The following is a 72089-nucleotide window of genomic DNA, read 5'->3' as shown; positions in this document are numbered from 1 at the left end:
AGCCAGCAACCCCTCGGGGGCTGCGTCTGCAAGGCGGTGGGTTTCCTGGAAACTTTCCTGACTTCCAACACAATGCTGAGCATGGCAGCGCTCAGCATTGACAAATGGATTGCCGTGGTGTTCCCCCTAAGCTACACCAGCAAGATGCGGTATAAGGACGCTGTGATACTGATGGGCTACTCGTGGCTCCACTCCCTCACGTTCCCCTTGGTATCCTTGTTTTACTCGTGGGTAGATTACAACAGCGTTTATGCCTCTTGCACCTTACACCTGAAGGAAGAGACGGAGAGGAGAAGGTTTACAGTGTTCACCATCGTCTTTCACTCTACCAGTTTCATGCTGTCTCTGGTGATCTTGTGTTTCACCTACTTAAAGGTGTTGAAAGTTGCCCGGTTCCACTGCAAACGGATAGACATTATTACCATGCAGACTCTGGTTTTGCTGGTGGATATCCACCCCAGGTAATGCGTGCACGTTCGGATTCATATTCCCCGATCACTCGCGGTAGTTACCCCGGGCGGAAACGATATCCCGCCTCTCCAGCACCTCTTTCTGCCTGCCCGGCCGCATGGAGAGCGCTCCTGCCGCTAGTTTCAGACGCTGCTTACAGCGCTGGGAACGCTGGCTTGTGCATTTGTAGCTTTCTCTGTTTAAATGTTAGTCGGGCTGTCCGGGTTGTCCCACTTGCTTGAGCTCCCTTCAAGCAGGAGTCACGGCTTTGCTGAGTACGATGGTCCCGAGGCTCGCCGGAGCTGGGGCTATCTATCCTCCTTCCCTCGGGGATTGCCCTCCTCTCCCCTCGGGGATTGCCCTCCTCTCCCCTCGGGGATTGCCCTCTTCTCCCCTCGGGGATTGCCCTCCTCTCCCCTTGGGGATTGCACTCCTCTCCCCTCGGGGATTGCACTCCTCTCCCCTCGGGGCTGCCCTTTCCCGGACCGGGCTGCCCTCCTCTCCCCTCGGGGCTGCCTTCCTCTCTCCCCTTCCCTTCCCGAGCTCGGGATTTCGGGTGTGGAGAGGCTTCTTGGGCTCACGTCTCACCTCCTCCCTTCTTGTCTTAACACCCTTACCACTCTTTTCCCTCCGTAGTGTGAAGCAGCGCTGTCTGAACGAGCAGAAAAGGAGGAGGCAGCGGGCTACCAAGAAAATCAGTATTTTTATAGGGTCGTTCGTGATCTGTTTTGGTCCTTACATTATCACCAGGTTAGTATGCCCTGTCGGGGTGGGATAGGATTTGAGGGATCAGGATGCCCTGTGATGCGCAGGTGCCCGGGGGTCCTACAGTTAATTTTGGGGGGGCAAAGCCAAACGGACCCCCGGGACAGGTCTTGAGGGGCAGAGCACACAAACATACACAAACACACTCTAACGCTGCTCCTGTCCTCACACCCAGTCCTAGGGGGCAGCCCCGGCAGGACCTGGCTCTCCTTCCCTCATCACAGCCAGGTCTGGGCACCTCTGCCAAAAGAAAGTGGCTTTTAGGACAAGTACCGGGAATTAATTACATGCCAGTGGGAGATAAAAGCAGTTTAAAAGACTTGTAACCCTCCCTTATTAGGAAAACCCTAGCAATAGAGAGGAAAACAGACAGACTTTCCTGATTAGCTTAGATTTTTTGTTGTGGTTTTTTTGTGTGGTTTGGGTTTTTTTAGGCATAAGGCCAAACTTGCTGCTATTGGAAGCTAGGTTGATATAATTTAAACTTGTCCAGGCTGATAATTTGTAAGATAGGATTTCAGTCTGGAAACATTAATGCCTGTAAATATATTGCTAATGGTGCAGCACAGACTTGTGATGAGGTGTAAAAGTTATCTCCCAGGAAATACAATAATTAGACTCTTTAAATGTATAGGAAACACTATGTTCCTCAGCTGGACAGAGTTATAGGTATCCATCCTGGTGGTTTGCACCTTTTGAAGTGTCCATGCATCATTGTTGTTATCTACTTATGTAGTCTTCATACAATAGATGATTATTATTATTTTTAAATCCTGTATAAACCAGACAGCTGGAAGTCAGTGTAACTACACTGAATTACAGCATCCCAGCATTTAGCCTTTCATCACTAAACTGAAATGGGCTACATCTTTCACAAGCGATTTTTATAAATATTTCCCACTTTCACAGTGTGTTCAAGACAGCCTTGAAAATTGCTGACTTGTGTCAAGGGGGGCGAACTAGTATGCAAACCCCCTGGTGAAGGCTTCTTCAAGGTTGTTACCAAGCTTCCAGTGTCTGCAGCCCCAGCAGTTCACAGAACTGCTGTGGGCAGAGCACAGAGCTTTAGTGCTCTGATCTCACACATACAGGCCATTTATGGTCAGTGTCACTGTCCTTTTCTGAGAGGAGTAGGGGACAGGTTAAAGCCAGTGCACTAAACAGACAATATTTTAAAAATTTTTAAAGTGACATTTATTTCAGTTTTACATGTTGAAAGGGATTCCTTCCTGATTGTCTGGATAACTGCATCTTTTTTTTTTTTTTCCTGCAGCTGAAAGGATTATTACAAATATTAACATTGCATCACATAGTTAAAAGGTTAATTTATCATTGTTCAGTACATTTTGAGTCATGTTCTATTCACTTTTTCCATAATCAGTAATTATGTTGAGCAAAGTGGATTTTGTCATCTTCTTTCCATCTGAACATTACCAAGCTCAGCAAATTCCAAACATGGCCACATTTTTCAGGGCGGAGGTATTTCTCATAAACTTCTAAAATAAAAGTTACTTCCTTCTTCAGACCTTGCATTTGGCAATCATGAGATGGTGCATTTTCTATATGAGACAAACTGGTACCTACTGAATCACTACAGAGAAGGGTGAGGGCTGGTTTGTGGAAATGTGTGTCAAGGTACAGCTTCTGTCTGTCACAGGGACTTAGATGGTTCAGTGACAGCTGGATGGGAAATATTTGGGGACAACATCCTAAAAGGATCGTTGTCTCAAAGACAAGACAGTGCCAAGACAGCACTTCATGAAAGGTGGTGATGGAGGTGAGATTAGAGGACTTGCTACTGTGTCTGTTTCTCTATTCTCCCCTCATTCTGGTTTTTAGGGGGGTGGCACTGAAGCAGTCTCTGGGGAGACAATGTAAAAGCCATCCTCCCTGTTGTCTTGCTCTTGGCCTGGTGACTCAGGTTGCATTGTGAGGTCGGTATTTGCTCCTCACTTCAGAAATTTGAATGAGATTAGGCTTATTAGCAATATATTCATCTGTTCACTAAGAGAAAACAGATGAATTGCATCTCTTTTGCAACAGCTCTGAAAAAAAGAAAATCATACCAAGATGCATTCAGATGGGTATTTCTAAGTCTGACTTGTTTTTGCCAGACCCTTTATCTTATTAAAATCCGTGTAATTTTTCTTCTGTTGGCTTCAGTGCAATTAAGTTTGGATCCATAATGCATTAATGGGAACATAGCAATACATCTATTTTCAAGACTGAAAGATATCTTACTCTTCTTATTTAGTGTCTTTATAAAAGCATCAATTGTGTAAATATCAGTTATGTATTTCTTGTATTACAATGATAGGCAGGATGGGGTAAACCTAAGTAACCACATAGCAAGTATCATTTATCGTACATTTATTTCTCATATTTTGTATCTTCCTGTTCTACCTATTTTGAATTCACTGGAAATTTTCTGAGAAGCTTCAAACAGAAGTCACCTGGTTTTTTTTGAATGCACTTGTCATAAGAATTATTTAACTTTTAGCCATATAAATAAGGAATTTTCCTGTCACTTGTAGCAATGTTCAGTCCAAATGATGGTAAGTCAGCTTTTCTATGAGGAGGGACTGGAACAGCTTCAAAAGTCAACACCCTGCAAGTCGAGAGCTCTGCATTTTGGAAATAGGACAGAAGGTTCTTCAAGCCTCAAGAAAGCTTCTGATCTTACATCTTCAAACAATGATGTCTTAGAGTACAGAAAAGGGCTATTTTATCTCCCAGAACATTTTCTTTTCTTCTGGGATGAATAGAGCAAGGTAGCATACTCTTGCTCCTGCAAAAGATTTTACAAAAGATATACACAAAATAAAAAATTCCTCACCCTGTTCTTTCCATCTTCCTGGAGGATTTGCCCACTGCAGATGAGCTGAGTGAGACATTTGCTGGAATAGTCTGAAGGATTGCCCTCATTGCTGTGGAAAAATTGTTTAACTTAGTTGTGGTTTCTGCCCCCATGATTAATACATCCCTCTCGGCTGAGGTGCTGAGGCCACTAATCATCCGTGAAGCACAGACCAGGAGACACAGGTCTGGACATAGCTGACTGATCATATAATGATGATAAAAGTGTTGTCTCCTTGTTTTCTTTGGCCAATCTAGGAGTCAGCTAAACACACACAAAAACTTCCATGGCTAAGTAGCTGTAGGTGTGCTGCTAAGCATACTGTGGGATTGCAGGTGCCAGACCTCCCTGAGACACTGCCAGGTTGTTCTTCACACTACAGTGGTCTGGCATGAATCCACTTTGCATCCGTATTAATTCACCAGGGTGGTGTAATGAAGGTTTGCTGGTCTGTGTCTGAGGGGATGGATTCAGTGACCTAGACCACGTTTCTGGTGTCATTTGAGATGCTGCATGGTATCCAAGTCCTTTACCTGGGCTGGCAGATATGCCACAGGATCTAAAGCAGACCTTCCAGGAGCAGCAGCCTGATGCCAATGGAGTTATGTCTAAATGTCTCAAGTGTCACTAGACAGCTCTACTCAGGAAATTGAGGTCAGTGAGTCTGGGTGCCCCGAGTCACATGTGTCTATCTCAAGCTTGCTGTGGGAGAGAGGTAGTCAATTATGTCACCACAATTTTGACCACTTACCAGAACAGCTCAGTAAATTCAGAAAGTGAGCAGTAAACTGCAGCACTCTCTTATCTCCTCTGCACAGAAGCATTACCACTGAAAACAGTTTTTCCCTCTCTCCATAGTAGGAATTGATTTTGTCTCCCTGCTGCCTTGCTAGCAAAGTTCTCTTTGCCCTCATTGAATGTGAAGAGTAAGTACACAGCCTTCTCCTGCAGGGACTGTGTACTGCAAGAAAATAAATGTTACTTGAATGTTTCATGAAGCATTAGTTGAGCACTGGGCTCAGTGTGAATATAACACTCAAGTGTTTCCATTTCTCTTTAATGTTTAACAGGTTGATAGAGCTCATTCCTTTTGTTACCATAAATTACTACTGGGGAATTATAAGCAAGTGCCTCACCTACAGTAAGGCTGCATCAGATCCATTTGTTTACTCACTTTTACGTCAACAGTACAAAAAAGTTCTGATCAACATCGTCAACAGGATACTTAAGAGGGACCTGTATCCATCGTCGGGGTACAACAGTTCTCTCGACACTGAAAACGACTACTGCTTGCACAGAACAAACTGACAACATGAAAGCATTCCCATTCCAGGGAGACAGGTGTGTGCTGCTGCTGGAAAACTGCCTTTCTCCTCCCCTGCTGACAGAGCTGACAGTGTCTCCAGGCTGTGAAGGCTGCATTAATGTGACACATTTCATCGTGGACTTTCATAAAAAGGCTCTTCCCTGGTCTGCAGCCAAGCACACTTCATGGCAAAGCCTTGTCCCCGAGTGAGCAGAGCTGGCCTGAGGGGTTTTAATAGAGCCTTTTGAGGATTTAGAGGAGCTCAGACGGCTCTTTATGTTTCATGTGTGAACACTTGGTGTGTCTTGGAGCGTTCCATACCAGACATGATACTCCAGAGTCTTCTGGGAGCACAGGAATCCCCATTGTGGAAGGACAGGTTCAGAGTCCTCCGTGCTGCACGTGTAACTTGGCAGCCCAGGATCTGCTGTTCGTTTTGAACATTAAAAATGGATCTTTTAACTGATTGATTTATTGTATTGGTGCCTCAAGTGAGTCAGCACTTTGAATCTGAGATTGTTACTATTATAATTATAATTATTATTTATTATTATTTATTACTATTTATTACTAGGCATCATGATTGTAACATAGCCTTTAGGAAGTGGTACATATATTTGATATGCCAGTATTCTATCAAGCATAACCAAAGTCCACATATCTGAGTTACTAATATTTAGCACTTCAGTGGTATGTGATTACAATAATTGCAGCAACAGTAACGAAGACATGTATGGAATTTAGTTAAATAGCACTTAGTTCCATCACTGAGCTACTAGTCCTATTCAAGCAAGCTTTTTATTCAGAAAAAATAATAATAAAAAAAAAAACAGTAGAAGTGACAGATACCATTGTGTTTAAGATATATTACTTCAGAAGCTATCTGTTTTCAGAGGAAAGACTAAAATATATGAATTCTTTTTAAGGAATATATAATGTGTAGAATATTTCATGCATTGGCTATATATGGTGGATTGTCATAATACTGTACAATCTTTTCTTTAATAATGATTAATTAATCTGGTGATTTTAACTGACAACAAGAGATGTGAGAAATATTATAACAGACCTGTTGCCAAATACCCAGAAATATAAAGCTGCTTATTTATTATATGTATTTTTCTCTTTTATTTATTTTTAAATTTAAACAGGTTTTGGAAAAATGTGGGAATTATTTTTGAACAATATTCCTTTGATTATGTAAGACTTTTATTAAAATTTAAGAATTCTATGGCATTCAATAAACTACTATTTTCTAATTGAGTACATAAGGAGAAAAAAAAGAAATTCTAAAGTATATTTTAAGAAAAATTGAAAGAAAGATGACAGTAAAGTACTCTTATTTTTATGTAACAATGCACTTGACCCTACAAAGCATTGAGAAGGCTATTTCTGGTCAAACTAAGTATATAGGCATGTGATTAGGCACAAATATAATTTTCTTTGAAGCTAACAGTTCTATTTCCATGCTGAAAATTAAGTACACACTCAACAGTTTTGCAAAATCAGTGTTGAGCTGTCAGCACATTGAGAGGGTTTTTCCCACCATCCACAGTGAGGAAGGAGAGTGTCTTGTTCAATCCCACTGAAGTCAAGGAAAGATGCTGCTGCCTAACAAATACAGTGTTCTCTTACCTCCTGCTTTTAATCTCTGGGACCTTTATGATGCTCTTTTTCTTTTTTTTCTTCTTCTTTCCCCCATGCAAGTACCTTAGGCCTCTGTGCTTTGCATCTATAGTTCTGCCTGTGTTTAAATTGAATGTACTATAATGGTTTTGTCTTCTTAGTAAAGTATTTGTACTCTCTTCAATTTTGTGTAAATACAGCATTTCAGAAAAAAAAAAAAAGTTGTCTGTGGAATCTTTTTAGTTTAAATGTCTTCTTGTCTCCCCATGCCTCCTCCTCTTCCATGCTGCTAGAAAAACCTGATGTTTCAGTCTCTCATTTCAGCTGCAACATAAGGACCTGATAACTCTGTGGGGAGTGGGAGGGATGCTAAATTTTCAGTATTTTTTTAGTCAGTTTTGTGCCAAAAAGTTTTAATAGCCTACAGTAGCTAGCCATGAATAAAAATGAGCTTAATGATACCTACAGTTGTTAGTTTACCCTTGGTTTCCTAAGCAAAATGGTCGTCACTTTGGGAAAGGAATGTGTAACATACAGTTAAGCATATTAAATTGTCACCTTCAAGACATACAAACGAAATAAAGTGTTATTATTAGAGAAAATGGTAGAGAGAAAAAAATAATAAACTTTAAAGCTATTACAGTAACAAACTTCTAAAGCTAATAAGCTACAAGCCACATTTTAAAGGTATAAAACAGAACATAGTTAAATGCTACCTCTGCTATTAGGTTAATTAATGACATTTACATATGCCAGTTGAGGGTGTACACTTTACAATAGCATTCAACCTCACTAAGCATTGAACATTTCTGGAGGTGCTCAGGTCTAGATGGAAAAAAAATGAGCCTGCACTAAGTGTTGCAGAACATCTTTTAGATTTCATCTCCACATGGAATTAGGAAGCCAAGATCTACAGTGCTGCAGACCAGAAACTAAGGAAAGGCAAGGAGACCTGTCGTGCTCTCTCCTGATTTGCAGTGAAGCTTAACAGCCTTGTTTAACATTACCAAAAAGCACCTCTCCCTGCTCAGTATTCAGGTAAATTTTTCCTTTCTCTCTTCTCATCACCCACTCCCCACCAGAGAAGGTCTTGCTCTACTTTTCTAACAAATCAGGAAACATTCAGTGAGAGGTCCTGCTTTCATTCCCTTGGCTTCCTGTCACAGGCAGAGCTCATTAGGTTTGTGCTTCATGCACCATGCTGTGGGTTATTCAGGGACAGGAGGAGCAGGGGAAACCACACTCTGCCCCATTGTTCTGGAATGCCACAAGAGGTATCCAAGGATTTAGTACTACACATATGATGGGAACATTGATGGGAGGTTGTGGGCTCCCTCTTACTGACATATTGACATTTTAGATAAAACAGGGTACACAGTCCTGAGAGCAGGGGTTAGTTTGGATCAGAAGATTTCCAACAAAGCTGCAGTGTGGTATCCAAAGTGGCTTCTTGCCAACTCAAAGGTAATGCTCTGGGAAACTTCATCTGGATTTCCTGCCCAAGGGCCTGGGGTGCCTTTGCTAAGAGACAAGAGACTGGCAAATACTCAGCAGGTGTGTTGTGGAGGTGGGAATGCCACAGGGGTCAGCAGGAACTGCCTGAAACTGTGATTTCCTTAGCAGGAGGTGCTGTCACACCTGTGGCTGCTGAGGGGAAAGGATGGCAAGTTGATAGAAGAGTGTGCATGAGAAATTTTTTCAGAGCTGTAGGGCCCCCCAAAAGTTCCTGGGCTGTTTCTTTCCAGCTTCTCGTTACAATTCAAATTCATAAACTCCTCTCCTCCAAACTTGTATTTTGTGTGCAGACTGGAGCTGAGAACTGCATCTCCCCTGAATGACATCCTCCACCTAATGGCAGTCAGGGCAAAAACTCTGCAGCACAACAAACCTTTAGTCCGTGCAACTGAGGAGACATTAAATTTTAATTCTTAATGCACTTTCACCAAAATATTTCCAAGCCTGATGATTTGGATATTTTCAGGTGAGATCCAGGATGGCATTTTGAATCTGCCTTTTCAGAGGAAGAAATTGAGTCTGTGAGCCTCACTGCCTCACTTCATAGGTGAGTGCTCTGATGCTCGTTTATGAAAAAGAGGGTCACCTTTTCAAGAAGAAAATAAAGTCTTTTTTTTATTCCCCAGGTAAGCTCTAAGACTGACAGACTGAGTTTCTGAGGCAATGAAGTCAAAGTATTGCTTAGACTACAGATTCCCAAAAGGTTTAGGTATGAGCTGGCTTCCAGCCTGCTCAATCCTGACAGGATGGATGTGCTTCACTACAAAACTAGTTTTCTTGGAAGAGAACTTTAGTGCCTCTGAGCTTAAATGGCAGCTGAGCACTAAGGACCTCGAATTCTGTGAATTTTCTCTCCACAAATTCCTTAGCCTCACTGAAGAGCAGGCGTGTTATTCATCTGGGTAAATGAGCATCTAATAAACTTCTGCAAATAATCTGTGCAGCTCAGTGATTACTGAATACATATTTACCTTGTCTTACCATGAGTAATGCTGGTATTGAACTTAAATTTCAGAGCTAATTGCAATGTTAGGCTTGTTACATGGTTAAATATGTTTACAGCTGGAGTCTATGATCTCAAAAGTAATTTCCAACTTTAACGGCTCTGTGATTTTAAGTGACAATCCAAGTTTCTTAATGCAAGTGCTTGCATATGACCAGAGATTGATCATGCTCTTTACAACTGTGGGTTAAAATTTGAGCTCTTTGATAAATTTAGCAGCACTGAGCCTTATTGAAAAACAAAACAAAACAAAACAAAAACCCCAAAACCAACACTATAACAAGATACTCAAGACCTTCTATGTAGAATGTTAAAAAAAAAAAAAATCTATCTAGTGTGAGTGGGAAGGTTTGACTGTATCACCTAGAAGGCATATTTTCTGTTGTATTTGAGGTACTTTTTTCCCCCAAATAATGACGTGCACGTGGAATGAACAGGCAACTGCTTGTCTGTCTCAAAAGCACATAGCATATTTCAGTATTGTGAAGAGCAAATGGCTTGCTCAGTCTGGTTCAGGAGGACACCTGTTTTGTGGGAGGTGTTAATTACACAAGTAAATTAGAGGTTCTGCTTTTTATTTTTGGAAAGTAGTCCAATTAATATTTAATGGCTCAGCTGGAGACACAGCAGAGATGACCTTAAGAAAGGTTGTAAATATATGAATGTCTTTCAGTACCAGAAGCCTGGGGGAGAAAAATGTCACCTGGCACAGTATAGGCAGCCAGCTCCTTCTCTGAGCTGGAGCTGCTTTTCCCTGTGGCTTATGAGTGGGAAACAGGCCAATGACTGGTGCCATTTCTGCATATCCCTGATTCTTCTCCCTTTAATGTCAGATTTTCCTTGCCAGGACAGGAGGGTGTGTGATGCAAACTTGGTGCTTCTGCTCTTTTCTGTAAGTGAGCAATGCATGAACCATGAGCTGGTCCCAGCCAGGCTTCTCATACATTCTCTATGCAAATGAAGCATATTGCAGAGCAGGTATGTTAGATGTCATAGGACCCATATGGTTCTGAGGGTAGTTTTGAGTGTTGAGAACTACAGATCATTCCAGTCCACTTTAACTAGATGCCTTAAAATATTATAAACTGTAAGTGAAGCACCTACATTTCAGTGTCCAATCCATTATCACAAGAGTGCAAATTGTTGAGTAGTCCACTGTGGACAGTAAATATGCCAAAAAATACCCCAAATCATCTCCTTTGGGACAGAAACTAAGTCTTGTTGTGTATGTTTCATCCATCTCACTGCATCCTGCTGTGTCATATACAGGTTTGTACCCAGCAAATTTGGACCAAATTTATCTTTAAGTTTCCAAGCTTCCTTTCCTTTACCAAATGAATTGGAATCTTCAAACATTTTCCAAGAAAACTCCTCATGCCTAACATTAGAGTAGTTTTACTTAACCCAATTTCCCAGTTTGATTTTTTTTCCAACTAAGGCATAGCATTCAAATTGTACTTCAATGAAGCCTGACCATAAGTGGCAGACTCATTACCATCTTTTTTTCACTTTTATAATTCCTGTCCTCACATATCTAACCCCACTGTTCTCTTTGCTTGCAGCTGTCAGCCCTGATGCACATTTTCAGAATGTTTTCTGAAACCCAATAAATTGCTCAGTGCCCTTGCTCCATGGCATGGACTGGAGATTGGGTTTGTGTGGCTTGTATGTGTGTCTCCATGGAAATACTTAAACATGTTTTAAGTCTTATGTTTCATATTTGTCTTTTATCATGAGAAAACAAAATGTTGATTGGTGACATGTGACCTTTGTGTTACAAAAGGTTGCTGATCACTCCTTGCAGTTCTTAGCTCAGACTGGCTTTCAGCTTGAAATCTGTCTTTTCAGCTAATCAGACCCTTATTGTTATCATTGGTAATGAAGCCTGCTTTAGGCATTTAAAATATCTTTTGGGCTTCTCACACAGTAGCCTGAATACTTCATTATCCTTTTATTCTTAATACCTTGCTGGAAGCCAGATAAGTATTAGAACTGCTGTTCTCAGGACACCTGAGGCACAGACAGAAGAAAGACCACACTGCCAGGAAAGGATCAAAATACATGAAATGTCGTTTAGAAGATACCTAGAAATGGAAGACAAACAAGGTCATCCTGAATCTATCTGTTGATATTTTGCTCAAAGTTTATCAGACATTTAAAATATACTTCTCATAATGGTTAAGCATACATCAGAGTTGACAGTGGAGCTGAATTTTTGGGAGAAAGATATTTAGGATATAAGATTAGGAAGCTCCTCCTCCTCTCATCCTGAGGAATTTGCTGTGCCAGCACTATGCAAAAAAAGGAATGGTAGACACCCCTTACTCATAAAACACAGCTGCATGTGTTGAAGTTACAGCTCCCTTTTGAGCTTTTCTAAATGGAGCTTCAGTGTTCTTCTCTGGGTGTGACAGATCAGGCTGGGATCTCTCTTCTTGAAGAACATCACCTTGGCCAGGCTTGTATTTTGGTAGAAATTTGAGATGCTATGTATGAGAGAAAGCAGACTCCATGTACAGGACAGTGAAGTTCAGTGGGTAGGGCACAAAGGAGGAATGATGCCTCTGCATCTCCTCTGAGGGCTGCATATATCCCATCTCTGTATTATGTCCCATTACAACTCATTTTGTTAGTGGGCAGAAAATAAGTTTCCTGAATCAGAAAATAAGTTCAGGGAAAGATCCTGACTTCACTGACTTCCAGTGGAGATAAGCCAAGATTCTACTTGAAGGTTTTCATCAGCAGACTCCAAGTCTCAATTTGCAGAAATCTTTTGAGAATGTCATGTAAGACCACCTCAGTTATGAAGTCTGTTTGCTGAATGAATCACATTAAATAAAAATTTTTAAAAAGTTTAATGATTGTATACCCTAGCAAACCACCTTAACAGCACTGAATGGGAAATGCAATCTAAGGTGTAGGTTTTTCTAAAAGTGACAAAAAAGATCTCAAGCAGACTGAAAACACAGATGGTGTGGCTATTGAGGAGCTTGCACAGCAGTGCTCTGACAGTCACTTGTACCTCTGAGCCCTTTTCTCTCTGGGCTTTCTCAGGCTGCTGTGCACACTCCTGCTGTCCTCTCTCTGATGGGTACCTGTGGCTTTCTGAGCATCTGCAATCACTCCAGCCAACCCAATGTGGCATTTGTAAGCTCCTTTCTTCCAGACCCAGAGGAACACAGTGACAGTGGTTCTGAAAAGCTATCCAAACCCAGGATATGTTCCTGCCTTCTTAAACCCCCTGCTTATTCTTCTTATTCATAAATTACCTCCTACTCAATTATTTTAATCTCTGGCCATAGAGCTGAACAGAGACATGAAATGCATTTGCTTTGTGCATCTCTGCCAGCCTGTTTCCCCTTATCCACGGCTGGAAGCTCAGTCAATTCCCATGCTTCTTCCACCTTCATCAGCTTGTAAACTTTCTACCTGCCCTCCGGTTTCTCATGTCAGTGGAAAGGCAGGCTGTTCAGACCGTTCTTTCCTTGATGCATTCCCTTGGGCTATAGTGATGGTACTCTCACTTTTTCTTTTCTTTATTTTCTTTTCTTTCCCCCACTCCCTGTGGTTTTGGTTTTCTGTGTGTTTTCTTTGTTGTCTGTTATCAGTTTTCCACTGACAGCCTTTTCAGTTTTTAATTTTGTGCAGCTGAGCAGGATTGCGAAATGCAAATTGAGAAAGAAACTAGGAAAAAAAGCTGTGCCCCTCACTTTTTTATGCTCAAGAAAGCAAGCTGATAATGGAATAAACCCAAGAATCTTACTGAACCTACTTTGTCCCTTGGGATCACAGTCTACCGATTTCTACAGTCAGTGGTACACAGAAAGGAATAATATGACTACTGTCACATTCTCACTTTGAGATAAAATTACCAGATATCCATTTATGGCTGAATCAAGGTATTCAGCATGAATTCCTCATAAAAATAAAATTCTTACTGTTAGAGCTTCCATAAATCTTCCCACCTACTGTCCTAATAAGCATAATGAGGGGAAGATTGGATGGAAATTCAACCTACCCCATGTGGATGCATAGTGGGTTTCTTCAGGCTCTTTCTGCAATGGCTGAATGTCTGTAATTGCCCTGGCACTTCAGAGTCTCTGTGTCCAAATCTGATGCTCTCAGGTTCAGCCCTTGAGTGTCAGCCACCTTTTGATTTTTGGTTGATTTTCGTATCACCATATGAACCTGCAAAAAACCCAGATAAATGGATCCCGGGACCTTCAGCTTTGTAATTTCCCCCACTGCCATGACATTGATTTGGTGAGCCCTGAGGGTGGCCATTTTTTGGCAACTGGAAGCAGAAAAGGACCAACATAAGGTGGAGTATGTAAATAGTTTACTCTGATACCTTGGCTTCCTCACAGAAGTTGAACTTGCCTTCTGGAACCATGCAGTTTACTCCAGGGAGAAAGAAGGTGTGATTCAAGCTCTTTCTAGCACAATAAACTGCAAGGAAATTGAAAAACTCAGGAATTTCTCTGGATATGCTGTCCAGATTTGTCCTGCTTAGCAGTGCTTTAAAGGAAACTCCTGACTAATAAAAATTTTGACCAGTAAAGTTAATATTTTTTGATGAGACACTAGCTCTTTTTTATTCCCTAATGATAGTAAAAGATAACTCAGTGACAGGAATGGTTGAGGAAAGTTATAAAAATGCAGATTCCCAGTTTTCATAGGGATCTCAGTGTCACAGTAGCTCAGGTTGTTAATGGTATGACTAGAATGACCAATGACAGCCTTGGAGCTGCTAAAGGTGTTGTCCTGAAGCTTTGTAGACTGAAGAAATTTCTCCCATAGAGTTCAGTTTGATATGTGGATGAAAAGGCATTTCTCCTACCTGTTCAAAATTTAGTGGTTCTGGATCAGCTCTTTGACCAGGAAAACATGATGATATCAGTAGCACTAGATTACTTCACCCTGGCAGAGGTTTTATTCCAGAATGCTGGGTTTTTAGAAGAGCAGTGAGGAGTATTTGACTAATTGATGGAGCTGTTCCCAGAGTTTAGCCTATGACTGGTATTGTTCCCACAGTTGAGCCTATGGCTAATAATTAAGACCTTTTAGCTGCTCTTTTACTCTCCTACTGCCCTGTGCTGATTCTCTTGACCCCTCATAACTGTATCTTGGCCTGTTCTATTCAAGTTATTTTTTCAGACCCTTGACTATCAAATTAGTCGTTATTTGGCCAAGAAAAAACAAATTCAACAGCTCAAATTATTTCTCATGATGAGTCAATGCTTAAGCCCCCATCCAATTTGTTACCTCTCTGCAAATCCTTTCCAATTTGTTAATGCTTTTCCCGAAATGGAAACACTCATGTTCCTCATGTCATTGAATGCACAATAGCCTGCCTGAAGGATGGCACACAGCAGGGCTCTGTAGCTCTCTAGTGGACCCTGGGACAAGCCATGAGGCAGCCCTGGAAGTGACACAGCACCACCTTGCCCTTCTCACACAGGACCTCGTGCAAACTACATTTGAAATTGAAATCTAGAAACTAATGAGTTTCTCACAAATAACTTGAGGGGCCAGGATGCTGCATGTGGGTCTGGCATGGGTTATGCCCATGTAGGCATTGATGAAGCTGGGAGGACAGCACTGGGGTCAGCAGGCTGTTTGTGCTGGCTCTGTGGGGCTGGGTTTCGTGCTGCTGGAAATCCAAGCAGGATGGGATCCTGCATGACCTCAAGGACAGCCTCCAACCCAGTCTCTGCCCCTTTGCTTCTCTATCCAGTGCCTGTGGGCAATTCAGCACATCTTTAATCTGAACATGATGAGTGGAGCATGCCTGAATACCACTGACTAGAGATACTGTTCCAAGGTGTCTGGGAAAAAAAATGATGGTTTTATATTTGGTTTAAAGTTTCCACTGGTAGATGTTTTGATATGCTGATAGAGGTTTTGTAAATTCTATGAATAAATGCAGAAAATAAAACTTGAACTAAAACACCTCATCTTTTAAAAGAGTCTCTGTTTATTATTTTTAGGTTGTGCCACTCTAAAGAGTTGGAGCCTTGATATAAAAAACAAATATTAAGACATACTATCATGGCACAGATATTGAATGTGGTATAGATTCCAAGTATACTGCTATGTAATTTTAAAGTGCTTAAATATATTTTTAAACATTTTATTTTTGATTTAACACCATTTTTCTCCTGGTGTAAAGTCAGACTTGTGTCTCAGAAGTGTATTTCTGAAAGTGAAGTTAAAATCCTCAGAACTGTGATGCTAGTATCATCTGAAATGGCATTGGTTCTTGCTATCTGAGGTGAATTCCCAGTTTTCTGGGGAGTGCCAACCTTGGAGGGCCTTATTTTTCTTTGGAAAGTGCCAAGGATCTGCTTTAAAAGCATCAGGGTCTCTTAAGTATTTCCCCCATCAGGTATCTACAAACTACAGCACTCGAAATCACTTTTTCAAAATGCTTCCCAGCACCTCTGTGAATGTGAAAAGCAAGCCCCAGAGAACTTCTTTTGAATGTTTTGGCATTAATGTTCTGTGAGACAGGGAGAAGAGATGAAGTGAAATGAGTCTCAAAATAGGACTGTCAAGTTCTTTTCTGGTAGAACTTACATTAATTTTTAATACTCCATCTGTGATCAGAAGAAAAGAAAGATCTTTAGTTCTCAGCACAGATCTTTTTTGAGCACACATTTTTCCTTGTAGCTGTTATATATTCGGTTCTATGATTCACTAACATATTTGTATTCTTTTTCTTGCTTTATGGGAGTCAGGCAGAGTCACCTTTGGGCCTCATCTTGAACAAAACCAGCAAAATGCATCACCAGTAACCCCTCAGCAGTAATCCTGCTTTGCTACTTTACATGTGGGAGTAATAAGAGGCAGCCTTTGAGAGGATAACAAGGTCCTTATGTCAGCTCTATCTTTTTAATGATTGAATTTAAATAATATTGTGTGCTTATAGCAGGATCTGGTGATCAGTGCATGCTATTTTGCACATGTTCTCCTGGATATAGAATCATATTTATTACTGTTGTCCCTTTGTGGTCTCATTCTACCATCTGGTGCCAGGTTCCCTTCCAGTCTTTTGTATCATTTCTGCCTTTGATCATGGCTGAATTTTAACTAGATATCATTTTCTCCTGTCATCAAAAGAAACTTTCTGAGTGGCTTCATTTCTCACTGATTAACTCAAACAAGCACAGAGACCACATGAAGGGTAGGCTAAAACAAAGGCATGTATCCAGTTGAATCTTTTGGGGATGGTAGGGCCTGCTCCTGTTTTAATTGCCTTCTTCTGCCTTACCATAGGAACAGTTCAGTGAATCACCTGGAAATGGTATAAGCAACTAATTTTGTGGGTCAGTGATTTAGTTAATCTGTGACAAGTCAGAAGATTAAAAGAGAATTTAATTATCACTGACAGTACTTGTATTGAATTTAAATAATTTAAATATTTTTCAAGAGCTGCATTTTTTAACATGTATTATATTTAATCAGGAAGGAAAGATGTATCTGTGACTACAATATTAAGTGAGGGAAGTAAACTCACCCACTCATTGCTTGCTTTTGTTTCCAGCTTATGAGGAAAAACTGGGCGGGAAAAAATGGTAAAACATGTCAAAATGAAGAAAATAAAAATAAAACCAAGACCAATTTTGAATCCATTGCAGGAAATTTAATTTTTTTAATACAGTGAAACTGGTTCACACTGCAAAGGTTTACCAGGGAATTATTCTTTCTCCCTTAGTGAGTTGGGACAAATATGTACTTGATCAATAATGATGAAAAATAACTGGTAGAGGCTACAGGGAATTTTGAGGTATTTGAGACATGTAGGCAGTTGCAGTCCATGATCCATTCTAGGTTAAAATTTTAGGGTATAGTGTGTAGGAAAACAGGAAAACTTGTTCTTGTGTTCTTTTTCTTTACAGTTTCTCAATCAAATTTCCAGCACTCAGTATTTATGTGTGGCAGTTTCTAAAGTGAAGTTTTTAATCCTGTGGGTCATAAGGGGAACAAATTGAAAGTTGAGATAAAAGGTTCCACTGAAAAAACTCTCAGTGAGAAAGTTCAAAGCTCCCCAAGTGTAATGTAGATGGTCCCAGAAGGCACAGAGAAACATCCCAAAATATCTGCTTAAGTGCAGAGCTCAGAATAGCCAGTGGATCTTTAGAGGAAATTAGCCATCTCTCTTATCCACATGCATGTTAATCTGAATTAGAATTTTTTTTGTAGAACAAATCTGCTTTCCTTTTTTAACTTGGCAGCCAGAAGCTGAAAGAGAAGCCCTTGTGGGCCTTTTTCAGTTTTCTGCTGCCACATGAAACTCAATCCATTCATAGGGAGATAAGGTCTTGCAAAGACAGGTAGAATAGGGTTGGATTTTTTAAAATATTGCTATGGCTTCATAGAAAGTTGCTGATTTACTCCATCTGTCCTGAGAGCAGTTCCTCTTCTCTGCCCTGTTTTGCAGAAACTGAAAAAGAGAAGGGAAAAAAAAATAAACAAAACCCACAGAATGCAATTGGTTGCTTCTGTGCAAATGAAAATATCTCCTGGATTAATTTAAACTATTCTAAAGTCCTAAAACCACAGCTGCTGACTTTGTGCTGGAGCAGATGTGATGTGCTGCCAAACACTTTGTGCCAGCTTTACTAGCACCTAGTAGGGGAGAGAATAACAAGCCATGAAGTAGCATTTTCATCTGGTCTGTGTCTGTTTGTCCTTCAGAAAAGTTATCTAGACAGCACTGCTTCTGTTTAATGTTCAACCTCCTCTCAGCAGAGTTCAAATAAAAAAGAACCTCTAAGGTAATGAAAAGTAAAAAGTTAAACCCTGTCTAAATCTAAGATATTCCTCTGCTAAATTTCTCTTAGGATAGTAAGAATCATGAGAATGTAAGCAAGTTAAATGTGCTGTATTTAATCCCACTTTGAGTACTTGCCAAGGACATAAACCATTTTTGGTATTTAGTCCAGTCTGAGCATTTCTGGATTGCTGCTGTACTGTGGACTGGAGGCTAACAGAAAGGTCAGATCAGGAAAAACACAGTCAGCAACAGCAGCTAGTGAAATTATCTACCTTTATTGCAGTGATTCAAATGCAAATGGTGGAACCCAGGTGATGTTGTTACATCTGCTTAAATCTGGGATTCACTGGTTCATTTTTAAGATTCTTTTAGAATTGGGATGAAAATATCATATTTAACTATAAGCCGGAATTTGTTGTCAACCTTCTGAGAAGATTGGAAGATTTACTAAAACACAGAAATGAAAACAGAGAGGTTGAGAAATGCCTCTATTCCCAACCATCCCTTCACTAGCTGCTTTTAATGGTTTTAGGTTTGGTCATGCAGCTGTGCAATTCCTGCTAGTCCCATTTGATATAGTTAGTGTTAACACACAACAAAAATATGAGAAGGGCAAGTGATATACACAAACTGCTTATAATGGGCTGAAAAAAGCCAGACAAGTTAGAAATGCTGGTTGGATGGAAATATTGTATAAGTGCTAAGAGCAGTATCTGAACTACTGCTCCCCTCAGAAAGACGCAGGTCTACAGAAGTGACAAACATGTCAAACCTTCACAGAAAAACACACTGTAAACCTGGGATTAAATTTCTTGGAAAGGAACAAGCAATCTAAGCTAAAAGTGAAATAACCCTTCCAGACCACCTGCTTTCCATACCTTAGGGCATGCAAGCATGGAAATATTTATAGATGGTAGTGACAAACTGATAAATTTACCTTTGTTTTTAATTACCTCAATGTCATTCTTAAGACTCCATCTATCCTACTTATGCTCTACATTTTTTATCCTGGTATTAAATAGACATCCTGATTGACTGTAAAAAGTCTGTGAAAGCTGAGGAGCAAAGAAGCTTGGAGCTTGCCAGCTACTGACAGCTTTATTTAGGTGATGCAGTGGAGCTTGTGAAGGATGTGATGCTTGTGGTGTCATCCAGGCAATGAGGACGTGTGCAAGTTCAGACAGAAATGAGAGTGAGTCCCACAGTGGCAAGCACACATACATGGTTCCAGACAAGCTGGTTTGCCACCAGCACTCAAATAAGTGCACAGAGCCCAGTCCTGCTGTCCAGCTATGGCTGCTCAGGTTGGAGGCTCACTGGTGAAGCACACATGTTCCCACTCTGGGTTCACAGGCATGCTCATGTGGCTGTCAGGCCCAGAAAAACCTCTTGTGAGGATTTTTCCTGTCCAGCTTTCTCAGGTTTAGCTAGGGCTTTTTTCCCAAGCTAACAGCCTTTCTCTAATGTAAACATAAGAGAAGAATTGAAAACAAAGATAAACACCTGCTGGATACATGAGAAAGCCTGAAAAAGAAGTGTTACTTTCTCTGGACCAAAAAGCTAGTGCTTTGTCTTGAGTTAGTGTATTTAAGTGTATTTAAGGAGTATAGTGTTACAATAAATTGTCTCTTTCCTGTCATGAGAGAGACCATGTTTCTGTGTGTCTTATTACCGCCGTTCAAAGGGTTAATCCCCTAACATACGGCCACATGCTGACACTCACAGACTCCTCCAACATCAGCACAAGCTCTCAGGTCATGTCTGCACCCTGGGCCCTTTACCCAGACGCTGATCCACACCTCGAGTCTTTGCAGACTATTACTGACTTCTTACCTACTAACCTACTACCTACTTACCTGCTAATGCAGACTGAAGCTTGCTAGCAAACTACACCAGCACACGTATGGACACAGGATTGTGCTCACTGGGGAAATGCAAACATATCCAGGTCTCTCCAGAGGCTGACACCCAGGCCTTGCAGCTTACACCTCTGTCTCTCAGGTTGTTGGCATTTTTGACCATTCAGCTCGCACACCTGGGTCAGAGAGAGAGGTTGCATAGCAAGAGAAAAAAAGTTAAGGATTGGATACGAAAATAGACTTCAGTGATCAGGCACAGACTCAGACAGGTGAGTGTACAGCTCGGGAGCCTACCTGCCTGCAGCCATTCCTTTTAATTTCCTCCTCTGATTTTCCTGCTCTTGGCCTCCCTGATCCACACTGGTTCTTCCCTTTACTCCTTCCCCTTAGCAGGCCATGGTAAGTTTTACATGATCTGAATTCACTCTTAATATCCAATAATAATGACGTTAACCATATTTTATATTTCTAATCACTGACAAAGTTCAGCCTGACCCTCCTCAAGGCTGTACCCAAATTGTTGCTTTAACAGTCCATCAGGCACTGACCAACACGTTCTAGTTGCTGTCAATGTCTCCTTCATTACTTACTTGTTAATTCCTGAGGGTCTGTGGGTTTAATTTATCACTTGTTCATTCTGTTGTTCTGTACAGTCCTTACACTGCCTCCATTTGAGTCTGTTGAAGTTGATACAAAGGCCCAAAGGCTGATTGAACTGGGCACGGTGGTGGTGGGGGGTTTGGAAGTTGATGCATGGAAATGACACCAAATCAGTATTCCCAGTGGGATGGGACTTTGTCTCATTAATATTTGACATTAAGTATGAGGCACAGTATGAATGTGGAGTATCACAGTGCTAATAGAACTGATGAAATTAGGTGACAGTGGTTTGCAAAATGTTTTGGGGGATCCTGGTAAAGGAGGCTTACACTTGCTGGTGTTTTAAAATACAGGGTCTCAAAGTTTGTGGCATCTACAGTGGCAGGGGTGGCTGAAGTGCAGTGGAGGGGAGAAGGCACTAACAAGGACAAAGTGCTAGGCTGGAGGGTAGGAAACAGAAAAAAAATACAGGCAGAAAACATGCCAAAAAAAAAAAAAAAAAAAAAAAAAAAAAAGAAGTGGTAAGCTGACGGGACAATAGATAGTACAGGATTAGTTCTGCAGCAGAGTTCACCACCACAATCATTGGGATGTATGCAACACTCTCCCCCCACACTCACAAGGGCTGCAGAAAACAGCAGTAAAGAGCATTTCCAACGGCTGAGTGTTGGCTTCTGTTTGCAGGTATAACCTCTGCTGCCTTTTGTTGTTGTAAAAAATTGAGCCACATCATCTTCTTTAGTTCTGAGCAGCTTTGTTTCTCCCTTTAATACAAAATGCATAGTCTGGGCACACAGCAAGCCTCAGGCATGGACACACCCTCAGCTGTACATGAGCACATCAGGTACAAGTGTGGCAGATTGGTATTCAGAGCAGCCAGTTGCTGGAGAGTTAAGCAGAAAGTGAAGTGTTCCTTCCTTTGGAGGCCACACGTCCAGAGCTGTGTTATTACTTTTTTTTTTCCTTGAGGGTCCAGCCACACTGCTGTGTGATTAGGACGAAAAACAATGCAAGTAAATAGTATTCTTGTCCTTGGAAGTTTGTTTTTTGAACTCTGATAGGCTTTGGTAATGTTTAGTCCATTAAGACAGGGCAGAATCTGCAGTCTCCAGATCTGGAAGGAAATCCTGGAGACAAAATGCCAACCTGCCTTGCAGAACCTGGAAGCAGAGGACATACTTGACTGCTGAGCTTCTCAATGCATCTCTTTCAAATGAGATGAGACATCAATTAATTTCTGAGACACACGCAGCTTTCTCCTGCCCTGTCAGCCTCTTTAGTGGTTTCCCTACGGGGGGTTCATTTGATTACATTATCATACAGCACCATAACTCCCTACTGATCTCCAATACTGATCAGCAGGAGCCAGCATGCTCCACCTGCAAGGGCAGATTCTCTGCTCTCCTGTGTAAGCAGGTATCTGTTCTCGAAGAAACATGGGCTGCCTGAAAAGATAGGATGCTTTGGTCTATCTTTGTCTAGATTTTTGAGGAAAAATTCCCTTTTTCTTCTGTGATATGGGATGTTTTCTTATGTGTAGGTAAGAAATGAGGAATTTGCATCATAATTAAGGTATGCTTCTCCACCATATCTGTTGCACAGAAATAAAAGCATACAATATGTATTTCTCTAAAATATACTGAAAAATCCCCACCAAAACCAACTAAACAAAAAAGTTAAAAGGTCAATTTACTATCGACTTAATATAGATTTACCATCCAGTTTAAACCTTGTAATGTTGTACTGGAGTCTTATCTACACATTTGTGAAGTTATTATTTTTTAAGAATAGACAGAAAATACTGGAATCCCTCCAGATAACTCGATCTTATCTTAAGTGAAATGCCCAGGAGGAGCATGCAGAGGGGGATCCTAGTGGCTATTCTGTGTGTTCCCATTCTCTGTGTGCTGGAGGGGGTGCAGCTCAGAACCCCTTCACTGCCATGGTATGTTTTAAACTTGCAGTTAAGTATGTGATGAAATACCGCTATTTGAGAGGAAAGTTGCTTTCAGTTGTTTGCTTTGCTGTCTCTTCCAGACAGTTCTCTTGGCTTCAGAGAGACACGTTTTCAGGAATGTCGCTCGTCCCTTAGGAAAGTGCTGCATGAAGACCAAAGGGACCCGCAGAGGGATCGGCAGGGCACAAGCAGAGACCCCCCTTTGCTCTCACTGTTTATGAAATGTGAACCGGGCGGCAGGAGGGAGACGGTCCGGAGGCAGAGGGGAGGGGGAGCTCCTTCCTCCTCCCTCTCTGTCTCGAAGCCTTTTGCTTTCCAAGCTGAAATGCAGCTGAAATCTGACGCCTGGGCTGCACACACAGTGAGACGTGGGCATGCCCTCGCAGCGCTCCGCTTTCCTCCGCAGCTCGGGAGCGCTGAGGCTCGGCAGAGGAGTCCCTGCAGCAGGCAGGGAGCGCCACATCACTGTGCCCATGGGCCAGGGCTCCAGCATGGTCCTGAGGCTCCTGCTGCTCCTCGCCGGGCTGCTCAGGGCCACCAAGCCAGCACCCCGCTGCGACACCGGCCAGGAGACCCTAGGTAAGGAGAACCACCCCAAAAGTCCTCCTGCTTCTCTTCTTCCTTCTCCTGGAGATAACTAAAGAGTTCCACCTTCAAGGAGAGGGAGACAGGAGCTGTCACTCTCCCCTAGAAATGAGGGGGATCAACTCTTTGGAAATCTGCCTACTGCTGCTGGTGACACTGGGGCTGTGCGTGGGAAGTACGGATGGGAAGGTGGGAGGTGTGTGGCTGTGCAGCAGGAAAACAAGGCTGTGATGTAAGGGATCATAATGACACCTCATCACTGTCTCTAAGGCTGTGGCTGAGATGTCTGTCTGTCAGTCTGAGTTCCGTGCTGGAAGGACCCCCCTACTCTTATGGGGAATGCAGAAGGTTCACCTCATCCCTGGCCTTGCCTTCTAGGAATGTGATAGTCAGATTGCAAGAAGGTGAACTTTTGACCTTCTCTGTGCTTTTCTGCTTAAGAGAAAAAAAAAAAAAAAAAAAAAAAAGAGAAAAAGAAAAGCTTTTCCTTACATTTAGCTTTAGGTCATTTATTTCAAATCCAAAGTATGAGATTTATTAGGATCTGACAGCTGTAGGGTGTGTTTTAGCTTGCTATAAGCAATATGGAATTTGTTTGAATTGATTGGCTGGAAAAGCAGATTTACCCTTTAGAATAAAGGTTAAATAGGAACATGCTGCTAAATTAATTGAAATTTTTGATTCAGTAACCAGTTGACTAATAAAATAAATTAACAGTGCCTTTCAAAAATTTTTTTTATCAAGTGTGCTTGATTATGTGGGGAGAGTAGAGGCATGAATTTCAGTGTAGTGACAAGGTCTATTCCAGGAAAACTATTTTCAGAGAGTTTAAACTTAAAATGAGTCAGAAAAATATTTATTTTATAGGATTACAGGAAGAGATAAGTTAACCTGCAACTGACCTTAATGCTACCCAAGGAAATTCAACTATATTTCAGTGCTTAAATATAAGCCATAGACTGTCACTGGCCTTGAACTGCTACACAGTGCAGTTCATGTACCATGTACTGCATATAATTTGAGAATGCTGTTCCCACGAACATCAAAGTGAGGTCTACCACAGCCTAAAGGGATTTTATTTTTGGATAAAGCTGCACAAAGAGAAGAGTTGTAGACTATTTTCAGCCAATTACAGGAAGAGGCTGTGTGGTTTGCAGCATGACCTTTCCCTGGGAGGTATGATTCTGCTCCAGTTCCAGCTGATCAGTCTTGCCATGGGATATTAATCCTAGCAACCACAAATGTATGGATCATTGAGGGGTGACTCTGAGAGTGTGTTGTGTGTGTTGGCAGCTGTGGTGTCTTAGGGCAGGGCTTGCAGGAAGGCAGCTGGATATGGTGCTAGAGGAATGGCTAGAGGTAGGGAAAGGGAGTGGTCAATGGCACCACGCTGTGTGCCACATAGGGAACACCCTTCACACTGGAGGGCTGTTGGATCAGACAATAAAACTGAGACCTGACAGGCTTCACAAGGATCTCTCTTTTCTAAAGGGGGGGATAAGTTCATGTCAGGCCACATGAAAAGAAAGGGGCCTGCAGTGATGCACATGTTCACAAATGGGCCTGGCAGGGGTCTCCTCTCAGTGTTCAGGGCATAGACTGTACCTTCAGCTGCAGCACTGAGATTTTCTCTCCTGTTTTGGGATCCCTTGTGTAGGTCTTGCTGTATCCCAGTGGTCAGACCTATAGTGCCCTGCAAGAGGAGGCCAGCCTGGAGCTGCTCTTGAAGGAGAGAGCAGCAGGAACCAGTCTGACTCCCAGCAAGGCTGGAGCTGCTTTCTGCAGGCTTCCTGGTGGTATTTGTTCTGCAGTGACTCATTTTGCTTTTTTTAATACAAAGCCAAAATGAAACATGATTTACAATACCAAGATCCTTTGAAAATTCTTTGTGCTTTTCTGTTAAGAAAAATAAGGAAATGATTACTGTCATCCAGCTCCACAATATGACACAGGAATCATACACTATGTGGTGAGAATTTTGGGCAGCAGCTGGGAGCCATGGCACTGAGAGGGGCAGATCCCTTCTCTCTGGCTGTGTCCTGTATCCCTGGGGAGTCAGTAAGCTACTGTCTCTCTGTGATAAGATGCTACAAGGTCCCATTGTCAGGCCCATATGAGTTTAACTGGCCTCTTAGCCTATAGTTTGGGTGAGTACAGTTTAGCATGTTTCCTCTGAGACATGGCCAGACTTTTTCAGAGGGAGCTAATAAAACTGGCTCCTCTTTATCCAAGTTGTGCATCTCTGCTACTGACTGATGTAGTGTAGTGGTAATTATTTAAATAAAGTGGTTTATAAATATTGACAGCAAAACTAAAAACCCACAGAGGCAGACTGAAGAGTGGTATTTCTTCAAATAGGTGACTTTCCTTGCAGCTGGGGACAACTCCAAAATTAATGTCACCAGAGTCAGACTAAGGCTGCATAATAGAATCATAGAATGGTTTGTGTTGGATGGGACCTTAAAGGTCCAATCCCCTGCCATGGACAGGGACACCTTCCACAAGATCAGGCTGCTCCAACCCCTATCCAGCCTGGCCTTGAACACTTCCAGAATGGGGCATAACGGCAAAAAAAACCTTTATCAATAGTGATGCTAAAAGCAATAAATCCTTTCCTTTCCTGTCACTTGTATTCAGGGAGCGTGTTGCCGGGGCATTCCGGGACAGGGGTACCCCGGTGTTCGGTGGGGCTGCGAACCCCGGGGCTCACCGGGGAGTGGACGGGCCGGGTCCGCCACGGTCCCGCACGGCTCAGGCTGTCCTGGACCCGCACGGCTCGGGCTGTCCCTATCCCGCACGGCTCGGGCTGTCCCGGTCCCACACGGCTCGGGCTGTCCCTATCCCGCACGGCTCGGGCTGTCCTGGATCCGCATGGCTCGGGCTGTCCCGGTCCCGCACGGCTCGGGCTGTTCTGGACCCGCACGGCTCGGGCTGTCCTGGTCCGGCACGGCTCGGGCTGTCCTGGCCACCGCGCCGCCGTCTGTGGTGCCACCGTGTGGCTCCTGGGCTCGTACACAGGCTGCGGGGAGACACCGACCCCGACCCACCTCAAACCCGGCAGGGCTGCCCGAGCCTTTTGCCACCCTCCCGATCCCTGCCCGAGCGCTGGAAGGATGGCACTGGCAGGTGGCACAGTCTGTCAGATGCCAAATCCATGGAATTGCTGCGGTTGGAAACGACCGCTGTGGTCTTCGAGCTCAACCATGAACCCAACACCAAACCAGATCCCTAGGCAGCACATCTACATTTCTTTTAAATCTTTCCAGGGATGGTGACTCAAGCAGTTCCCTGGGCAGCCTGTTCCAAAGATTTGCAACCTTTCTGTGAAGAAATCTTCCCTAGTACCCAACCTAAACCTCCCCTAGACCAACCTGAGGCCCTTTCCTGTCGTCCTTTTTCTTGTTACCTGGAAGAAGTGACCGACCCCCCCCCTTCCTCACTACAACCCCTCTTCAGGCAATTGTAGAGAAGGAGAAGGTCTCCCTGAGCCTCCTATTCTCCAGGCAGGAGTCCAGAGGAGTGGAACAGTTTAACCTGAAGTTGTGGAGGTAGGAAAGCAGCCAGAGTGCTGTTTGGCACACCTGTCACTTGTGGGTGTCCTCTCCCAAGCACCTTGTTGTTTTCATCATTTTGGCTTTCTCATGAGACAGACATTGTCCCATTCTGAGGATCTCTGACCTTAGCCACTGGAGATGAGAGGGAGTGGGGAGGTATAAGGAAGAGAGATGAGGAGTGAGAAACCACCAGGGCAGGGGACAATTACAGTATTTATTCTGGAGCCCAGAACAGATTTTGTGGTATTGGCTCCTCTCTGAGCTACAGCATTGAGTAGGACTGATTGTCAGACTGACAGAAAAAGTGTGTTCACAGAGAGATGTTATACCTTTCTTTCCCCTCTTCTTCTCTGCAGCTCCAAACTCCATAATGTGCCACAGTTTTTGCTAAGTAAAAGGCAAAAAAAGGGAAAAGTTATTTCCTCCCATGACCTTCACACTGGTCCAAGTTCCATGGGACCTGAGCAAATTTGTTCACCTGATGTGGATGTTTCTCGTGCTGGTTTCCTGGTGAAACTTGTGCACACACAGAGGCAGAGCCTCTCCAACTGCTGCTGCTTGCACTGAGTGACCTGGCAGTGGACTGGGGTTTTCTCCCTGCCCCAGTGGGGTGGTCCCTCATCCCTCTGTGGCTGGCACTGGTGGGTGCTGACGTGGAGCATGACCACAGGACTGTACTGCTACACGTGTGGGAAAGCCCAAGCTGCAGGAATCTCACTGGCTGGACCTGAGATGGATGTGTCCAAGTTGTGTCAAAACAAAAAAATGCAGAACTAGCATCTACATCATGCTCACTCATGAGATGAGAAATTCCTGCTCTTTGTGAAGCCAGTTGTCATCACTGAATCATGTGAGCTCTGCTGAATTCCTGTCAGTGGCTCTAGGATTTCTACACAATTATTATCTTAGCAACACTGGCCTTCAGCTCCTTTTAACATGGAAAATGGGATCAGAAACAGATACCTGTAGGGAAAGTAAGTTTATATTGAAAATAAAATACAAAGATATCTCCTTATACTGCTGAAATGGTTTATGCACAATTTCAATCTGAAGTTTTCTTCAGAATACTTGTACATCTTTAAGGTGCGGCCATGTGAAAACATAGAAGTCAAAACTTGAACAAAACCCTGCTGCTCTTAGTCACAGCTAGGCTTTTAGCAAGACTTAATAACACTAATAGTTGATCCTCTATAACATTTCTATACACTACCTCTTCCTTCACACAGTCACAGTGTTTGAGGATGCTGGATGGCTGACAGCTACCATGGTCCTCTTTGGGCTCCTGAAGCCTGGGCCAAATGCTGGATAAACACCATGTGTTACTGCCTGCTGCAGAGCTGAGCATGGAGGTACCACTTAGGAGTCTCCTATCATGGTGTGTGCATGGTGTTTGAGGCTGCTGGGCCATGTCCTGGTCTCTTTGCTGGGCTTTTATGACCCAGGGATTTATGACTCCTGAGTCTTGTTTGGACAGAATCACCTTCCCAGTTGGCTACAGCTGTCACAGATCAGTAGAGTTTAGGGATTTGGGATTACTTTGTCCACTTCAGAAATAAAACTGAAATTCCAATCTTTTAATTTACACTGTTGTAACTCTACTGAAATAATTGACACCCAATTTTTAGAGTAATAATAGGATACAGTTATCTAGAAGACAATATGAAATTAAGGCACAGATTTAAGTCAAGGTTATTCAATTAACTGTCAATCTTTTGTACATAAAAGTACCACATTTGGTTAAAACTCTACTTACAGAAGAATCAGATGAGATGTTAATTATAATAGTTCTCATACAGCTAAACTAAAGAAAAGACAGAGTTGATCTAGGGGGATGGTTACACTGTTTAAAGAGAATGGGATGATGTTTTGGAAAATGTTTTGGAAATATTGTGGTAGAAAAGATAAAACCCTCAATTTTTCAGACATGATCCTCTGTCCTATGGCATTCGACAGAGTTGGGCTTGCTTAAAGGAAAGCTTCTAACTATGGTAGGTTGTTGGCCAAAGCACTTGAGAGTACTACATCCTAAAACCATGGGACCTGAGCTGTAAAGAGTGTATGGTCACAAAGTACAGCTATGGGGGCATCACAGATCCAGAATACCTGATTAATACGTTTACATCCTTTGCCAGGCAACCTGGCAAAAAATTTGATCCTTTAGATGATAGTTTTAGAGATTTCCTGGCCTATTCCACCTTCTTACCCTTGCTGTGGTTTAATGCCATCATCCCCCAGATACAAGCTTATTTCTCCTTCCTTCACTGACCAGACCCTGAGAGATGATCTCCACAGGTCTCCAGATCATCCTGGTGCACAGGAAATGCTTGCTCAGCAGCAGCCCTGTCACACAATGCAGTTCACTAAGCCTTCAGTCAATTTGGCAACTGCTGGCCCCCTTGTTATCATCTTTGTTGCATTTTTTTTTCCCAATGGGCAACTTTTCCCTAGCAACTTGGGAAATATCTCAGCTGAGGCCAGGAAAAGGCATTTAGTAGGTTTTGTTTAGGGAATTATGTTTATATTCAGGATTTTCAACTCCTGAAGGACTCCTTGAAGCAGCAGTTATCAGCCAGAGACATAGCTGGGGTGACACCAGAGTCACTAGAGGCACCAAGGCAGTGGTGGGGACAGACAGACAGACAGACAGAAATACTCCTCATCAGTTCTTTTAGGCACCATCTACAACTGCAGACGTGTTTAAGTTGCATGCGAACAACTAGAAACAAGGGAGGATTATTGGTGCCCACTAAGGCTGTCTTTGTGCCCTTGCCATGTGACAGGTCTTGGTGTGCATCTGCACAGAGTTTGACCTGTGGCCTGCAGGTTGTGACCTGACATCATCCATGGAAAACTTCAGCACCTTCTCCCTGGCTCCAGAGCAATCCTGAGAGAGAAACAATCCCTAAAGAACTCATTGCAGTGTCATTGCTGTGGGAACATCTCCAGTAATTCAATAAAAATGGATGTTTAACCAAATGCCAGGCAGCAGGTGGGTTAGAAAGAAAGGTGATTGGCAACGAACACTGGCTTGCATCTTCCTGCTGTGATCTTGCTCTGCAAAATAAAGGCAGATGAGGCATTAATCTCTTTCAGGTGCTTTCAGGTTTCTTCAAGTGAGGGAGCAGAGATAAAGGAGGGCTGCACAGAGCTCTTGGGCATTGTTTCTGCCTGCTGCAAACACATCCCTCCCCCAGGCAGTTACTGCAATTGCTGGAGGGTTAATAACATCTATTCAATCCTCTACTCACAAAACCTTTGCTGTATCCAGAAAATTGAGTTAACCACGTGGCTGCATTTTGCAAGCACTCCTCTCTACTCCGGTTTTCCTGGAATTTCTTCTCTGTTGCTGGGAATCTTCTCCACTTCTGCCCCTGCATGTATTCCCTGGGTGTGTAGCTGCCTTCTCTTCTGGGCTTTCTGCTCAGCCGTTCTCCCCCTGCCCAGGCTACTCAGCTCTCCCATTACTCTGCCACTAGTCCCCTTACATCCCCACTCCTCCCACACCCTCCTCCTGATGATTCTGATCCATTTAATGTTATATAATGGATTTTGTCCTGCCCTTGTCTTTTTGCCGGAGCTAGGGGCTGGCTCTGGAAGCAGGCTATGCTTTGCCATTTGAAGATGCTGTTCCAGTATTTTGCAAAATGGTACAGCTCAGCAGTGTTTGTATCTTGCTACTGATACTAAATTTTGTCTCTTTAGTGACTAAGGCAGAATATCATTGAAAGACTGACTTGATGAACCACATAAATCAGCCGGGAGAGTAATAGAAACTTGATAAGGAACTGAAATGCTTTGTTTGGAAAAGTGGAGGCTTTGACTGTAAACAGATTTAAATGAATACATATGTTCTTCTAGTTTAAAAAAATCTTGTAAGAAGCCCAGAAAGCTGGGAGGGGTTATGCTGGTCTTTACAATATACATTATCTCATCTATTTTGATCTGTACTGACCAGCACACCCCCTCCAATCTGCCTCACTGAATGACTTAGATATTTCAGATTTAAGACTTGCCCTCGGGCTTATTCCAGATCATCAATCACATGGGTTTACTGTTGGCTTTGCTCTTGAAAAGGCAACTGGCCAGTCCATGGTACCAGAAGTAGCTGCTGAGCTCTCTTGTGTGGGTTAGGGTTAATCACAGCAGCTTGCTTCCTTTGGTGCTGAATCATCAAGGGGAAAAAATGTAAGCTTGGCAGTAAAATATGTATGTGCTGCATTGTAGATTTTCAAGCTTGCCTTTGCAAATTAAATCCAGAAACGTATTTTATAGAGAGAGCTCAGAAAGCTTGAAATGGCTTTTCTCCTCTTCAATAAGTTATTTTATCCATAATCTTAAATAGAAGCTGCACTACTGAAAGGACTTTTGTAGCTCTGGTGGAATAGTTACAGTACAAAAATAAACATAAAAAATTGAAAAGGCTGTTCTAGGTTAGGAAGAAAAAGGTTTCTCTGTACCAACCTGTTGGTGGATGGGACTTTGAGAGGAGGTGACACTGTCTTCCTTTGAGCCCAGGGAAGCCTCTGCACAAAAAACCTGAAAAATTTTAGACTCTTTCAAGTACAGAAGAAGCAACTATTGAAGCCTGCCAAGTCAATTGGGAGACCTGAGAAGCTCTTTGTATATCAACCCCTGTCATTTTTCTTATGAAAATGAGAAAGGGAGTGGTTGATCTCTCCTGGCATTGCCAGAGCTTAGAGAAAACGAGTTGTCATGGGCAGGGATGGGGGACTTTGTGGTGATTTCTATGTGCAGACACTCAGGCCAGTGGGTGCAAGGCTGCAGGAACAGACAGTACAGTGCAGCCTGGGAGCTGGCCTTGGAGAGCTTCCTGCTGCTGGCTCTCCAGGCAGGCAGGCTCTGGCCCAACTACATGTATCCACACTTATTTATATAAGCACACATCCTGCAGAATTATCCTTGGCCCTTGCAGAGCTGCACCCTCCAAAACATATGTAAGCATTGGCGTTAGGAAACATTGGCATTAGGAAACATTGGGAAAGTCAAAACACCACATCAGCACACATACACATTTATGGCTGGCTATAAAGCAAGGTTTGGTATAAAACAGACCTTTTCTCTCTTGATTTTATGTATACTGACTCTGATAACCTGAAACCTCAAGCTGTTTCAGACCTGGATGTTTACAAGACAGAGCTGTGGCTGATATATGGGTCATAGTGCAGCTTGCACTGTGATGGGGAAATGTGGCCAGAAGTTGCATGGATGTCTCTAGTAAAGAGAGACAAAGAGAAAATGCAATGGTATGCTGCAAAGGTGTGAGGCTTAAATCTAAGTTTAGCTTAAATATAGATTTAGGTTTAAATCCAGGTTTAGGACCCAGCACTTTGGAGTAACTTTTGCTAATCAGTAAATTATTAAGAAAAATGAAAGCTTTGAGTTTGTAAGGGGCATCCTGGATCACAAGTAGTGGAAAAGCTTTATCTACCAAACAGGGTTGTTGCAGAATCATCCCTGTTTATCAAATACTGAGATGAATAACTTCAGTTGCCATTGAAAATATTTATATGGTTTTGGTTCCTCATTTAAAAAACAGATTTATCCTCTTTAGACATCATCTTTGCTAATGAGCAATACCTGTGTAACTTAATAGATTTCCTCTCCCTACATAACTATGGTAAAAGTATCAAAGTGTGGATGGCATGTAGCACAGTCTGAAACCAGAGCTGTCTTTCCCTCTCCTGTGCTAACATCTCCTCCTGCTCACAAAAGGAGCCAGTCCTCAGGTGAACCCTTGGACAGCATATCAGTGGAATTTCACATCTCTTCCATCAGCTCTCCATTGCTTCCCCATGCCTCTCCTCCCGGCCAGCTGGGCAGAAAGAGGCATCTGTTAAACACAGCAAGGCTGCTGCTGCTCAGAGCTGGAGCAGGGAGAAGCAGCACCACATCCATACCCTGCCTGCTGCATTTTCCCTTTGGTTTCCTCTGCTTGTTCCAGTTGAATAAGAAGAATTCTGACATGCCATTGAGAACAGGCCTGTGCCACATCTCCAAGTGACTGATGGCTGTAGCACTCCTGCACAGCAAAAGTGGTTGGGGAGACTGTGTGTGCCTCAGTTTCATTATTTGATCATTGCATGTCAGACAGATAGACTAAAAGGACATTTGTAGCTTGGTCCTGGAGCCAGCAGAAGGGGAAATGCCTCTTACCTTTGAGGAAATGTGAGCAGTTGTAGAAAGACCATTCATGCTCCCCAAATGCCCCATGAAAAACTGTGCCCAGCACATACAACCATCTAGTCTAAAATAATAGCTACAATACATTAATTTTCTGCTCAGGACAGGGAGAAAAGGGTGCCAAGTATTTCTCATCCACTCCTCAAGGTAACAAAGGGGATTCATTGCTAATGACCCTGGTGATAAACAGAGATAGTGTCACTCTCTGCATTGGGACGTGACTAAACTCAAGCCAGTCCTCTCCACACTACGTTTTCCCCTCTGTAAGGAACATTTGGCTGACTCCATACTCTTGTCCAAGGTCTCTCAAATGTGGGTGTGGTGATGTTAGTATATAAGACTATCCAGATTCAGAGGGCAGTGACATCCAATTTTATCAGCAGGATTAATTGCTGGAGCTCTTACTAACGAGATCATTTATTTCTCTCTCACAGCTAGCTAGCATTGTACAAAATGCTATTCCTTGATTATCCCCAGATGTAGCACTGCATGCAGTATCTGGCTGAGATGAAGTTTTTTTCAGAAATGCCTTGACCTTAATAACTAACTCACAGAGGGGATTATTCCTAGCTGAGGGAAACACTGAACTCCTATAATGGAAGGCAGTGTTGATGAACCAGGTATTATTTAATGTAATTATCATAATGTACTGAACCAGGAAAGGAGTTTGTATAGGTATAATTTTTTCTAGCTTGCTGCATAACAGGACTTGTTGGTGTTGGGGATGGACTGTTTCTGCTAGTTCTGATGCCTCATTTATTTTATGAGGTAATGTGGCTCAATTACAATCCATAATATAGAACCAGACTAATTTCCAATTAAACGTCCCCCTCCAAGATAAAATCCCAGGGTTAACTTAGTTCTCAATACAATGACTTTATTTTGGCTAAAGAATGATCAACTCATTAGCAACACATATGCAGATGATTACATTTAAACAAATATGCCAGCAGTAGAAGTTTAAACTCTCTTTAGCAGGAAAAAAAGGAAACATAATGAATTTGGTCTTGTGAGGACAAATGCTCAATTTACTAAGCAAGAAACTGGATGCCTGTCCCCCCAGTGACAGCAAGAAGAAATAGCAGCAGAACAGATCCCCACTACCTCACAGGAAAGGTGAACCTGGTGGTGTTCAGGCTTGCACAGAGTGATTTAGCTCCTATGAGACACTGGTGAAAACTACTCCAATGCCTTGGCAGAAATATATTTATTTAGTTATATTGGAGAAGGACAATATAGAATCACTGGCTACAGGAGCAAAAGAAGCATTTCCTAGGTCATCAAACCACGTTCCTTCAAAATCAAGAGAGCATCATTTATTTGACCCAGTAAACAGAAAGCAGAGGAGATCTGTTCACTCTCGGCCAGTGCAGTGTGAAGGAATGCACCAGGGAATGCAGAGAGCTACTTAAGCTCAAGGACAATGCTGGCACAAAAATAATGGAAATAAACTGACCACAAATACTTTTAAACACGAAATTAAAAGGCAATTTCTAGCCATTAGAAGAGTGATCTTTTGATAAAGCTTTCCTGTGAGAGTAGCTGGGGAGGGAAATAATTAGTTTTAAGATATTATTGAAAGTGTGATAAAACACAACTGCTAGAGATATGATGAAGTAGGATGAGGAAGAAATAAAATTCCCTCATATCTACCAAAGGCTGAATTGCTTTACAGGAAAGGTATCCACAGCATTATGTGGGACAAAATGGTCGTTTAGGGGAGATGGATAAAACACCTTGATATGTACAGGACCCATACAGACTTTTAGACTAACCAGATTAAAAAAAGACCTAGGTTTTGATTAGTGAAATTTCCTAGGCACCTAACTGTGCATTGATGAAGAGGAATGGGGTTTCTCAACTCAGCCTATTCTGTGATTCTGTAATACGTGCCTGCTGGGATATGTGTTTGTTCCTGGTATGGCTGGATCTCAGGACACAGAGCTGCAGCAGATACCAGATCAGGTAATTCCTAACACAGAGGAGGAGCCATGTACACCCACCCTGTAACGATTTCTCTTTTGCTCTTCATTTACAGGTCAATGCCAAAGTGTACAGAAAGGTATGAAGTGTCTTTCCTTGCTGTTCTTGGAGAACCTCAAAACCCTAAGTATTTCTTCATGATTTCCTGACAAGTATGCTCATGTTGGTGCTACAGTGGGTTTTATTACAAGAGAAATGTGCTCTTTCACACAGTGTAGCATTTTGCTGCTGTGACAACAGCATTTGTTACCAGGCAGAATCATTACCAAGAAAAGGACACTCAAATGTAGATCCATTACTATAACAGCCAGGAATTTTATGAAGAAATGTCTTTTTATTACCCTTTTTCACTTCTAAGTGGGTTGAAGGTGTTACCAATACTTATCCTTCCTAAGACCTCCTAACTCGATTTCTTAAAATGTACTGGGTTTCTGAGAATATACCTGTAATCATATTATGTGTCTGCTCGCCTGTGAGTTAAGCACCAGAATGACTTTTCAACTCTTTGAGCAATTCCAATCAAACTTCATGGAGGCTCTGTAGTTTCAAAGATATTAAACTCTACAAATTTTATGAGGCCAAGCAGAGAAAAGAGATAACTTAGCAGTACATTCCCCACTAAAGAAAAAACCTGTAGGATCTCACACCTACTTGGGGAATCCATGTGACAATTCAAAGTCAGGGGAGAGTGATATCATAAATATTATTTTATTCAGGAATCTGAGTTTTTCTCACCAGCAAGTTCCTACCTTTTTCTTAAGAATTCTCTGGTCAAATTCCTAAGCTCAAATTATATCTCCAGAACCAAGCATGCTTCTCATCATCTTTCTATAAGTGGTTTTAAATATGCAATTCAGTTTGCAAACTATTTCTGGCCTACCTGGGAACTAAAGAAATAAGTTCATTGGATATGGTATTCTGTTTGTCTATTCAGAATGTCAGTGAAGAAAGTAATTTTTGCTATGTTCCTTTTCATAGCAAAATGCGTGGATATTGCCCTGAGTTCTTGTACTGATGTTGCCTATACTCAAATGGTGTATCCTAATTTTCTGGATCAGAAGTCTCGAGAGGTGATTGAGTACAGCTCTGAGTACCTGCTCATCAGTGTGCTGCACAACTTGCTCCAGGGGGAATGCAACCCCGACCTCAGGCTCCTGGGCTGCTCCGTGCTGGCCCCGCAGTGTGAGAAGGACAAAGCCATAAAGCCCTGCAGGCACGTCTGTGAAAACCTCAAAAAAAATTGCCTTCCTGCCTTTGATGCAATAGACATGGCCTGGCCCTACTTCTTAGACTGTGACCGGTTCTTTGCTGGGGAGGAAGAGGGGTGCTTCGACCCGCTGGCAAAGCTGCGAGGTGAGGAGGGGAGGAGGCTCTGCTGGCACGCCTTGTCTGCACAGGGAGGGGCTCATCTCACTCGGCTTGGCTTATCTGTGTGTCATGGCTTGAAAGCAAAACCAGTGAGAGACTCCAAGTCAGAAATACAATTTAATAGGAAAAAAAAAAAAAAAAGAGAGAAAAATACAAGACATGCAATAGTACAGAAGAAAAGCCACTGACAGAGTCAGAATACAACCTGACACCCCACTAGTTAGGGTGCTGGTAGCAGTCCAGATGAAGTGCTCTTGTTGAAGTAGTGATCCTGTAGAAAGGTCTGGTAGCTCTGGAAATCAGTGGGTAAGGACTGCTTTGGTGTTCCAAATCTCAGTTTTTATCTAGGTAGGAAATGCTTGGCTCCTCCCCCCAGATGGAGCATCTCCCCATGGGATGATGTAATTTTATCAGCCATGCAGTGGGACTCAATGGCCCATTAACACAAGATATCTCTCTGGAGGAAGGATGGGTTATGGAAAAGATAAAGAACACTGCGTTACCTGGTTTTTAACAGATGGACCATTAACAGAAGATATCTCCCACAGAAATAATGATTGCTGCCCCAGGTGATTTCAACAGATGGTGATAGAGTACATACTTTGGACACATCTTTACATTGTAACCCAGGAAACTGTGGCACAAAACGTCTTTGCTTGTCACCTCAGCCTATTGTCTTTGTAGAGCCCTGTAATGTGCCATTAATTTTGCTCCACCTGTTTTAAACACTTAATTAAACTGTACTCAAGAAGTATCTATTTCTCTCCCTCATTTAGAAAGAGCATCAAGACAGGCAGCTCAGAGCAAGATATTTGGATGTGTTTAGAAAAGCCCTGTCCTGTATGATAGCTGTCTATATATTTGAAATATTTTATTTAAAAACTGAAACTTTTGTGCACTTATAAATCTGTGAGTGCCTGTCAAGTTTAACAGCTCATTAAAATATTCTTATTAATGATTGTCACAGATTTTTGTTTGGATTAAAAAGATCCAGATAGCTGAAGACAGATGAATCTCATTTTAAAAAATGATTCACCAAATTTAAAGGGAAAAATCTGACAATTTGTTACTGAAATGAGCTAGCATGCCAAAAGTCAAATTTAACTGGAGATTGCACAAATATTTGTTAGTGTGCATATGCATTAGTAGGATTTTGCAATCAAAACATGCCACAATAAAGTGTGGGATGTACTACATACATTTAAGGTTTTGATTGCTGCTTTGTTTTCTGTAATTCTTCTACTTATAAAGATAATTTGAAAAAAGTGCAGGTTTTCATACAGTCCTCTGAGCACTATGGTTTTAAACACTGTGTTATATTTTTTATTGCAGGGGAAGTAGATGCTGGGGAAGATTTGCCTTCAGACTTGCCAGCAACTTTTATTCAGTTCAAACACCATTCATATTCCCAAATGGTGAGCACGCTGAAGAAGACTGCTTCTAAGTGCTCCCACATTGCAACAACTTACAGCATAGGTCGCAGTTTTGAAGGGAAGGATCTTTTTGTGATTGAGTTTTCAACCAAGCCTGGACACCATGAACTGCGTGAGTTATGTCAGGGCTGGTCAGGAGACCAGATTATCCAAGGGAAAACAGGCCCTTTTACTGGGACATCACTTAAACTGTAAAAAGCATTGTTTCTAAAACATTTCTCCTTCCTTGTGTTCCTGAGTCACAGTGATAATTTATGATTCCTTGTAGAAATTCTAAGCCAGCAGCAATTTCATTACTGTTATGAGCTCTGTGCATGACCATGCTTGGTAATGCTGTTCCTTGTATCAATGTGTATTTGGTTGTAGTGATATCACTGTTATTTATTTGTGCCCAATGTACAAATTTGGGATACTTTTCTGTTACTGACTTGCCCTCACTATCATCTACCACCTCCTCACTGTCCTTCACATCCTAAAATACACAAGTCTTCTGAGAAGGCCTCAGATAGAGAAGGACATTGACATTAAAAAAGGATGATTCAGCACTGAAAACAATCCTCCTCTACAGAGATTCATGTCAGAGTAACATGCTGATGGTGGATGATACCAGGAATTTATTTTATCATAGCCCCTGAATAGATGCTATTATACTACATGTAGATGCTAAAATATACATTAGGATATGAGTTCTCACAAATTTTCTGCAGAGGGGAACAGTACAAATCTCTATTTTGTAGTTTCATCACAAAGACAGCAAGGACTAGATTTTTAAGTGTTTTAAATTCTCCACAAAGCAGATAACTTTCTAGGGCAGCATTAAGTACTGTTTTCCAGTTACCAGTTCCCAGGTCAAAAATTATACTTGTCTAGATGTGGTGGATAGCTATGGCCATTGCTGAGAGCCTCAGATTGCTTCTGACCAGAAGAACTCCAGCACCAGCACATCCTCAGCAGTGTGGCAGAACTGGATGATATCTGGCCTAATACTTTATTGAGATTATGATCAGGTCAGGCTGCTGTGTCCTCTGTGTGCTGTGCTGCAGGGGACTCGGGGAGGACAGCAAAGACTGGTCACTTTGTTTGCTCTCAGCTGGGCTGCCTTGCATGGTCTAGAGGTATTTTGAGGTGCCTTTAAACTTAATCAGGTCCCAGTAGATGTCATTAACAGAGCAAAGATCTACTTGCATTTTCCTGGCCTATCACCCTTTGTCTCTTTTTCAAAGAAAGTAAGTTGCAGGTGTCTTTTTAAGCTTGTACCCCATTTGCCAGGAAAACACAAAGCTTCTGAATCAGACTTTTAAATGAAAACTGTGATATGGCATGATAAAAGATGATAGTTTAACACATTTCCTAGCATTTTTCTCTAAATCTGTTGCTTCATGCTGCTCAGGGCAGCATAAAAAGAGGTAGAAATAGCTCCAGAGCTGGAGATTTTGCCAGTCTGAGCAAGTGGCATAATAGCTCTGCACCAGGCCCCCTTCAGGGTCTAGAGCTCAAGGCTGGCTGGGATCAAAGGCAAAGACGAAGGGGTAGACAGGAAAGGGTGTCTCCAAAGTGCACTTATTTTCCACTTTCCATTAGTCTCTAAGGAAGGATGGAAATTGAGAGAGTAACTGCAGGGAATTGCAAAATTATGTGTTTCTAATGGGCCTATTCCAGGGTTATTTAGCCTGAAAGCCCCTTTTATGCATAACCCAGCTTCTTTTTCAAATAGAGGCATAATATATTACACATCTGCAGGTCATTTCTAGGATCTGTGACAAAATAAGGCACTGAAGGTAGGTCAGGGTGCCAGGGTTGTATTTTGTTCTTTGCCAGCCATGGCTGGGTGTTTTTGTTTTCAGCATCCTTTGCTCACAATTAATGATGACTTTAGCAAAAGCTCAGAGCATTGATCACCTCTTATGGTTTGGAATCCTAATAGTTTGGGCTTAAGTTTATTTCACACTATTTAAACTGTTGCTGAACTGGTGTTTAATGGAGAGAAGTTCACCTAGAACTGCTGTGCTATTTGCAGGAACGTGTGCATGAAATTAGTGTAAACAAAACTTTGACTCATAACTAAGCAACTTGGGTTAGTCTGATTTTGGAAGCCACTCAGGCATAATCAAATAAAGCATCTCGTTATTTCACATTCCACAGTCAAGCCAGAATTTAAGTACATTGGCAACATGCATGGAAATGAAGTTGTGGGGAAGGAACTGCTGATATACCTCGCACAGTATCTGTGCTCAGAATATCTTCTAGGGAACCCTCGCATCCAGACCTTGATTAACAACACCAGAATTCATCTCCTGCCTTCACTCAATCCTGATGGGTACGAACTGGCTGCAGAAGAGGTAAAAGTTGTATTAAAGGCTATGTTCAGGCCTTCATGTTTCTATAATTCCCATGGGAAAGAACAAACTGGGAGGAGAGTCATGTAAAAGGGGAACACCAATAATTGACTGCCAGAATCCCAGGTAGGCTTGGTGGTTCATTGCTTTCCAAAGATGATGTGAAGAGGAAATCAGAGCCATATTTGTCAGTTTTGCTGTCTGTATGTGATGATGTGGGAATGACTGTTACTTTTTCACCCACTTAGCACTCTGCTATCAGTTCTAGAACAAAATGCTTGACTCACTCTAACAACTTACATTATTTTATAAGGAAATGCAGTTTAATAACATGATGATGTTCCCCCTCTTTTAAAACTGTAGACATAATGAAATGTGAATATTGTCTGTACTGTCAAAGTTTCATAATGGATAGCAGTTTTCAGAGATCAACTCCTGTCTGCGAAAACTAAGAGTCTATTATTTGTTACTTGACATTCTTATTTCCCCCTCTCTATTTTCTCTACCACTACTAATGAGAAACTAGACCTTTCTTTCTCTGTTTTTATGTGGTGAGCTCTGTCTGCTGTATGAGTCTGGGGTTATTGCACGCTGCCTCATCCTGTCTTGGGCCATCAGCTGTATTTTCTTTTTCTCCTCTAACCCACTCTGCATGCTGCTCTGAGCAAGAGGCTCCTGTGTTCCTCTCATGAGTCATATCACTGGTGAGTGAAACACTTCCTGAACGCTAGTTAATGCATTAATATTCATGGGGACAAAATGTGATTAATTAATAAGCGTGGGTTTTTTAACAGTACAGACATTTTCAGTTTACTTATTTTAAAAACTTCCCTTTGATTAATCAATTTCCACAAAGTGCTATTTTGAGACAGGGAGCTATTCTGAAATTGGCTTCTGTGTGACAAAATAGGGGGCTGGTTACAATGGATGGGTCATCGGACGACAGACAGCTCAGAACTTGGACCTGAACAGAAATTTCCCAGACTTGACATCTGAGGCTTACAGAAGAGCTGGGATTCGTGGGGCCCGTCTGGACCACATCCCCATTCCACAGTCCTACTGGTGGGGTAAGGTATGAATTACACATTTTATAAATCATATATACTACAGAGCAGCTCAGGAATTAAGAGACTGAGATTGCTTGTTCTGAAGTTATTTGCTTGCAGTCAGATTTTATAAGTAGGACTGAAGTAGACAGGCTCAGAATTGGCATGAAAATCATGGTGTAGGTCTGGCCAAAGAGGCAGGTGTCACAAATAATTTGGAAAATTTGTGGATGATATGAACTTTGCTGGTTTAGATTAAGAATAATGACTGCTATGAGGGGGTCACAAGTGTGTAATGATTCATCATTAGTGCTTTAAACCCTGGTGCCTGTTAGAGCCTTTATGGATTTGGTTGTGATTGCAGCAAGCCCTGCACAGGTTTGATGCAATAGGAGTTTCTGCCATGGGAAATGTACAAAGGCTGCATGTAAAGCTGTGTGGTGTCACCTTCCATTAAGAGAGGATGTTTATAAACGACTGTAACCATACAGAGCAGTGAAACAGCCTGTAAGGCTGCAGAGGTGTGGAAGGGAAAGTTGCTGCTGCAGGGTGGGACCAGGATGGAGGCAGCACTCCAGGGCCTAACAGTCATCATCACTAAGCTCTGTGTAATGTAATGTCAAGAATGCAAAGCTCAGCCCTACCTGTGCTGCTGAGCACAGCAGCCCCAGCACAATTCTAAATTGACCTTAGCTGCCCTTGAAAGAGATTTGAGAGACCATGCCTCAGGTTCCTACTCTGCTGCAGGTGGTCTTCTGTAAAGCCAGGTCTGAATCCCAAAGGCATCCCTGATGCTGCTCCAGTGTTCTACTACTCCATTACACATTAGTAAAACATAGATAAAAGCACCTCACTTCCTCAGGATAATGGGCATGTGAAAACACAAGGCTGTAAGAGGCTCAGTAATGCACAGTGTATTAGACCACTGATTTCTTCTATAATTAAGCTCAAGTATATATATTTATTCTATTTTTTTCTATTTTTTAAAGTTTATATTTATTCCATTTTAGCATGTAATCACAGATCCCAACCCCTGGCACTGAACTTCTGCATAGTTATAAGGTCACAAGATTAAAAGTTTTCAACTTTTGACTGAATAATAACACATAACAGCGAGCTGGTAAATGCAAGTGGAGTTCAGAGCCTCTGATGGTAAAGAAGGGTTGAGAGCTGTGGAGCAGAGCCTGAAGCCAAATGAAAATAGCTGAGAGGGAAAAAACAGGTTTTAGGAGAAAAGTCAGAGAGATTTTGATTCACCCTTGTGGTGAGTTTCCCTAGTTGGATGCCAGGTGCCCACCAAAGCCACTCTATCACTCCCCTTCAGCTGGACAGGGGACAGAAAATATAACTAAAAACTCCTGAGTCGAGATAAAGACAGGGAGAGATTGGTCACTAATTAACATCAGAAGCAAAACAGACTCAACTTGAGGAAAATTATTTGTATCTAATTTATTATGAATCAAAATAGAGTAGAGTAATGAGACATCTTAAAGACACTTTCCCCCCAACTCTGCCTTCTTCCCAGCCTTAATTTTGCACCTGAATTCTATACCTGCTTTTCCCCTGTGGTGCAGAGGGACTGAGAATGGGGGCTGTGGTCAGTTCATCACACATTTTATATGGTGCTCCTTCCACCTGAGAGGGAGAGCTCCTCAGACCCTTCCCCTGCTCCAACATGGAAAGGAAAGGATGGAGATCTCCCTCCAGCCATGTGCTCACTCTCTCTCTCTGTGTCCAGAAGTGCAGGGTTGAGGACCCAGGCAGCACTGAGGAAGGACAAACATATCTTTGACCTCTATTTTTATGACAGAGCCTGGTGCAAACTGTGAGCTTGTCTCACACTGTGCAGCCCAGAGACCCTGTAACTCTGGATTTCCTGGCTCTAACCTCCTCCAAGTCCTGCTTCTGCCCTGGTTCTTCTGCTGACCTGAGAGAGATGGTCAGTGGCAGGCAGCCACTCGCAGAAGTCATTTTTACAACCATTTATTTAGCTTTCTTAAACACTGTGTAACATCACAGCAGTTTATAGAGGGATGGGTGGAGACAGCCAAACATTATTCTCACATTATCCCACCACAGCTCTGGCCTGGCTGCAGCATCACCCTGGGTTATCTGTCACAGACAGGGGACCAGGGAGCCTTGGCACACAGCCACCCCTCCCTGCCTGAGCTCTGCCTCACTGGGGGCTGACCTGGGGTCACAAATACATCACTTCTCCCGCAAACCTTCTCTTGTTTTTAAAGAAGAAAGTGGCTATCCAAGGTACTCCTCAGAGCACCAAAGCTTAGGGAACTTCTAGGTGCTCTCCTGGCCCCAAAGCTGGGCCTCACATAAACAAGTCTCCAAAAATCTCTGAATCCATATGCTTTACAGAGCAAATGAGGGAACCAGTGGGTCTGTGGCCTTGGTGGCATCACAAAATCTCCTTGCTGGCTGTAGTTTCCTATGGTGCACAAACCTGGCAGTAAGTGGTCTCACAGCCTTGTGTCTCCTCTGCTGATGGTACCACAGCACTGCCAAATCACTCGTCCCTTAATGAGCCTCGGTTTTGTCAGGCAAATGAACCCACGGCTCTCACAGTGTTTCTTTGTGCCTGCAGGAGCATTAGGTTGAATGTTTCAACACCAGCCTCTCCCCTTTCATTTACTCGACACTGTTTGTTACCTGCCTTATTAAAGCAATTAACCTGAGTGTTGCAGGACATTGTACAATGATCAGGAGGCAGAAAGCAGCTCTCAGCCAGAGCTCTTGCTGCCTGAAAGCCTGGCCTCCTACAGCATGTTTTGTTTTATGAATTGTTGTAATAAGTGGTGTGAGGGCTCAGACAGACAAGCTTCATCTGAAATATAGTCAGTTCAATTGTCTTGGTTCAAACAGAATTCGGAAGTCTATGCCTGTGGAGGCTGGCATACTCTTTAGGAAAATTAGTCTGGCTGCTTTTAAAAGGGAAGAAAGAAATCTTTGAAAGCCATGGAGACAGTGACTAATTGCAGTATAATCGATAGAAATGAGATTCAGGTTTAAACATGGTAGTGGCCCTTCTCGCTATTCATGCAGAAATAATTTTGCTATTTTCTAGTTGTGCTCTGAATTGTTCTTGTGGGATGGGTACTTTAAAATTGATCTCATCTAACTTAAAAGCAAAAGCCCTGGTGAAAAAAAAGGAAAATAAATTAAACTCCACAAAACCCACATTAAAGGAAAAGTCAAAGGCCAGAGTGGCGTAGATAACATCTGCTATCATCCAGTGGGCTGAACAAGAATATGCTAATTTCAAAGCCTTAATCATTGATGTCACTGAAATGTTATTAGAATAAAAATAGCGACATTGAAACTCCTGTTTTCACAACGTTCACTTCAGTAAGACACTGCCTCTGTGAGACAGCACTGTCTTGAGGCTTATGAAGGTGTCTCTTTGGCCAGCTGGCTGATCAGGATGAAGGACTGAAATCAGGAGCTCTCAAGTAATAAATGCTCTCTGTGCATTTTATTCTTGTCGACTGAATTGCAGGAGCAAATTAAAAATCGTACCAAGGCCCAGGGCTGCTGTTTGAAAGCAGAGCTGATGCTGTGTCAGGCATGGCCTCTCTGGCTGGGCAGCAAGAGCTGGGGCAGCTGCAGCAGGGCAGAGAGCTGGTGAGATTTTAGGGCAGCAACCTCCTCAGAAGGGCTGGTGCTATGGACTTGGATGGTGTGAGCTTGTTCCAGTGCTCAACCACCCGGAGAAACTCCCAAATTGCCCAATCTATGTGGCAGGCACAGACACAGCCTCTTACAAGCCAATGGGGGTCTTCTCTTCAGAAGAGATGGGCTCAAAGGATGAACTTCCATGGTGCAGGTGGAAGTGGCTGGTTCAGTCCCAAGCACTTCTGGGATAAAGATCATGACCAGATCATCCCAGGACACTGTACAAAGGCCAGAAAAACAAATACTTTGGTGCAGATAGCATTCTTTGGACACTGCCATGTTTCTTGTCAGGAAGCCTGGGGGCTGCTTTCTTCTCCCACTTCTGCATTCTGTGAGTGGGTGTGTGAGACTGCAAAAAGTCCTTTATTTTTGGAATGTCCTTTATCTGCCTTTTTAAATTGATTTTTTTTTCATGTCATGCCCTTCCTGGAAACTCTGTGTTTAATATTCCCTATTATGTAAAAAATCCCATGATTAGGAGTCTGGTGTGGAAAGTGCATTCTGTGTGTTCCTTAGTTGATCAGACTTCACTTGTTACATCCCATTTTTAAGTTTCCCCTTTATAATGCCAAAGTTGAAAGGGTTGTGACACAGAGATTCAGGCTGACAGACAAAATGAACCTGACCCTTTTCTCCTGGGGATCAGTGGCACAAACTGGCTTGTGTTCACATACCAATCACAAACCACTGATTTAATGATTCACCTTGCAGCAGTGGGAAACTCAGGATCCCATTTCCTCCCTAGTACAAGGTACAGCCTTTCACACTTGCAGTGACTAAAGGCACTACTTCAAATCAATAGCTACAGAAGGGCATTTTAAGGAATCCCAAAAACTAGAAGGACTCAGTTAAAAACTATGGCATCTGTAGAGAGGTAGTCTCCTGCTTGGGTCAGAAGTAGACAGGGCAGTATCTTCTTAAATCATTCCAGGTAAAACTATGTTTAGACATGGCTTTTTTCCTTGGCTTTCTGCCTCATTGATGGAGTTATAATCCATCCATCGTGCACCTTAACAGTGTTTTTCTCTGCTCCACACCTGGGTTTGTGGATCTCTAAAGGTTTTTTTGACAATAGCAGATTAGGGACTGATCCAAAGAAAACAGGAATTACTATTGTTGTAACATGAGTTTGTAGGTCTTTAGGGGCTTTATTTGGATGGTTTGGTAGTTTTTATCTTGTTTGTTCTGGATGTTTTTTCCCTGCACACTGTTAGTCACTAGGCACTCGGGATCCCTGGCTGCCTGGTTTCCTGACAGCTGATGGAGAGAAAGCAAAGGGTGATGAGCAATCCCTAAAGCAGCCCTGAATAGATGCTGGGCTAAGTTCATCACAACAGATATTTCTTATTTTTATAAAACCTGCATATCTGCAGTTGTGTAGGGTCCAGGTGAGCAGCCTCTGCCCTCCTCAGGTTTTCCCCAGGTAACTTCCCCAGCTGCAAGGAAAAGAACTTCAACTCTCCAGAGGCACCGGTGTGAGTCTGGGCTTGCAGGGACCGGCCACCAGATGCCACTGTTATCCCTAAGAATGCACTGACACCGGAGCTGGTCCCACAAAGTCCTCCCCAGAGACGGGCAGAAGGAGCCTCCTGCGTGTCTGGCGCTTGAACATCTCTCGGAGTCTGCTGCCCCCTCCCTTGGTTGCTGTAACTCAGGAGGGAATGTCAAAAACCCCCTAAATTTGGTGACTTATCTGCTACAGTTCACTGCAGACGAACTGCAGTGCTGTACTTTATATGCATTAGTTTTCATTTATTTACAGATTAACCTGGATCTAACGGTAGCAAATGCATTTTCAACAAGTGACGAGAATTGCAAATTTATCCCCCAATTCCAGTTTGTCCATTCAAAGTCAGTCCTGCTGATTCAGAAATGAAATTAGATAGTGAGTTAGGTAAGTAGTGATAAAATGCCACAAGTTTTCCAGCCTTAAGTTACTGCCATTATCATATGAAAATGTCCCTGTAATGAAAAGTTTATTCTTCTGTCAAATTTTCTCTTTTTTTATTTTTGTTCCAGTTTTTCCACAGCGAACAATGTGTATCATTCCCTGGAGAAAACTGATTTTCTGCCTCAAGGAACTTTTGGGGTGGAAGAGCCAAAGAGCTTCAACATTCTCCTTTCGACACAGTCTCTTCTCCACTGGGCTTCATCCTGCCCAGGATCTAATCCCTTTGGATGAAAGGCTAGTCACAGCTTTTTTTTTTTTTCCTCCTGGATTTCAGGTGGCTCCTGAGACAAAGGCAGTCATGAAGTGGTTGAGGTCTATCCCGTTTGTGCTCTCTGCCAGCCTCCATGGGGGTGAGCTGGTTGTGACCTATCCTTATGACTATTCAAGGCATCCTATGGAAGAAAAAATGTTCTCTCCTACACCTGATGAGAAGGTAATATTGTTTTTGTAGGGTTAGGATGTGGTTCCATTTGTGGAGCTATGGAAACATTTACTTTTTATAAATAACAAACTTTGATTAATTTAGATCATGTACATATGTGTATACGTATGCATATATGTATTAAATGTATATTAAATAACATATGTAGATGTTGCAACCCTGGATACTGAGAATTTTAAAATTTCTGTGCTAACAAGCACTGACCCTCAGCAAAGCACACCTTTTAACTGGAGGCCGTGGAGAAGGCTTCCAAAATTAAATAATAGAACTATGATCACTAGTGTGTAATTTGAATAAATGTATGTGATACAATATAGTAGAAAATTTAAAATTTAAAGTTTTAGAATATAACTATATATGAAAAGCAAAATGGAAGTTTTAGGGCGGAAGTTTCTTTCTTCTTCACTTTCTTCTTTATGAGTCTAAGTAGTACTTAGACTCATTAAGAAAAAAGACTCAAAAAAAGTAAAACGCAATATGTATATGCATAATGCAAGTCTATATACATATATATACCATGATATCAGCTCATTTGGGTAGAGCTGATGCTAATAATGCCTAGGTCAAATGTTCAATCCCCACAGAGGCCTTTCACTTAAGAGCTGGACTTGATGATCCTTGTGGATTCCTTCTGACTCAGAATGTTATGTGACCCTAATTGATACACTTACTTAACGTAATTTAAAATATAGGATTGTTTACACACAAGCTTGGTCTGGAAAGATTTACCTATCTTTTGTGAGGCCAAATATGGTTTCATAAAGCACAGATTAGGAAAATACAAATTTTAATTTTTAAAGGGAGTAGGCTGTAATATTTTTACCAGTGATTTCCAGAAGAAAAGGAGCAAGCCTGACCAGCAGTGTTATTTTCCTGTGGAATCTATAAAGAGTACGAGAAAAAAGACTCGTTACCATATGGTGGCAGCCTTGTAACACTTATTCAGGTCAGATGGATGAGATCGGTTTCCCCCTCTTGTCCCTGGAAAGTTTCTCATTTGGGACTCACTGTAAATCTTCTGTGAAATTTTTTGCCATCTTTCCTATTTCCCTTTGGTTTCCTCAATCTAGTATTCATTGCCGACATGCCCACCAGGAGAACAGCCAGCAATTCAGCCTTCTAGTGTGTGCTAAAAATGTCTGTGGCCTCTTAAGAACAGTGATTCTTTTTATAAACAAAGAGCAGTTGAAAATAGTCAGAAGTTGATCTTTGACTTGAAGCATCCTTTATCGTTGAGCATATCTCTAGGCTGACTTCTTCTGAAATGACAGTTCTCACTAACACATATTAAATATTTAAAGATGTATGACTGTTAAACATTTTCTATATCAATCCATTTCTTCTGAGCTGTACAGTGCCTGCTGATTGTGTGTGTATGAAAATGATTTAGCAGTAAAATTAACCAGGCACTGCACAGCAAAAAGCCTGTGTAAGAAATATCTGGTGGGTGCTAATGCAAGCTGCAGGACCTCTTGCTGAGGACTGGGGGAAATCATAAAATTGAGCTTTTACATCCCATTGCCTGGGCTAGGGCTATCCTGTGCAGAGCTGGTGAAGGAATATTGCCATGTGTGCTTCATCAAGCAGTTCACCCCTGGAATGGAAGCACAGCAGTACTTCCATCATTTCCACTCAGGGACAGCGTGTGTATTTTGAGTGAGAGGATGCAGCCACACAGACAAAGGGCTCCATGCCAGTGTGGTGCACACCTGGACAAACCCTAATGGCACTCCTGGCTTGCAACACAGTAAGACAGGGAACCCCATACAGGTGACTGCTGCATAGTCAGTGACTGCAAAGTCTGGGAATTTGGCTACAAGTCTGGAAGTTTAGAACATACAGGGGAGGGTTGGGGATGTCCTCAATGAAAAACCGATTTTGCAAATGACTCATCACAGAAACCTTAACAGCACTGTCAGTGTCACTTTAAATTTTACTCAGAAAGATATAAAACCTGTACCTGTGAAGTGACCTGCATTTAAGTTATGTGATCTACAGCTGCTGCTGTCAGGGAACCTGCATGCCAAAATACAGAAGTTTGGTTATCTGCCATACATTGGCCATAACCACTGCTCTGAATGCTGACCTGCTACATTTGCTGTGCAAGAGGAAACTTGCAGACCAGGGTGACAACAACCAGGGTGAAATGCTGGCCATGATATAGCCAGATGATAGCCAGATATTAAAAAATCAAATTTTGAGAAATGTATTCAAACCATGTTTCCCCATTTGAAAATGCATCTGTGCTGCCACCTCCCCGTGTCCATCATGGTGCATGTGTGGAAGCACAAGGATCTTCTCTTTCCTCTGCTCTAAGACACTGCAGATTTCAAGTCTCTTTTTGACCTGCACCACAACCTGGGCCAGTACTGGCTGAGAGCAAGGACTCTCAAAGCTGGACCATGTCCTTACACTCATATTCTTGCATCTGGTTGAGCCCACCTCATTAAAAAATTTCCCATATTTTGGGGTTTATGGAGAGGATGTTTTAATGCTCTGTGATATACAAGAAACTGAATTGATGCCTCTGCTTACCAAAGCAGAAATATCCACACCAAGTCAAGTTCACTCCCTCTGGTGAGTTGAAACACTCCCTTCCCTCCTCCTGAAAACTCAGCCTGTGATGGTCAGTGGGGTAAAAGTGCTGGCTGAGGTAACAGCACTGACCTCACTTTATGGAGTGAAACCTCACACTCCCAAAGCCACAAGGATTCCTCTGTTTTTCCTCTTTTTATTCCTCTATATTATACCTCAAAATCTAAGTTTCCTTGAGGTCCATGACTAGTCATACATTAGCTTCTAAGTGATAACAAATGTATTGTTATCCAGGATCTTTAGGTTTTTTGGGGTTTTTTTTTGGTTTTTTATTTTTGTGGGTTTTTTGTTTGTTGTTTTTTTGGGGTTTTTTTTAATACATTTCACTTTCCTTTGGAATTCTCACTTTCTCTTCTCACTACCACTTGTCTTCTTTCACTTGAACTAGTGGCCAGGCAACAACCTTCCATGGAAGGTTCAGAATTTGGACCCAAATTCTTGTAGAAATTAAAGATATTGAGCCTGTCACTGAACTGGTGGCAGTAAAAATTTTTCTTAATATATTTAATTAACATCTATTTTTTCTCAGCAAAACTTTGAAGGACACTTAATTTTCTGGTCTGAGCAATATTTAGACACATAGAAACTTAAGGGAGTTACAAAAGCATTTTATATTAAGTCTGGATTTTTAGTTTCTGGTCATCAGAAGTATTTCAGTAAAGTATCTTCACACTTATATTAAACTCTCTTTCCATCTTTCCTTGGTCACCTACCCGATCCCATGATTGGCTCAGCCATCTGATTATTAGAAACAATCACAAATATCAATCAATGTTGTGTGCCTTGTCATTTTGGTCTTTGTCCTTGATGACAACACTAGGATAAAGTTTTAGGATCACTTCTAAAGCTAGGATTTTAGCCACCAAACTTCTTGCAATAAGCAATATGGAATGAAACTCATGATAATGAATAGTAGGATCAAGTAGCATCTGGTAACTGCTGTAATTTCATTGTTGAAATCTGAGTCTAGCCTTAGCAGATGAGGTTCAAATAAACAAAAAGGAGAAGGAGGATTTTTGTGCAAAGTTGGAATAACCATGGGAGAGGAAGTGCAGGAACATGATTCAAATAAATGGTTTCTTCAGATAACTGCTCTTCCTTCTGTCTTCACTACATGTTCTGCCACTGTCCCTTTCTGTGTGGTGACTGCTCTGCTCTTCATCAGTGACAACACTCTTTGGAAATCAGTGGTGACATCCTACATCACCACATCCTATCCTTCACTTTTTAGGAATGGTTTCTGCCCCACACATAAGCAGCTGTCTCTGAGATTAAACTGGCAGGTTTTCCTGTGTGAGTGATAAGTGCAAAGCAAATTGACACTGACTATTTTAAGCAGCAGCACTCAGGGTGAAGATTTAGTTGGGCTGAAGGTAATATAGGTATTTTTTAAGAGGTAAAAATATCAAGAGCTAAAACAAAACCTAAAGGAGGTCTAAATTTCAACTTTAAAACCTGAAAACCTGGGACAACCAAAAATGTCTTCTGTTCCTGCCCCAGGTGGTAGACTGAAGCCAAATATCAAAAAATCTACTGGTATTTAATATGTTGTCCCTGGATAAATATATTTGATTGCACAGTAGAACCCTAGAGAAGAAGGCAAATCAAAATTTCTTAGTGACAAACGAAATTTCCTAGCAGAGCAGTTCATCACCTCCTTCAGTCTCGAGGACACAGGGTGGCTCGTTGTCTGCACTCACAACAGCAATAGTTAACGACAGCAATGGCAAAGCTTTCAGTTTGTAAAAACAAACATATTTCATTCCTGTCTGTACAGGTGTTCAAAATGCTGGCTAAAGCCTATGCAGATGCACACCCCGTCATCTCGGACCGGTCCGAACTTCGCTGTGGTGGGAACTTTGTAAAACGTGGAGGTATTATAAATGGTGCTGAGTGGTACAGCTTCACTGGAGGTAAAACCACTTTACCATCATATCAAGTGAGGTAAAACCTCTACGTGACCTTTATAAGACACCAGGGTTTGAATAAAATGATTTTATTCATTTTGGTTTGGTTAAAGTCCCACCCTGCAAAACATAATTTGTAGGGGATTTAAGTAGTAAAATCTATGTTGGTATTGTTTTTATGCAGATAAAACGGGATGCATTCAACTCCAATGGGACTTGAAGAAAATTAACAAGTTATGCAAGGGTCAAAATTGTTATTTGTTGTATCATATCATATTTTTATTTCCAAATCTGACATGTAGAAATAAATGCTTAATGCTATGCTCTTAGTCCTTAGCAACATGAATCTGAATCCATCTTGAAGACTATGCATGTGCTGCTTTCTCATCTGTTTAAATAAATTCCTTTTTCGGGGACAACTACAACAGAGACAAACAGCCAATTCATTTGTGCTTCCGTTGTTAATTTGATTTCCCCAATAATAGTATTTTGTTTTCTTTAGAATTCCTTCAATACTGGCATGGATAAAATATCAGTGTTCATAAATTTTCAGCAGTGCTTCAGTTGTTTTTCCAATAGGACTCAGCTGGATCCCCAAATAATTGTGTTGAAACTAGACATTTGGAAAGCTTTGGGGCATGTGTGAGAATTAGGTTTAGATCTCTTTGGCTTACATTCTTCCCAAAATTATATCCAATGTCTTTTGTACAGAAACAGTTTAGAACATAATAATGGCAAAAGGTCATTTCTGTTCTGGTGACCCTTGGCAATCACCTCTGATACAGCAGATTATACAATTACTGTGATTAACCAATCTTTATTGCTCTTTTGCTACTTCTTGGCCAGGTGAATAATAATGTAAAATTATGCTTTTTTGCCTGAAAGAAGTGTCATTGTCATTAGTTAATTTATAGTTGAAACAAGTTGTAGAATTTTTAATTTGTTGAATACTTTTTATATATCAGCAAGCACTTTTCACAGTGTAATCACCCACACCCATGGGGATGGCATTCAGCTGACTGCAGCAGTAAAGCTCCAGTTAAATCTACATGGCTGTTCATGAGCTCTCCTCTTTCTTTTTAAACCTACAGGTATGGCAGATTTTAATTACCTTCACACAAATTGCTTTGAAGTTACTGTGGAGGTAGGATGTGAAAAGTTTCCTTTGGAGGAAGAACTGTTTACAATCTGGCATGAAAACAAAGGTGCCCTTCTGAATTACATGGAAATGGTACTGCTCTGCTTTTACAGACCGTTTTGCTTTCTGTTTTTCTTTTTCATTCTTTGTCAAAAGTAATTTCTTTGCTGTTTTCCTGGTTAGCTCTCGAGATGGTGCTGAATCAATCACCACACTCCTCCAGGAGCCCCAGTCCCTCAGTTTGTCTAGCAGGACACACAGGTGGTATTTTTTCTATGCTGCAGAAGAGATTGAGATTGAGGACTGAAAAGGCCTTGAAAATAGTGAGGAAGGGAATTATCTGTGAATACTTTGGGCAGCATTATTCATCAACTGCCCAAAATTTAATACTTGAGAAAACCTGAATATTCAGAAAAGTATGAATCAGCCTTCCTACTGAGGACTAAAGCAACAAGATCTGTTCTCCAGAGAGCTTCCTGAAATTTTCCTTTCCATATTCCTTCCATGTTTGTGTCCCAAACCCTACTCTCCCACAGCAAGAAATTTAGATTCAGCTGAAATATTGCTAGAAGTGCCATTTATACACTTTCCATCTTGATTTCTTTATGAAAGTTATTAAATATCTGAAGCCAAATCTTCTAAAGAACTGTGTGTCTTTGAGCATTAAAACATACCACTTAAATGTCATTTTTAATAATAGTTTTTAGCTCAGCAAAAACAAATACCTCACTGACAATAAGTAAGTGAGCACAGAAACAGAAGTTGCTCGTCTTTCTCCCAGCCATTAGTAGATTAGCTTTCTGTCATGCCTTATTTTGATAGAGTATTCAGTAATTTAAAATTGTTAGGAGTATTTTTATGGCCCTTCTAAGCAACCTCTTGCTACTTGTGGTAAGTATTATCATTCAATAAAGTCTACAGTACAGACCACCAAACTCATTTCGTTTTACAGCTGTCTGATGAAAATGAGTTTTAGTGAATCCAAATGGAGCTGGGTTAAATCCATATATATTACAATTGAAGTCTTCAAGATGTAAAGATTTTATAGTGTGAGATACTGTAGAAGTCTGTGCTGGAAAAGCTTTTTGAGTAAATGCAGGACAGTAAGCAAAACAACTTTGCAGATAAGGATGACTGAATTACCCCCGATAAGGATTAAGTCTGCCATAACCAATTCAAACTTTTCTTATTCTGATACATACCAGGCTGTTTGGTGTGTGTACAAATCCACTTGCCTTAACACACAGAAGTAGAATTCATTTTCCTAAACACTGATCTGTTCCCCCCATCAGAAGCAATATCAAAACACCCCACCAAACTCGTGACACCAATTTGAGGATAAATGAAATATAGTACATTTACCAAAGCAAAACCAAAGCAAGATTGTTAAAGAAATCTCAGTTTTGTAATTTTTATCCTGTCATGTTATAATTGCAAAAATTATTATTGAAGCTGGATGAGGTCATACAACTTTGAGTATGTCTACATTGTAAATTGAATTTGAGTCTGAAATGACTCTTCTGACCATATTTACTCTCTATCCATATGATAAATCCCCAGGTTCATGCTGCAAAGCAAATTGCAGTGCTTCATTATAAGGGATAGTTTTCAAATCCTTATATTGAGTTGTTCCTAAACCTTCCAGTGAATAGCTTCACTCAGTATGGAATAGCTGCTTAACAAGAGCAGTGACAATACAGTCTCAAATTAAAAACTGCTCTCACTAGTCTAGACTTTTTTTTTTCAAGCTTAGTGTTATCAATTACTGTGAATTTGGATACTTTAATGGTTATTTTTAAACATCTTTATAGTCCAACAGAAAAGCAAATATGTTTTTCTCCATTGTTTTGATGCATTGTAGTTTTTTTCTATTCTTCTTTTGTGACAAGGGTACTGGGGAAAGTGAGAGGAAGAGAAAAAAAGGAGGTGGGGAATTTAAGTAAAGAACAACTCAAGTTGGTTGTAGTTTTTCAGAGAAAAAATCAAAATGAAACTATTTTTCAATTAAAAAGGTCATATAGATTTCCTGATATAAAATATTTTAAATTTAGAACACTATAAAAAGAGAACCTCGAGAGGCTTAATGTTTAAATACTTGGAAATTTTTTATATTTTATATTTTGTTTTTATTTTATTCCAATATAGCTGTTTGTGCACCTCCTCGTATGACAGCATTCACATTGTTCTTTAGTTTGTCACCAAGCACATTTCTCAACAGCTCAAGCAGCTCAGTTCTGTGCTTGTAGAGAAGGGGAAATGTCTGTCATACACACTGCTGTCAGGACATTCTGACAGGCAGTGAAGTGTAGGCAGCAGAGTGATGATGAGTCACAAGTACCTGAAGGTGCCTTCTCATTGTGTTCAGAGCATCACATTGGTTTTGAAAGCCTTAACTTTTCATTTCTTCGGTTCTGTGTCTAGGGCAGACCTTCAGAAACAGCCCTTAAATACTGTGGTCAGACCATGAGGTGCCAGTGATTTGTGCAGAGAAGGGTCTCTCAATGCAGAGCCACATACCTATCCCAAAAAAGCTCCAGTTCCATGATCCCTTTCCCTCAGTCCCCTTGGACCTCCCTAAATAGAGAATGTGATCTGAAAGAGCATTATCTCCTGAGAGCCTCAGGATGGGTTGAACTTTTTGACAATTGTTCCCTCTCTACAAAGATTTCCTTGTGATGAGGAGGTGGTATTGTAGTAAGTGACTCCCATCTAACTTTGCTTTGCTTTGCCAGGTTCACCGGGGGATAAAAGGAATTGTGTCTGATAAGTTTGGCAACCCAATAAAAAATGCTCGTATTTCAGTCAGGGGCATTCAGCATGATGTCACTACAGGTAATATTTCCAATTAAAGATTTTTCCTGGGGCAGAATGAAAGTACTGAGAGCTTAACCTGCAAAAGTATTGTCATGTTTGGTAGAAATGGCACCTTAATGGAAAACTGAAGGCTCGGGAGGGGGTTCTCTTCTAGGATAAGAAGAGAAAAGACATGTCAAGCTGGCTGCTAAATCATTGCTGTCTCTGGGATGATGAAGTTCTGGAAGTGAAAAATTTCACCTGGAACAGTCTGCTGTCCACCAAAACCAGTGTTTGGGGGAATATGGCAACAGCTCTGCTCAGAGGCTGTAACTTAGCATGTGGAGATGTGGAATTAGTTAGTTGAGATATTGTGAACATGGTGTAGGTAGTACAGTCAAATCCTCTCTTATTTTCACAACTAGAATAATTGCAGAAATCGAAGGGTCCACAACTTTTCTTGTTTATGTGGAAACGCATAAATTTGTGCAATTTTTGGACAATTATTAGAACATTGAATTATGTCCACTTTATACCAGTCACCAATTGCTAAACACATATTGAGGCATATACAACTGCTACTTTTCACAGTCATAAAGTTCTAAGCTCTTAGGCTGTCACTGAAATCAATGCTTTCTTTTTATTATTGATTTCAGTGAGAACAGGGTAGCCATAGAAGTGCAAAATAGAAGATATGAATGGTTACATTTTGCTCTAATGATAGTTGTTGAATCAATTTAGAAAGCCAGAATGGCTTATAATGTAGTGGATGTTTTCCAGCTTTCAAAAAAACTAGCACTAGAGGGGATACAATAGTGGAGATGATGCAGATTCTTGAGGCTGGTGGGAGACTCTGGCATGAATTAGGGTCTTTTTCAAACTTCTTCCCATACAGTGGCTTCCCATTGGCAGTGGATCTTTAAAGGAATAAAAATTAAATAAAAATATGTTTACACTGTAGGAAAGAGTATTTGTTCAGAGCTAGGTGGGGTTAAGAATGATATATGATTAAAAAGTTTTTTGATTTTAGCGTTAAAAAGAACTAAGAAATTCCACAAGAAAATAGTATTAATGCAACACTCACTGAGCTAAGAAACTTGCCATTCAAAATAAAGGAAATATAAAATGATGAATAAATTTTTCAGTTTTAAAGCTCCCTGCTTTTGCCTGCAGGGTCTAACCTTCAGCTGGAGGAAATTTACACCCATTTTACGCTAATGACAATTTATACCAGCTGCAGCTCCAGCTCCATAGTCTTACATGCAAGAATGTCTCCAAAGTAATTGAATGTAATTTAATAAAAAGAGGGGTTTCTTAGCTCTTTAGACATTATATATATATGTATATATATTGCAGCCTGGATTCTGATTTCACTTTTTTAAGTTTCACATAGTTTTAAATTAATTTCTTTGGGAATAATATCTTGTACCCTTGGGAAAAGCAGCATGAAGGAAAGCATCTCTTCCCTGTGATACAAGAGCAGCAGTCACTACCATTTTGTACATGTATTTTGCTCCATTAGCTCCCAAGGGCCAGGTTTCCACAGGCAAAGTCTCTTCTCATCATCTAGAGCTTTCCTTCAGATATTTTTAAAAATCTGAGCTACTCCCACAGCCTGCCCCGTGGCTGTCTGAGCCATGTGTGTGCTCAAATGTGTGTTTGAACCATGTGTGTGCTCAAAGGTGTGTCTGAGCCATGTGTGTGCTCAAATGTGTGTCTGAGCCATGTGTGTGCTCAAAGGTTTTTCTGAGCCCCGTGTGTGCTCAAAGGTGTGTTTGAGCCATGCGTAGTTGCACGTGCAGCTACAGAGGTGGCGAGGCTAAGCCTGAGCTGGGTTTTGTTGTGCCTGAGCTGGGTTTTGTTGTGTCTGAGCTAGGTTTTGTTATGCCTGAGCTGGGTTTTGTTATGTCTGAACTGAGTTTTGTTGTGTCTGTGCCTTTCCCAAGCTGCCGACGGGGACTACTGGCGACTGCTGCCGCCGGGGACGTACATCATCAGCGCCCAGGCACCAGGCTACAGCCGGGTGATGAAGAGGGTCACCATTCCCACCAGGATGAAGCAGGCTGGGCGCGTGGATTTCGTCCTGCGGCCCGCGGAGGCCTGGCCCAACAAGCTCCTGCGCCGCTCCATGGAGGATTCCTACGACCCTTACGACCCGCTGGAACTTTTCGACCCTCACGCCCAGCAGAGGCAGCCCGAGGCTCGAGGAGGGTCCTCACCAGGCAGGGAGAAGCCATGGTGGTGGTCGTACTTCAGCTCCCTCGACCTGCACAAACCCCTGTGGCTGCTCAAGCAGCGCTGAGCGCATCGCCGCGCTCTGCTCGGCGAGCTCCCTTCCAGACACCCTCGCTGCTCCTGGCAATATTTAAATGTTTCATTTGAAAATATAATATTAATTCAAGCACGCTTGCTTCTTTTGTCTTCTCTTCACACACAACTGAGTATATTCAAGTGGGTTTTTAAGTATTAAAAACGACGGTGCATATCCATTCAAAGGCCAGATTTTATGCAGTTTTTTTTTTCTTGGTAATGCTCTGTACTTCTGCCCATGTAGTTAATCATCACATTCATTATTTATTAGGTTCTAAGTACCTGCAGGAAAATATTCCTGATCCTTTAATGCATTTTTGTACATGTTTTAATACATTAATGATAGCATGCTAAAAACAACATTCAGAAACACTCAGAAAACTCTTCTATTTTCCCTTTCTCTATTAACATATTAAGTTCATTACCTCTTCTAATAACAGCTCAAAGTGTAGGGTCTTTTTTTTTTTTTGTATTTTAAATGTTTTTATAAATTTAAAAATAAGCTTTTAATGTATTTAGCAAAATTCTGGAAAATGCCTTTACTGCTGGAAGTACACACATCCTATAAATGTGTGTGGACATAGAAAAATACATGAGATAATTCATGAGGCATTTAGGTTAAAGTGTGACATATTACAGTAAAGCTTTTAAAATCATGCACTGTTCTGAGCCTATGTACACGTTGATGAAATGAAACTTGTAGGCATCCAAGAAATCAAACTTCTTTTCAAGTTAGTTGAGTAAAGCTCAGTGAATAGTGGTCTTGCAAGGTGCTGTCCTCTCTCAAATATCAGAAGCAATGTATTTTTTTAGGTGATATATAAAAAGAAGGCTTTAATTTTGATGAAACACATAGACTGACACTTCCTTTTAGCCTGAACTGTTAATGAACTCCCTATACAGACTGTGTTTCCCCTTCCAAATGCCACAGTGCATGCATAATGTGATTGTTGGAGCAGATACACTTCCTGCAGGAGCTGCTGGATTATCTGTGTGGATTGCCCTATGAATTCTAAAAATATAAATTTTTTGCTCATCTTAGGTAAAGCAGCCCCATTGCATGGACCCCACAGTCCACATGCACATATCTCATACTGTAGCTTCCTAGGAAGACCCAAGAGATGAAAGATCTTAATTCTGCAACCAGATGCTGCACATGGCTAAGTACTTTATTCCCAGTTGTAATCTGATTGAAGTTAGGAGTCTGTTATTCATGTGCTTGGATGTCTGCAGGACTGGAGACTGTGTTAAAACGAAAGAAAATTATTTCAGGGCATTAACAAAAAGTAATTATATGGGAGTGAATGTACTGCATGCACATGGATAAGTGTTCCTTGCCCAGGCTTGCCAAGTTACAGGAACTCTCAACCCTAAATACGCCAAAGAAAATTGAGCAGGAGATACACCTCCAGAATTTATTTCCAGTAATAGGTATTACTACTGCTTTCTGTGGTATTTTTTTTCAAAGCCAGCTTCCTGTGAAAACAGTGATCAAGCTAACAAAATCAGAACAGTATGCCAAATTGCTAAGTATTAGCTGCACTTATTAAACACATAATGTGTTGCATGATTAGAAAGATGTTTTCTCTAAGTATTTCCTAGTCCCTCACAGAGCTATTTTGAATTTTTTTCAAGTGATCACAGTAAACCCAAGCCCACTGAAATGCAAAACAGAGTGACTGTGCAGAAAATCCACTTCTTTCCTGCAGTCCTGAGTTGAAATAGCAGATGAGAGTCAAGACTTGGGAAATATGATTTGTAAGTAGGTTGTAAAGACATCTTATGTTTGAGACAGTTTGAAAAAGTAGTTTGCTGTACTACTATACCACTTATGTGAAAATGGTAGGAGAGAGCAAGAATGGCCACTCTCCCCACCTGAGTCATAAAAAGAGGTGTCCAGCAGAGAAAAAGTTAAGATCAGAACCTTCTGCAGGTTCACCCTCAACAGCCTGTATAGAAGGGGTGTATTAAACTGCATTGAAGTAACTGTGAGTCTCTTGGGAAAAGGTGTGCTTCAGTGTTCTGGAACTATTTGATTTTTTCATAAGAGGAATTCTTCAGTTTTCAGTTTTCAGTTTTTTCCTTCCCTTGGAGGTGGAAAAGACTGGTAGAATGACTAAGTAGCTCCCAAAAATCCATTTTACTTTAGATGAGATTTAAGACATATTTATTGGTTCTTTCAGACAGAAAAGGAAAGAAGAAAGAAAAGAAAGAAAAAGAAAGAAAGAAAATGAAAGAAAGAATTGGTCAAAGCCAGCCAAGTAATAATTTAACCAAAATTAGTATCACCATTCTATTTTTATTTGAGATTAATGTAGACTTATTTTTATATATATACGTGAGAGAAAATATTGGCTTGAATGTGTATCCTGAGCTGGATTACATAAATCTTCTCCAATGTTTATTTAAATCAAGCAATGTGTGTTTAATATCAGACAGTTTTGTTAAAAAAAAAAATAATAAAAAAAAAAGACATAACCCAAAGTAACACACCCCATGACTATAATATGGTTCAAAGGATTTTTAAGTGGTGGTGAAATTTAAGCAGCCGTAGGCTGTAACTAATACATGGAAATGAACACAGAGATCAGTGTCTCATGCACCTACCTCTGTAAGATGCTCATATAGAGAGTTTAATGGAACATAAATTTAAGATAATATTAAATAGTTTTTAAATAGAAAGAGGGATTAAAATGCTTCAATGAAACATGCCCTCCTACAAGTGAAGTGAAAGTAACATAAGAAAGAAGTCAGAAATAACCAAAGTTCTCTGGCAGTCTCCATCATGCTTGAACCCTGCCTTGGAGACTGGGCTTGGCCTTTTTCCAGTGCTACTTTGGATCGTGACAGGTTCAGCAGCCAGACGGTGCTGTCAGAAATTATAGTGTGTGTTCATCAGACTCCCTCTCCTTTTAAGTCAGAGTCTACATAATTTTTTTCAATTACCTTCCAACCACATATTGAACAGTATTGATGTATGTTTTTGCAACATCCTCCTTAATAATTAATTTCCCAGTCTCCATATTTATTTCAGAGGGATCTTCTCTACCATGGAGCCAAACTTTTCTGCACAATCACACTAATAAATGCTTTGACCTGCCAACTGTCCAGACCTCATTGCTCTGCCAGCAATGAATCTTCCCAAGTCAAAGCATGCAAATCTAGCTAACAGCACTACAAGCATAAAGAGCGAAGAGAAAGCTCTGCTTATGTAATGTGTAATTTCTCTTCCATTCACATGCCAGAAAAAAGCCAAGAACACATTAAAAAAAAAATCAGCAGTTAAATCACAAGCTGTGTGCATTAATTGTACAAAAGAAGATTTGGTTCTGTTTGTTCTATTCATAAAAACTTTTGAGATCAAAAATATCAATAATAAACAAAAGCATAAAAGTTTGCAGCTGCTTACATCTTTATCTCCTGTAGCAAAATTGTCTTCCAATCTTGGTCCTCCCACATATAGCAAGAAGCACCTTTGTTTTCCTAAAGACAAGAAAGAAGAGAAATGTGTCCTAAGCTAACTGCTGAAAAAAAGAACTTAAAGTGTCAAAAAAGAACTTAAAGTGTCAAAATGACTGAGTAATAGAAGCTCTTTCTGCCATCATTTTTCACAGTGTTTATGCAGTTTTTCTCCCTTTCATGCCTTGGTTCAGCAGCTAAAGGGAAGCACTCCAAAACAATATTTCAGTCTGTTCTGAAGTGCTGTGAACCAGCTGTCGATCAGAGTTTGCCGAGCCAGTGCCATTTCTTTGTGTCCATCACTCTAGTATTGCACTGCAATTCAAAAACAAGACAGACATGTCTTTAGTGGTTACAAAAGCAGCCATCAAAATGAGACAAGTCTGTGTGTCTCTGAGGTGATGCTTGCAGACAGGCTGGGATATCTCTGTCATGAGTGGGCATTCACCCCACAGCAGTGAAGCACTGGAGATTCAACCTTTAGGAGAGGAGGAACAACAGGGATCAGAGCTGTTCGAGTGCCTTGGATGGAAATGTGAGCTGAAGCTGATACACCTCTTTACAAAGCTCCTGTCAGAGGTACTCTCATGCTGTTTTCCTTCATTGTAAGATGTGCCTTTTGAAGCTTCCACAGAATAAAAGGAGTAGATGGGGAGGTTGCACTATACTTCCCCTGCTGTCTTTGTCTTCACAGCACCTTGGAGGAGAGATCCCCTTTGACGTTTCTCTGACATCGTGTAGTCTCAAGCTGTGTAGGCAAAGGGCTTCTCATTGACCTCCCTGGTGGAGCAGCCAGACCTCTGCCTCCAGCCATCCCTCATGCTTAGGGAACACCAGAAGGGCTTCTCTGTAGTGGCTCTTTGGTGACCTTTTTGGTCCTTGGTCCAGGTCTGCTTATATCAGAGTGTGAGACCATGAAAAAAGGGGTGGGGTGGGGATGGTGGTTTTAGTTTGGTTTTCTTTCTCACTATACTACTCAATATTTGATTAACAATCAAATCGTCACCAAGTCAAGTCTGGTTTTCCTACAATAAGAGGGGTTTGAATTTCCTTAAGCATCAGGGTCTTCAATAAAAAGATATTGTAATGATGAGGACAAAATTTGTTGCCTATTTCATAAGCAGGTGTGAGATATCTCCTAAGGAGCTGCTGGCAGTCCTATCACCAAAAGCTGCTGAAAAAAGATAAGAGATTATTTTGTGGGGAGGTGATGATATAACTTTATAAAGTAAATCCATCTAATGAGGATTACCATATATGAATATTTGTATTATGGTTTTATTATCCCTTTTCATCAGCCTCTCTTACAGGAACCAAGTTGGCACAGACTTGTTACCCAGACTGGCTCATGTTGACCATAAGAAGTCTGGGCAAGTCATCAGATCCGGGATGTGGTGGTCTTGAGGGCAGGAGGATGCTGAGGACTTTTGCTGGCACAGCTGCCATCCAAAGGAGGTGAACAAACTAGCCCAAGCACTAAAAGAACTATTTCCCTGGGGGAAGAAGAAAAAATGCACTTCTGAGATTATATGACGTGTTCACAGGTAAATTCTTGCTGGACTAACTGCAAATTGTACCTTTGGCTGAGGCAGTCAGAGTAGCAGAGAGGAATGCAGGAAATTCTGGTCTGGATCAGACCAGTGTCCACCTCCATGCACTGCTCCCTGAGGCTGGCAGCTAATCGTCCCCAGACAGCTGGCACAGGCATGGCCAGGGAGCCTCTGCCGTTAAAGGAGAGGTTTTTTTACAGACATTAAAGGAGAGGTTTTTTTACAGACATTAGAAACTTTAGGCAGACAAAGGTGTAATGTAGCTGTATTTGGTTCACATTTCCAGTGCTGCAAATGCTTCTGAACAAAGCCACGGCCATTTTCTCCAAGCAAAGATGTTTAAATTGAGCTGCTATGTCACGAGCTCTTTTTGGGAAGTAAAATAAAGCCAGTGGTTCTGTCTGTGTCAACTGAACAAATCTACACAGACCTCTAGCCAAGGTTTAGTTTTGGGATGTCATCGTCCTGTACCAAGGCTGGGGTAGCACTGAGGGAGGTCCCCCCATGTCTCTGCATCCCTGTGCCCATGATGCAAACTCTCCTGGGTCTTTAAGAAATGCCATAAGCCTTTATTAACCCACAATACAGTTTACTCTTTCTCTCACTCATGCAGACAATCCTCTAAATGAACTCAAAATTGAAAAGGGTTTTTATATTTGTTAGATTTGAAACGCCACCAACCAGAACTCCAAAAATTAGAATGTTCATTTGCAACATCTCTTAATTTATACACACACACACTCGTGCATTCATATACACGTGCACATGGACGTGCACATACATGGAGGAATATTTTTATAGAATGTACATATAAACAATAATGGATTATAAGTTATGTCATATACTGCTTATTATTCTGCATTACAATTGGAAAGATATTTGAGCCTTTAGGAATAAAAAAGTAATATTGTCTTTATTTAATTTAGTAATTATTTCTGAAGACTTAATAAATGTTTTCAAAACAAGTAATATCTTCAAAATTAATCTTCAAAAGCAGATGAGTCATGAAACGTAAGTTACTTTTCTTCATTAATTTTTTATCAGCTAAAGTGAATGAAACATTGATGTTACCAAAATATGAATATGTAAGTTTTCTGCCAAAAATTAGCACTAGTACATTAATGCAAGTGATTTAGCTAATTCTAATGCTTTTATTAATGTGAAATACCGGACTTAGGCAGTTCACAAGGTGCAAGCCTTCAGTAACAGAATTACTAATGAAATAAAAGGCAAGATCTGAGCAAGTTAAAGCAGCAGTAAGGCTTAGTGGTTAGGGCTACAAAGAAGCAAACAAAAGGAGAGACATGGCAGCTAAAACAACATTGTTTTGTGACTAATGCAGTGCCCGAGGCAACTCTTCTGCCCTCCAGTAGGTAACCAGGAAATTAGAAGTCTGTTCTGACAAAATTTTTATTTTTTCACTCATGTTAAGAGATGAATGGAGAACAGAGAAACTTGCTTTAAAAACTGAATGCAGACCCATCTGTCCCTAGGAAATAAATCACTGCAGCCAGCTGAAATCACTAACAAAACATTTGTCCTATTTGTGTAGAGGACACGTGGAAACCCATTTCTCACCAGAAGGCCATTCCATTTTAGGCAAAATAATTGGACAAACCCAAACTTTAAAATCTCAGAGCCCTTGCTCAGCTACTCCAATTTGTGCAACCAAAAGAATGCAGGATACCTTTCTTCTGATGTTAATAACACAAACGTCTGCTTGTCGGCTTGCTCAAAATCATCAGTCATGGCATGCTCGGGGGTACAGCTCCTATTTCATTCTCTGCTGGGATTCACAAATTGGATTTTCCTCTGACTACCTCCCCTGAAAAGCTTGGTCCAGTCAGCACTTGTGTTGCTCATCCAAAAGACTGCAGTAGCTGTGTCAACTTGCATTTAAAACCCAGCTATGGGAGGCAGAGCCTTCAATATCCCTCTGTTGAAAGTGTAGCTGATGCATCCTCAGCTCGTCATCCATAAAAAGTGCTTTGAAACTACATATTCCCTCTTACTGAGCTATTTTCTAGTGATTAGACCCTTCTAGGTAAGCTACTTGATATTTCTAAAGTTGATTTTTTTTCATCGATCAGAGTATCAGAGAATCCGAGAATGGTTTGGGTTAGACAGGACCTTAAAGTTCATCTTGTTCCAAGCCCCTTGCCATAGCCACAGACACCTTCCACCTGTTCCACACTGCTTCTTCTCCCTCCACCCTCCTTTTATTCAGATTCTGCCCACTTCATTGATGGGAAACAACAGCAGCATAATACCACACATTCATTCCTCTGAAAGACCTGCTCAGGGGATTTCTCAGAAATTCTCCATTATGCAAAGAAATGCAGTTTAAGGACACTGGTGGAAATTTCAGCTTGTGATCTTATGTAGAGGCATATGGTTCTGATGCACTAAAAACCATTGTCTCCTGTAAAATAACCCCTCAAAGATATTATATACCAATGGATGTCTTCATGAGTTATTTAATGTCAATTTTCATGTTAAACTTGTCAAGTACTTAGCTTCAATTCTAGCCTGAGGGAATGATTTTCATAGTTTGCAGTTATTTTAATGTTCTTAGGTTTTTTAAGATGATGTTGTAATTTACTATCTAAATAAGACTAAGTTCCACTGCTGAGTCTAGGGACAGCTTTCAGAAACTGTGGTGCAGAAATCTCTCTGGTGGGAACTGGCCATTTGCCCTTCACTGAATGTCATGAATGCTTTCTTCAGTAGGAATGGGCTCTTCTGGCAAAAGGTAGACACAAAGCAGGTATGGCATCTTGGTCCTGAGACTGTGAGAAAGCTTTCAGGCTACACTAGACTATGTGATAAGTTTAAGTCTTGCATTTCTTTAAAGATGCATCTTGAGTAAAGGTCAGGGACTCCTCTGCTTTCCTCTTGCTGCTGCTAACATCCATTCATCTCTTCTGCTGCTGCAAAATTGAGAAACTTGTGGCATGTCAAAAAGCGAAGGGGAATGTAACTTAGAAGAACACAGTGCAGTTTTGCTAGACAATTTCCAGTGTCCACATGTAGTTAGGCTTAAAGGTAATTTGGGTAACTCATCACTACTTGGCATAGTAGTGTGAAGTAGAGCTATGCCATTAAATACATCTCCACCTTTAACCATGACTGACAATGTATTTGAATAGGGATGTAAATGCAGAGATTTGAAGTTGGCATAGCACAAGACAGTTTTCTTCTATTTAATCCATGCTAAAAATGCAAAAGGGTGGTGCAGGCATGCTCTTGACAGTCTGGTTTATAAAAATGAATGTTGTGGTTAAGTGGGTGGGAAATACAATGAGGAGCTGAGGACCAAATGGGAAATGTCTCCTTGTTGAGGAATGTTTTTGAAATCTTGATTTTCTGTGTGTAAAGCTAACCTTGCAGCGTGCAGACTGAGAGAAGAGACCACACAACCCTTAGGAGAATAGGGGAATAGTCATGTGGACTCAGGAGTATTTGATAAGATGCCCTAATAATCAAATGAAGTAGCTAAGCTGCCTTATCTTGCTGGAGAATAGATTGGTTTCTTATGCCATTTACAGAAACAACACAGAACAGATTTTTTTATTGTAATCATTTGGATTCAAATTCCTTCATCCTTCATCACTTTACTCATTTCATTTCTCTGTAGACAATTCCACATAGATAAACTCTGGAATATTAAAAGATATTGTACACATGTTCCTGGAGCTTTTCAAGTATCTGACTGTCTACATCAACACTGACCTTGGAGTGGTGGGCCAAGATATTAGCTCAGTTCCTATTTCCTTAGGCAGTGGTAGTGAGACTGGGATGTCTACCCTGGCCCAACATTGTTGGATGTGTTACCCCAGAAAAGGCATCCAAATGTGAATTCTCTTGGCTGAACTATCAACATCAGTAGCAATAAGCCAGGAGAGAGTCTGCTCAAAAGATCTGTGGTGAAAAAACACCTTTCAGAGGGAACTAATACCCTACCATGACTACACAGGCACCCCTGATCTGCCCTGTTTTTAAAAGTGATATAGCTCTAAATATGAAGTCTGGTTCAAATGAGGTTTCCTTTGAAATTGATATCTTCTTTAAGTAAATATGAATGAAAAATGTAAAAGGACTCCCAGATCAGCAAGAGCAAAGCAAATATCCTGGTGGCAGCAGAAAGTTGTAGCAACTCAGAGAAGCAGTGGTGAGTACACATAAATCTGTGAGCATAGGAAGCAAGGGTGCCTGGTGTCCTATTGGTTTGTGACTCAAAGTAGAATTCCCAAGATGATCCCCCTGTACAAGCAGGGATAAACTTACTGTGAAGTCACCTTCTCAGTAGGAGCCTTAGCAGGATTTATTTCTTTTGAGATCTTTCTCTATCTCTCAACTTTTGATTGCAATTGACCAAAAGTGGCAAGTAGAGATAATTGCATGAACACATATGCACACACAAACTCCCTAAATCCATGTGTATCAAGGACTTTTACTGCAGAAACCAGCCTAACTCTCTTGGAAATGCAAACACATCTGCCCCAAAATACTGGGATGCACTGTTGCTCCCTCCTGGGTGCAAGGGTGCTCAGTTGCTGGGGCTCTAAAACCCATCTAGAAGTGATGAATCATGTGTTTTAAACATTGCCAGTGTTGCAAATAAAAAGTCAGGATGAGCTCCATCACTTTACAAGTAGTGATAAATGCAGTAGAAGCCACTTAATTAGTCCATGATAAATTGCATGCCCAATTAATTGTGATGATTGCCTAAGGGACAAAACACAACTCGAGGCAGTCTGATGACTCCGCAGTAATGGCACATTTAGTGAACACTGGAGAGTCTCTTTCCATGCCCTTTCTGCAGTTGTTGGAAGCTGAATCACAACAGTCAACTGCCAGGGATGCATTTCCTTGCACTAGCTTTGCCCCAGTTTGACCTTTTCTTCATTTTATTCTGGTTAACTGAATCAATATTATCTTAATACAGTGTTTCCTTTTGTCCTCCCAGAAGCAGTGCACAGCTATACTGCAGGTTTAAAGTGCAATCAATGAAATATTAAATGAGTGCAATGGGATTCCTTACTCTTAGAGCAGTAGGTGGGAACTGGGAGGAAACAAGTTAAAGGTGAAGAAGTTACCTGAATGTAAAATCAGTGCAGATCTGAAAGTCGTGCTTCATAAATTTATGTACAGAGACTGGGAAGCATGACCACGACAAAGAGGCTTGTACCTGTTGAGTAAAAAGGTAGTTTTAAAATGTTTGTGCTGAACTGGTGACAAAGAACATGCAGACATTGCTCTTTCATTTTCAAAACAGCAAACAACTTCACAGGGCAGCACGATGTCCCAAATGTGCCATCTACCTGGTTGTGGTTTGTTTATTTTATACGTGATTGAGTGTAGTGCTCATCTTGTTTCCTTTTAAATAATCATGTTATGATAACCACATACTTAATGATTTTAGTATTTAGCAGATAAATGAGATGAAAAAAGAGAGAAATATCTGATGCTTAGAAATTCTTCTCAAGTGCTCAGTAGAAGCCCAGATTCTATTATATTTAATCTATAAGTTGTCATTTTTAATATTTAGAATTAGCTTACAGTTACAGTAAATTTTGTTTATGAACCTTTACTGAGATAATGCATGTTAATGCATGGGTGAAATATTTTTGGCTTTTTTTTTCCCCCTCCCACATTGTTTTTTCCTCACAGATGTTAATTTCAAAGACTTCCCAAAATTTCAACAGGAAGTAGAATAAAGTGACACATTTCAATATAGGCAAAAATAATTCACTTTATTTCAGGAGCTGGAGAATCTCCTGGAAATCCCATGAAATGTGTGTTCTAGAAAATGCATCTGGTTTTTTTCACACCTTCTACTCCTGCAAGCATCTGAATGCTGTGATGCTGCAAGCATCTTATGCTCTTGCCTGTTATTTCTTATACAAATGTGGAGCTTATATTCTTGCCCCTTCTTATTTGGAAAGTTAACCTCTCCACAAATGGAACTAAAGCTTGAGCAGAAACATATGGAGAAAATACTTGTTCTTCTGGTTCCATGAAAAGTTATGAAGTGGAGGTGAAGAATGTGAGCTTAGTGGGGGAAGAGGAGGTCAATGAGAAATTTGTCCCTGTTTCAAATATTTTCTCATCACAAACTAGATTGGACATTGGTCTTCCTAGGTCAGGATCATGGAAATGTGTCTCCAGTGATTTGACTTTAGCCTCTCGGGATGGATTTCTGGCAGGAATTCTCATATTTTCTAGTGATGTTTTAAACTGCAGATATTCAGATAAAGAACTCCATATATTCACGAAAAACCAAGTTCTGCAGACTTCTGTAGCAATGAACAAAGCTGGTGTCTGCTATTAAGAAAGTTCTTTACAAGAATAATTTTGAAGTGCCATTATACATTATTAATGGAGACAGATCTGATGGTGAAGAAAACTACGTTTGGCAGAAAGAACATTTACTAAAAATGCCATTAAAGAATTTAGGCTGTATCCTACCAAGTATTTTGTAACTCCCTTCACTGACTTCTTGGCCTCTTTATTTCTTTCATGTCTGGTAAGGAGCTTGAGGTGGTTGATGAACATTGGAACTGAGGAAGTCTGGCTTCTCACTGCTGTTTGTCTAAAGGTTTTTTGGCTTTGACACGTAAGAAGAAGGAAGCTCTAACCCAGTCCGTGCCACATTTTGTGCACTTAGAGCTTTCCTAAGGCTTGTCTTTCATGTAGGTTTGACGGAGTCAAAAAGAAGTAGGGGTTTTACCATAATTAATTCCTCAGTGGAGGTAAATTTATGCTTTTTTTGTAATAATGAGCACCTATTTTCAAAATTTAGAAAATTAGAAAATTTAGAAAATTTTAGAAAATCTTCCAACCTTTCCGTGACAAATTTACATCAATACAAGTGGATACATTTTGCTAAAATATTCCAATAAATGATAAAGAAAAATAGAAATTACAATAGGCTGTAATATTCACTTAGAATGACAGGACCTCTTTCTTAGAGACACCACCTTTAAAAAGAGAAGCTTTATGGGATATATTTCATCAAATAGAGCATTCAATGTCATCTTTGGGAAAAAGTGTAGCTTAACTGCTGCACCTCTTCTTTCTGAAATGCTGAGGCAGTGAAATGGAACTTACCTTTGAAATGAAATGCAGCCTCAAAGGCTGGTTTGCTAGGACAAAAAGTTACTGCCCATGTGCTCCTTTGGACAGACTGGAATAATTGGAAATATAAGTCTTGCTTATACAGAGTTTATTTTTATTCAAAAGTAGGCAAGGTGAAGTAGTTTTGAAACTGTCCTTTCAAAACTGACCTGGCATTCATGATCTGTAGATTCTATGACCTTAATTGCCAAAAGCAAGGAAATTTTAATCATTGACTCTTCTAACTCCTTAGGGAGTGATGAAGGCACAAGATATTTCTTCCAGAAGCTCCATGATTTTCCCAGGTGGATGAAGTGACTCCCTTTCCTTATGGCTTACAAGCAGACTTTTCCTTTCAGGTCAGTCCCTTTTTTCACTTTTACTGGGACTTGGTGTTGGCCTTACCCAAACCCTCCCTGGAGCTGAGTGAAGCTGCTGCACTGAGCACTATCCTGTCCCTAGGGAAGCTTCATAGGGATATGAAGAAGTGGATGAAACTTATGTGTGAGAGTCTTCCTGAGGCAGGGTTCAGTTTGAACTACTTTTCATGGAAGTGCTTAAATATCTGTTATGCCAGAGGGAGAAATAAGGGACATGGCACTGCTCAAGTGAGGACAAGCTGGGACCTGCCCCAGGGGCTGTCCACCTTTCCTGGGGAAGCCCAGCTACTGGAAGGTGTTTGCTGGGAAATGACACCTGCAGGGCCCAGGCTGATGTTCTCCATCTTCCCAGCAGGACTGGCAGACCCTCACCCTGAGGAGAGGGGCTTTGGGGGGTGTCAGGAGCAGAACTCGTGGGGCATTAGACATGCTGACAGAATGTAAATGTTTCCAGTGGCAGATGAAAAGAGCGTGGTGGTTTTGAAGAGTGAAATTTGAGCAAATGCACTCCAACCCTCCAGTCTATTCAGGGATTTAAATCCCTCTGTGGATATTGGCCTATATAGAGAGCTGCTGGACTGTGCTTTTACCTAAGATCCTAAGTGACTTTGTAAGCCTACAAGCACTTCCAAATCCTCCACTTTCAACAACAGTGCTCTTTGTACTGAAAATTTAGTATATAAAGCCATATCATATACTTGGGTTCAAATATACTCAGAAAAGTTCCACATAATGGCATCTTAATGCCTAGAAAAATGCAATATTAATATTCTGGAAATCTCCAGCAGCAGTAAAAGCAGCACGATTTTTTAATGTTTTGTTAGAATTTTTTAAAGCAAGCTCTGCTTCTGAGACAGGCAGAGGAAAACCTTCTCAAGCTGTAAGCTCAGCGTCCCCAGAGTGAATAGGGTTCAATGTAGCATGGATAATTTGTTTGCTTTGCAATTATTTTCCGTCAGTGGAGACAAATTGATTTGTACAATAAAATTGACGGTCACTGCAAGGCAGCTGGCTTTCTAAACTGTAAAAGAATTTGACTAGGTTAAGTGAGTACCAACTTTTTGGAGTATTGGGATGTCTTTTCGTACTGGTAAAACTTGCAACAATTTTTGGTCTTGCCAGTGTTTGCTACGTGAAATGCAATACCAGAGTATGCCAGAATAGTTATTCTTAATAGCACTGTAAGCAGGCCCTTTGCCAGTTTATTAGCAGCCTGCTTTGAAAATTATTTCCACCAAAACAGAAACCAAAATGCAGTAAAATAAACTGATAGTGGAGCAGATAAATAGGTAATTCTATTATTGGAAGAATAATTGCCTCCAAGCCACCATCTTATTTATTAAAGGGAAATGAGATATTTAATGTGATCCAGAGTTAGGGATGTTAGGCAACAATAGATTTACTAGCAGAGAAAAACAAGCAACAAAGGCTTATCAGAAAATAGGACCATTATCAGGCAGCGAAGTGTATTTCCAGAAAATGCTGGGAGTGGAAATACAGAAGAAATAACCAATATGTTCTGCAACTAGAGTATT

The 72089-nt window shown here is 41.2% G+C and overlaps 2 protein-coding genes across 2 annotated transcripts in view; both read left to right on the top strand.

Annotated features, from left to right (window-relative positions):
• Positions 1-7073, top strand: part of GPR78 (G protein-coupled receptor 78) — a 7311-nt gene extending 238 nt beyond the window's left edge. The window contains exons 1-3 of the mRNA XM_014895187.2: positions 1-461; positions 1087-1200; positions 5143-7073. The exon at positions 1-461 is cut by the window's left edge and continues 238 nt beyond it. Coding sequence (XP_014750673.1) covers positions 1-461; positions 1087-1200; positions 5143-5380 — 813 coding nt within the window. The 3' untranslated portion in view covers positions 5381-7073. The remainder of the gene's footprint in view (positions 462-1086; positions 1201-5142) is intronic.
• A 15949-nt stretch (positions 7074-23022) lies between these two features.
• Positions 23023-58137, top strand: CPZ (carboxypeptidase Z). The gene is made up of 11 exons (XM_014895290.2): positions 23023-23296; positions 35096-35119; positions 36019-36393; positions 37741-37953; positions 39984-40180; positions 41088-41249; positions 47136-47294; positions 51676-51811; positions 52897-53036; positions 55676-55775; positions 57683-58137. The coding sequence occupies exons 1-11, from the start codon at positions 23092-23094 to the stop codon at positions 58036-58038; spliced, it is 2067 nt and encodes a 688-aa protein (XP_014750776.2). The 5' UTR covers positions 23023-23091; the 3' UTR covers positions 58039-58137.
• Positions 58138-72089: the final 13952 nt, after the last annotated feature.

Source organism: Sturnus vulgaris, chromosome 4 (genome assembly GCF_052056855.1).
Source record: "Sturnus vulgaris isolate bStuVul1 chromosome 4, bStuVul1.hap1, whole genome shotgun sequence".
NCBI lineage: Eukaryota > Metazoa > Chordata > Aves > Passeriformes > Sturnidae > Sturnus > Sturnus vulgaris.
Note: the sequence above shows the minus strand (reverse complement) of the source record. Positions and strands in the feature narration are given on the sequence as shown.

Coding starts and splice junctions, on each gene's coding strand:
- CPZ (XM_014895290.2), top strand. CDS start 23,092: ATGCCCTCGCAGCGCTCCGCTTTCCTCCGCAGCTCGGGAGCGCTGAGG. Junction 36,394..37,740: donor CCCGCTGGCAAAGCTGCGAG/GTGAGGAGGGGA, acceptor TTTTTATTGCAG/GGGAAGTAGATGCTGGGGAA. Junction 53,037..55,675: donor TTCTGAATTACATGGAAATG/GTACTGCTCTGC, acceptor TTGCTTTGCCAG/GTTCACCGGGGGATAAAAGG.